The sequence below is a fragment of the Schistocerca serialis genome, chromosome 12 (genome assembly GCF_023864345.2).
Source record: "Schistocerca serialis cubense isolate TAMUIC-IGC-003099 chromosome 12, iqSchSeri2.2, whole genome shotgun sequence".
NCBI classification, from domain to species: Eukaryota; Metazoa; Arthropoda; class Insecta; order Orthoptera; family Acrididae; genus Schistocerca; species Schistocerca serialis.
Window position 1 is genome coordinate 187,262,785 of NC_064649.1, and position 72,089 is coordinate 187,334,873.

Below are 72,089 nucleotides of genomic sequence, written 5' to 3' on the forward strand. Positions count from 1 at the left end.
TTCCGATGCTTCACTTCAGGTTTACTGTATCCCTCTGACCTTCTTATTGACGATGAAACACAGAAATTGCATCGGAATTAAATATAAAAGGGACATTACCGACTTAAGCACAAGAAGACTGACTCTTCCTACTGTCTATGTTTTGAACCATTCCTGTGACACTAGTTATAGATTCCGATGCTTAACTTCAGGATTACTGTATCCCACTGAGCTTCTTAGTGAGGATGAAACACAGAAATTGCATCGGAATTAAATACAAAAAGCACAATGCCGACTTAAGTACAAGAAGACTGACTCTTCTTACTGACTATGTTTTGAACCATTCCTGTGACACTAGTTATAGATTCCGTTGCTTCACTTCAGGTTTACTGTATCCCTCTGACCTTCTTATTGACGATGAAACAAAGAAATCTCACGGAATTAAATACAAAAGGCACAATGCCGACTTAAGTACATGTAGACTGACTTTTCCTACTGTCTATGTTTTAAACCATTCCTGTGACACTAGTTATAGATTACGATGGTTCATTTCAGATTTACTGTATCCCTTGGACCTCTTATTGACGATGAAACACAGAAATTGCATCGGAATTAAATACAAAAGGCACAATGCCGACTAAAGTACAAGAAGACTGACTCTTCTGACAGTCTATGTCTTGATCCATTCCTGTGACACTAGTTATAGATTCCGGTGCTTCACTCCAGGTTTACTGTATCCCTTGGACCTTCTTATTTACGATGAAACACAGAAATTGCATCGGAATTAAATACAAAAGGTACAATGCCGACTTAAGTACAAGAAGACTAACTGTTCTTACATCCTATGTTTTGAACCATTCCTGTGACTCTAGTTATAGATTTCGATGCTTCACCTCAGGTTTACTGTATCCCTCTGACCTTCTTATTGACGATGAAACACAGAAAGTGCATAAAAATTAAATACAAAAGACACAATGCCGACTTAAGTACAAGAAGACTGACTCTTCTTACTGTCTATGTTTTGAACCATTCCTGTGATACTACTTATAGATTCCGATGCTTCAATTCAGGTCTACTGTATCCCTTGGACCTTCTTATTGACGATGAAACACAGAAATTGCATCGGAATTAAATACAAAATGCACAATGCCGACTTAAGATCAAGAAGACTGACTCTTCTTACTGACTATGTTTTGAACCATTCCTGTGACACTAGTTATAAATTTCGATGATTCACATCGATTCTGTATCCCTCTGACCTTCTTATTGACGATGTAACATAGAAATTGCATCGGAATTAAATACAAAACGCACAATGCCGATATAAGTACATGTAGACTGACTTTTCCTACTGTCTATGTTTTGAAACATTCCTGTGACACTAGTTATAGATTCCGATGGTTCATTACAGGTTTACTGTATCCCTTGGACATTCTTATTGACGATGAAACACAGAAATTGCATCGGAACTAAATACCAAAAGCACAATGCCGACTTAAGTACAAGAAGACTGACTCTTCCAACTGTCTATGATTTGAACCATTCCAGTGAAACTAGTTATAGATTCCGATGCTTCACTTCAGGTTTACTGTATCCCTCTGAACGTCTTATTGACGATGAAACACAGAAATTGCATCGGAATTAAATATAAAAGGGACATTACCGACTTAAGTACAAGAAGACTGACTCTTCCTACTGTCTATGTTTTGAACCATTCCTGTGACACTAGTTATAGATTCCGATTCTTAACTTCAGGATTACTGTATCCCACTGAGCTTCTTAGTGAGGATGAAACACAGAAATTGCATCGGAATTAAATACAAAAAGCACAATGCCGACTTAAGTACAAGAAGACTGACTCGTCTTACTGACTATGTTTTGAACCATTCCTGTGACACTAGTTATAGATTCCGTTGCTTCACTTCAGGTTTACTGTATCCCTCTGACCTTCTTATTGACGATGAAACACAGAAATCTCACGGAATTAAATACAAAAGGCACAATGCCGACTTAAGTACATGTAGACTGACTTTTCCTACTGTCTATGTTTTAAACCATTCCTGTGACACTAGTTATAGATTACGATGGTTCATTTCGGATTTACTGTATCCCTTGGACCTTCTTGTTGACGATGAAACACAGAAATTGCATCGGAATTAAATACAAAAGGCACAATGCCGACTAAAGTACAAGAAGACTGACTCTTCTGACAGTCTATGTCTTGATCCATTCCTGTGACACTAGTTATAGATTCCGGTGCTTCACTCCAGGTTTACTGTATCCCTTGGACCTTCTTATTTACGATGAAACACAGAAATTGCATCGGAATTAAATACAAAAGGCATAATGCCGACTTAAGTACAAGAAGACTAACTGTTCTTACTGCCTATGTTTTGAACCATTCCTGTGACTCTAATTATAGATTCCGATGCTTCACCTCAGGTTTACTGTATCCCTCTGACCTTCTTATTGACGATGAAACACAGAAAGTGCATAAAAATTAAATACAAAAGACACAATACCGACTTAAGTACAAGAAGACTGACTCTTCTTACTGTCTATGTTTTGAACCATTCCTGTGATACTACTTATAGATTCCGATGCTTCAATTCAGGTCTACTGTATCCCTTGGACCTTCTTATTGACGATGAAACACAGAAATTGCATCGGAATTAAATACAAAATGCACAATGCCGACTTAAGAACAAGAAGACTGACTCTTCTTACTGACTATGTTTTGAACCATTCCTGTGACACTAGTTATAAATTTCGATGCTTCACATCGATGCTGTATCCCTCTGACCTTCTTATTGACGATGAAACACAGAAATTGCATCGGAACTAAATACCAAAAGCACAATGCCGACTTAAGTACAAGAAGACTGACTCTTCCAACTGTCTATGTTTTGAACCACTCCTGTGAAACTAGTTATAGATTCCGATGCTTCACTTCAGGTTTACTGTATCCCTCTGAACGTCTTATTGACGATGAAACACAGAAATTGCATCGGAATAAAAATAGAGAAGGCACAATGCCGACTTAAGTACAAGGTGACTGAATCTTCCAACTCTCCATGTTTTGAACAATTCCTGTGACACTAGTTATAGATTCCGATGCTTCACTTCAGGTTTACTGTATCCCTCTGACCTTCTTATTGACGATGAAACACAGAAATTGCATCGGAATTAAATATAAAAGGGACATTACCGACTTAAGTACAAGAAGACTGACTCTTCCTACTGTCTATGTTTTGAACCATTCCTGTGACACTAGTTATAGATTCCGATGCTTAACTTCAGGATTACTGTATCCCACTGAGCTTCTTAGTGAGGATGAAACACAGAAATTGCATCGGAATTAAATACAAAAATCACAATGCCGACTTAAGTACAAGAAGACTGACTCTTCTTACTGACTATGTTTTGATCCATTCCTGTGACACTAGTTATAGATTCCGTTGCTTCACTTCAGGTTTACTGTATCCCTCTGACCTTCTTATTGACGATGAAACACAGAAATTGCATCGGAATTAAATATAAAAGGGACAATACCGACTTAAGTACAAGAAGACTGACTCTTCCTACTGTCTATGTTTTGAACCATTCCTGTGACACTAGTTATAGATTCCGATGCTTAACTTCAGGATTACTGTATCCCACTGAGCTTCTTAGTGAGGATGAAACACAGAAATTGCATCGGAATTAAATACAAAAAGCACAATGCCGACTTAAGTACAAGAAGACTGACTCTTCTTACTGACTATGTTTTGAACCATTCCTGTGACACTAGTTATAGATTCCGTTGCTTCACTTCAGGTTTACTGTATCCCTCTGACCTTCTTATTGACGATGAAACACAGAAATTTCACGGAATTAAATACAAAAGGCACAATGCCGACTTAAGTACATGTAGACTGACTTTTCCTACTGTCTATGTTTTAAACCATTCCTGTGACACTAGTTATAGATTACGATGGTTCATTTCAGATTTACTGTATCCCTTGGACCTTCTTATTAACGATGAAACACAGAAATTGCATCGGAATTAAATACAAAAGGAAAAATGCCGACTTAAGTACATGAAGACTGACTCTTCTTACTGACTATGTTTTGAACCATTCCCGTGACACTAGTTATAGATTCTGATGGTTCATTTCAGGTTTACTGCATCCCTCGGAGCTTCTTTTTGACGAAGAGACACAGAAATTGCATCGGAATTAAATACAAAAGGCACAATGCCGACTTAAGTAAAAGATGTCTGACTCTTCTTACTGTCTATGATTTGAACCATTCCTGTGACACTAGTTATAGATTCCGATGCTTCGCTCCAGGTTTACTTTATCCCTTGGACCTTCTTATTGACGATGAAACACAGAAATTGCATCAGAAGTAAATACAAAAGGCACAATATCGACTGAAGTACAAGAAGACTGACTCTTCTTATTGTCTATGTTTTGAACCATCCCTGTGACACAAGTTATAGTTTCCGATGCTTCACTTCAGGTTTACTGTATCCCTTGGACCTTCCTATTGACGATGAGACACAGAAATTGCATCGGAATTAAATAAAAAAATCACAATGCAGACATAAGTACAAGAAGACCGACTCTTCTTACTGTCTATGTTTTGAACCATTCCTGTGACACTAGTTATAGATTCCGATGCTTCACTCCAGGCTTACTGTATCCCTTGGACCTTCTTATTGACGATGAAACACAGAAATAGCATCGGAATTAAATACAAAAGGCACAATGCCGACTTAAGTACAAGAAGACTAACTGTTCTTACTGCCTATGTTTTGAACCATTCCTGTGACTCTAGTTATAGATTCCGATGCTTCACCTCAGGTTTACTGTATCCCTCTGACCTTCTTATTGACGATGAAACACAGAAAGCGCATAAAAATTAAATACAAAAGACACAATGCCGACTTAAGTACAAGAAGACTGACTCTTCTTACTGTCTATGTTTTGAACCATTCCTGTGATACTACTTATAGATTCCGATGCTTCAATTCAGGTCTACTGTATCCCTTGGACCTTCTTATTGACGATGAAACACAGAAATTGCATCGGAATTAAATACAAAATGCACAATGCCGACTTAAGAACAAGAAGACTGACTCTTCTTACTGACTATGTTTTGAACCATTCCTGTGACACTAGTTATAAATTTCGATGTTTCACATCGATGCTGTATCCCTCTGACCTTCTTATTGACGATGAAACACAGAAATTGCATCGGAATTAAATACAAAACGCACAATGCCGATATAAGTACATGTAGACTGACTTTTCCTACTGTCTATGTTTTGAAACATTCCTGTGACACTAGTTATAGATTCCGATGGTTCATTACAGGTTTACTGTATCCCTTGGACCCTCTTATTGACGATGAAACACAGAAATTGCATCGGAACTAAATACCAAAAGCACAATGCCGACTTAAGTACAAGAAGACTGACTCTTCCAACTGTCTATGATTTGAACTATTCCTGTGAAACTAGTTATAGATTCCGATGCTTCACTTCAGGTTTACTGTATCCCTCTGACCTTCTTATTGACGATGAAACACAGAAATCTCACGGAATTAAATACAAAAGGCACAATGCCGACTTAAGTACATGTAGACTGACTTTTCCTACTGTCTATGATTTAAACCATTCCTGTGACACTAGTTATAGATTACGATGGTTCATTTCAGATTTACTGTATCCCTTGGACCTTCTTATTGACGATGAAACACAGAAATTGCATCGGAATTAAATATAAAAGGCACAATGCCGACTAAAGTACAAGAAGACTGACTCTTCCAACTGTCTATGTTTTGAACCATTCCTGTGAAACTAGTTATAGATTCCGATGCTTCACTTCAGGTTTACTGTATCCCTCTGAACGTCTTATTGACGATGAAACACAGAAATTGCATCGGAATAAAAATAGAGAAGGCACAATGCCGACTTAAGTACAAGATGACTGAATCTTCCAACTCTCCATGTTTTGAACAATTCCTGTGACACTAGTTATAGATTCCAATGCTTCACTTCAGGTTTACTGTATCCCTCTGACCTTCTTATTGACGATGAAACACAGAAATTGCATCGGAATTAAATATAAAAGGGACATTACCGACTTAAGTACAAGAAGACTGACTCTTCCTACTGTCTATGTTTTGAACCATTCCTGTGACACTAGTTATAGATTCCGATGCTTAACTTCAGGATTACTGTATCCCACTGAGCTTCTTAGTGAGGATGAAACACAGAAATTGCATCGGAATTAAATACAAAAAGCACAATGCCGACTTAAGTACAAGAAGACTGACTCTTCTTACTGACTATGTCTTGATCCATTCCTGTGACACTAGTTATAGATTCCGGTGCTTCACTCCAGGTTTACTGTATCCCTTGGACCTTCTTATTTACGATGAAACACAGAAATTGCATCGGAATTAAATACAAAAGGCACAAAGCCGACTTAAGTACAAGAAGACTAACTGTTCTTACTGCCTATGTTTTGAACCATTCCTGTGACTCTAGTTATAGATTCCGATGCTTCACCTCAGGTTTACTGTATCCCTCTGACCTTCTTATTGACGATGAAACACAGAAAGTGCATAAAAATTAAATACAAAAGACACAATGCCGACTTAAGTACAAGAAGACTGACTCTTCTTACTGTCTATGTTTTGAACCATTCCTGTGATACTACTTATAGATTCCGATGCTTCAATTCAGGTCTACTGTATCCCTTGGACCTTCTTATTGACGATGAAACACAGAAATTGCATCGGAATTAAATACAAAATGCACAATGCCGACTTAAGAACAAGAAGACTGACTCTTCTTACTGACTATGTTTTGAACCATTCCTGTGACACTAGTTATAAATTTCGATGCTTCACATCGATGCTGTATCCCTCTGACCTTCTTATTGACGATGAAACACAGAAATTGCATCGGAATTAAATACAAAAGGCACAATGCCGATATAAGTACATGTAGACTGACTTTTCCTACTGTCTATGTTTTGAAACATTCCTGTGACACTAGTTATAGATTCCGATGGTTCATTACAGGTTTACTGTATCCCTTGGACCCTCTTATTGACGATGAAACACAGAAATTGCATCGGAACTAAATACCAAAAGCACAATGCCGACTTAAGTACAAGAAGACTGACTCTTCCAACTGTCTATGTTTTGAACCATTCCTGTGAAACTAGTTATAGATTCCGATGCTTCACTTCAGGTTTACTGTATCCCTCTGAACGTCTTATTGACGATGAAACACAGAAATTGCATCGGAATAAAAATAGAGAAGGCACAATGCCGACTTAAGTACAAGATGACTGAATCTTCCAACTCTCCATGTTTTGAACAATTCCTGTGACACTAGTTATAGATTCCGATGCTTCACTTCAGGTTTACTGTATCCCTCTGACCTTCTTATTGACGATGAAACACAGAAATTGCATCGGAATTAAATATAAAAGGGACATTACCGACTTAAGTACAAGAAGACTGACTCTTCCTACTGTCTATGTTTTGAACCATTCCTGTGACACTAGTTATAGATTCCGATGCTTAACTTCAGGATTACTGTATCCCACTGAGCTTCTTAGTGAGGATGAAACACAGAAATTGCATCGGAATTAAATACAAAAATCACAATGCCGACTTAAGTACAAGAAGACTGACTCTTCTGACAGTCTATGTCTTGATCCATTCCTGTGACACTAGTTATAGATTCCGGTGCTTCACTCCAGGTTTACTGTATCCCTTGGACCTTCTTATTTACGATGAAACACAGAAATTGCATCGGAATTAAATACAAAAGGCACAATGCCGACTTAAGTACAAGAAGACTAACTGTTCTTACTGCCTATGTTTTGAACCATTCCTGTGACTCTAGTTATAGATTCCGATGCTTCACCTCAGGTTTACTGTATCCCTCTGACCTTCTTATTGACGATGAAACACAGAAAGTGCATAAAAATTAAATACAAAAGACACAATGCCGACTTAAGTACAAGAAGACTGACTCTTCTTACTGTCTATGTTTTGAACCATTCCTGTGATACTACTTATAGATTCCGATGCTTCAATTCAGGTCTACTGTATCCCTTGGACCTTCTTATTGACGATGAAACACAGAAATTGCATCGGAATTAAATACAAAATGCACAATGCCGACTTAAGAACAAGAAGACTGACTCTTCTTACTGACTATGTTTTGAACCATTCCTGTGACACTAGTTATAAATTTCGATGCTTCACATCGATGCTGTATCCCTCTGACCTTCTTATTGACGATGAAACACAGAAATTGCATCGGAATTAAATACAAAAGGCACAATGCCGATATAAGCACATGTAGACTGACTTCTCCTACTGTCTATGTTTTGAAACATTCCTGTGACACTAGTTATAGATTCCGATGGTTCATTACAGGTTTACTGTATCCCTTGGACCCTCTTATTGACGATGAAACACAGAAATTGCATCGGAACTAAATACCAAAAGCACAATGCCGACTTAAGTACAAGAAGACTGACTCTTCCAACTGTCTATGTTTTGAACCATTCCTGTGAAACTAGTTATAGATTCCGATGCTTCACTTCAGGTTTACTGTATCCCTCTGAACGTCTTATTGACGATGAAACACAGAAATTGCATCGGAATAAAAATAGAGAAGGCACAATGCCGACTTAAGTACAAGATGACTGAATCTTCCAACTCTCCATGTTTTGAACAATTCCTGTGACACTAGTTATAGATTCCGATGCTTCACTTCAGGTTTACTGTATCCCTCTGACCTTCTTATTGACGATGAAACACAGAAATTGCATCGGAATTAAATATAAAAGGGACATTACCGACTTAAGTACAAGAAGACTGACTCTTCCTACTGTCTATGTTTTGAACCATTCCTGTGACACTAGTTATAGATTCCGATGCTTAACTTCAGGATTACTGTATCCCACTGAGCTACTTAGTGAGGATGAAACACAGAGATTGCATCGGAATTAAATACAAAAATCACAATGCCGACTTAAGTACAAGAAGACTGACTCTTCTGACAGTCTATGTCTTGATCCATTCCTGTGACACTAGTTATAGATTCCGGTGCTTCACTCCAGGTTTACTGTATCCCTTGGACCTTCCTATATACGATGAGACACAGAAATTGCATCGGAATTAAATACAAAAGGCACAATGCAGACATAGGTACAAGAAGACCGACTCTTCTTACTGTCTATGTTTTGAACCATTCCTGTGACACTAGTTATAGATTCCGATGCTTCACTCCATGTTTACTGTATCCCTTGGACCTTCTTATTGACGATGAAACACAGAAATTGCATCGGAATTAAATACAAAAGGCACAATGCCGACTAAAGTACAAGAAGACTGACTCTTCTGACAGTCTATGACTTGAACCATTCCTGTGACACTAGTTATACATTCCGGTGCTTCACTCCAGGTTTACTGTATCCCTTGGACCTTCTTATTTACGATGAAACACAGAAATTGCATCGGAATTAAATACAAAAGGCACAATGCCGACTTAAGTACAAGAAGACTAACTGTTCTTACTGTCTATGTTTTGAACCATTCCTGTGACTCTAGTTATAGATTCCGATGCTTCACCTCAGGTTTACTGTATCCCTCTGACCTTCTTATTGACGATGAAACACAGAAAGTGCATAAAAATTAAATACAAAAGACACAATGCCGACTTAAGTACAAGAAGACTGACTCTTCTTACTGTCTATGTTTTGAACCATTCCTGTGACACTACTTATAGATTCCGATGCTTCAATTCAGGTCTACTGTATCCCTTGGACCTTCTTATTGACGATGAAACACAGAAATTGCATCGGAATTAAATACAAAATGCACAATGCCGACTTAAGAACAAGAAGACTGACTCTTCTTACTGACTATGTTTTGAACCATTCCTGTGACACTAGTTATAAATTTCGATGCTTCACATCGATGCTGTATCCCTCTGACCCTCTTATTGACGATGAAACACAGAAATTGCATCGGAATTAAATACAAAAGGCACAATGCCGATATAAGTACATGTAGACTGACTTTTCCTACTGTCTATGTTTTGAAACATTCCTGTGACACTAGTTATAGATTCCGATGGTTCATTACAGGTTTACTGTATCCCTTGGACCCTCTTATTGACGATGAAACACAGAAATTGCATCGGAATTAAATACCAAAAGCACAATGCCGACTTAAGTACAAGAAGACTGACTCTTCCAACTGTCTATGTTTTGAACCATTCCTGTGACACTAGTTATAGATTCCGATGCTTCACTTCAGGTTTACTGTATCCCTCTGACCGTCTTATTGATGAAGAAACACAGAAATTGCACCGGAATAAAAATAGAAAAGGCACAATGCCGACTTAAGTACAAGATGACTGAATCTTCCAACTCTCCATGTTTTGAACAATTCCTGTGACACTAGTTATAGATTCCGATGCTTCACTTCAGGTTTACTGTATCCCTCTGACCTTCTTATTGACGATGAAACACAGAAATTGCATCGGAATTAAATATAAAAGGGACAATACCGACTTAAGTACAAGAAGACTGACTCTTCCTACTGTCTATGTTTTGAACCATTCCTGTGACACTAGTTATAGATTCCGATGCTTAACTTCAGGATTACTGTATCCCACTGAGCTTCTTAGTGAGGATGAAACACAGAAATTGCATCGGAATTAAATACAAAAAGCACAATGCCGACTTAAGTACAAGAAGACTGACTCTTCTTACTGACTATGTTTTGAACCATTCCTGTGACACTAGTTATAGATTCCGTTGCTTCACTTCAGGTTTACTGTATCCCTCTGACCTTCTTATTGACGATGAAACACAGAAATTTCACGGAATTAAATACAAAAGGCACAATGCCGACTTAAGTACATGTAGACTGACATTTCCTACTGTCTATGTTTTAAACCATTCCTGTGACACTAGTTATAGATTACGATGGTTCATTTCAGATTTGCTGTATCCCTTGGACCTTCTTATTAACGATGAAACACAGAAATTGCATCGGAATTAAATACAAAAGGAAAAATGCCGACTTAAGTACATGAAGACTGACTCTTCTCACTGACTATGTTTTGAACCATTCCCGTGACACTAGTTATAGATTCTGATGGTTCATTTCAGGTTTACTGCATCCCTCGGAGCTTCTTTTTGACGATGAGACACAGAAATTGCATCGGAATTAAATACAAAAGGCACAATGCCGACTTAAGTAAAAGATGTCTGACTCTTCTTACTGTCTATGATTTGAACCATTCCTGTGACACTAGTTATAGATTCCGATGCTTCGCTCCAGGTTTACTTTATCCCTTGGACCTTCTTATTGACGATGAAACACAGAAATTGCATCAGAAGTAAATACAAAAGGCACAATACCGACTGAAGTACAAGAAGACTGACTCTTCTTACTGTCTATGTTTTGAACCATCCCTGTGACACAAGTTATAGTTTCCGATGCTTCACTTCAGGTTTACTGTATCCCTTGGACCTTCCTATTGACGATGAGACACAGAAATTGCATCGGAATTAAATACAAAAGGCACAATGCAGACATAAGTACAAGAAGACCGACTCTTCTTACTGTCTATGTTTTGAACCATTCCTGTGACACTAGTTATAGATTCCGATGCTTCACTCCAGGTTTACTGTATCCCTTGGACCTTCTTATTGACGACGAAACTCAGAAATAGCATCGGAATTAAATACAAAAGGCACAATGCCGACTAAAGTACAAGAAGACTGACTCTTCTGACAGTCTATGTCTTGATCCATTCCTGTGACACTAGTTATAGATTCCGATGCTTAACTTCAGGATTACTGTATCCCACTGAGCTTCTTAGTGAGGATGAAACACAGAAATTGCATCGGAATTAAATACAAAAAGCACAATGCCGACTTAAGTACAAGAAGACTGACTCTTCTTACTGACTATGTTTTGAACCATTCCTGTGACACTAGTTATAGATTCCGGTGCTTCACTTCAGGTTTACTGTATCCCTCTGACCTTCTTATTGACGATGAAACACAGAAATCTCACGGAATTAAATACAAAAGGCACAATGCCGACTTAAGTACATGTAGACTGACTTTTCCTACTGTCTATGTTTTAAACCATTCCTGTGACACTAGTTATAGATTACGAAGGTTCATTTCAGATTTACTGTATCCCTTGGACCTTCTTATTGACGATGAAACACAGAAATTGCATCGGAATTAATACAAAAGGCACAATGCCGACTAAAGTACAAGAAGACTGACTCTTCTGACAGTCTATGTCTTGATCCATTCCTGTGACACTAGTTATAGATTCCGGTGCTTCACTCCAGGTTTACTGTATCCCTTGGACCTTCTTATTTACGATGAAACACAGAAATTGCATCGGAATGAAATACAAAAGGCACAATGCCGACTTAAGTACAAGAAAACTAACTGTTCTTACTGCCTATGTTTTGAACCATTCCTGTGACTCTAGTTATAGATTCCGATGCTTCACCTCAGGTTTACTGTATCCCTCTGACCTTCTTATTGACGATGAAACACAGAAAGTGCATAAAAATTAAATACAAAAGACACAATGCCGACTTAAGTACAAGAAGACTGACTCTTCTTACTGTCTATGTTTTGAACCATTCCTGTGATACTACTTATAGATTCCGATGCTTCAATTCAGGTCTACTGTATCCCTTGGACCTTCTTATTGACGATGAAACACAGAAATTGCATCGGAATTAAATACAAAATGCACAATGCCGACTTAAGAACAAGAAGACTGACTCTTCTTACTGACTATGTTTTGAACCATTCCTGTGACACTAGTTATAAATTTCGATGCTTCACATCGATGCTGTATCCCTCTGACCTTCTTATTGACGATGAAACACAGACATTGCATCGGAATTAAATACAAAAGGCACAATGCCGAAATAAGTACATGTAGACTGACTTTTCCTACTGTCTATGTTTTGAAACATTCCTGTGACACTAGTTATAGATTCCGATGGTTCATTACAGGTTTACTGTATCCCTTGGACCCTCTTATTGACGATGAAACACAGAAATTGCATCGGAACTAAATACCAAAAGCACAATGCCGACTTAAGTACAAGAAGACTGACTCTTCCAACTGTCTATGTTTTGAACCATTCCTGTGAAACTAGTTATAGATTCCGATGCTTCACTTCAGGTTTACTGTATCCCTCTGAACGTCTTATTGACGATGAAACACAGAAATTGCATCGGAATAAAAATAGAGAAGGCACAATGCCGACTTAAGTACAAGATGACTGAATCTTCCAACTCTCCATGTTTTGAACAATTCCTGTGACACTAGTTATAGATTCCGATGCTTCACTTCAGGTTTACTGTATCCCTCTGACCTTCTTATTGACGATGAAACACAGAAATTGCATCGGAATTAAATATAAAAGGGACATTACCGACTTAAGTACAAGAAGACTGACTCTTCCTACTGTCTATGTTTTGAACCATTCCTGTGACACTAGTTATAGATTCCGATGCTTAACTTCAGGATTACTGTATCCCACTGAGCTTCTTAGTGAGGATGAAACACAGAGATTGCATCGGAATTAAATACAAAAATCACAATGCCGACTTAAGTACAAGAAGACTGACTCTTCTGACAGTCTATGTCTTGATCCATTCCTGTGACACTAGTTATAGATTCCGGTGCTTCACTCCAGGTTTACTGTATCCCTTGGACCTTCCTATATACGATGAGACACAGAAATTGCATCGGAATTAAATACAAAAGGCACAATGCAGACATAGGTACAAGAAGACCGACTCTTCTTACTGTCTATGTTTTGAACCATTCCTGTGACACTAGTTATAGATTCCGATGCTTCACTCCATGTTTACTGTATCCCTTGGACCTTCTTATTGACGATGAAACACAGAAATTGCATCGGAATTAAATACAAAAGGCACAATGCCGACTAAAGTACAAGAAGACTGACTCTTCTGACAGTCTATGACTTGAACCATTCCTGTGACACTAGTTATACATTCCGGTGCTTCACTCCAGGTTTACTGTATCCCTTGGACCTTCTTATTTACGATGAAACACAGAAATTGCATCGGAATTAAATACAAAAGGCACAATGCCGACTTAAGTACAAGAAGACTAACTGTTCTTACTGTCTATGTTTTGAACCATTCCTGTGACTCTAGTTATAGATTCCGATGCTTCACCTCAGGTTTACTGTATCCCTCTGACCTTCTTATTGACGATGAAACACAGAAAGTGCATAAAAATTAAATACAAAAGACACAATGCCGACTTAAGTACAAGAAGACTGACTCTTCTTACTGTCTATGTTTTGAACCATTCCTGTGACACTACTTATAGATTCCGATGCTTCAATTCAGGTCTACTGTATCCCTTGGACCTTCTTATTGACGATGAAACACAGAAATTGCATCGGAATTAAATACAAAATGCACAATGCCGACTTAAGAACAAGAAGACTGACTCTTCTTACTGACTATGTTTTGAACCATTCCTGTGACACTAGTTATAAATTTCGATGCTTCACATCGATGCTGTATCCCTCTGACCCTCTTATTGACGATGAAACACAGAAATTGCATCGGAATTAAATACAAAAGGCACAATGCCGATATAAGTACATGTAGACTGACTTTTCCTACTGTCTATGTTTTGAAACATTCCTGTGACACTAGTTATAGATTCCGATGGTTCATTACAGGTTTACTGTATCCCTTGGACCCTCTTATTGACGATGAAACACAGAAATTGCATCGGAATTAAATACCAAAAGCACAATGCCGACTTAAGTACAAGAAGACTGACTCTTCCAACTGTCTATGTTTTGAACCATTCCTGTGACACTAGTTATAGATTCCGATGCTTCACTTCAGGTTTACTGTATCCCTCTGACCGTCTTATTGATGAAGAAACACAGAAATTGCACCGGAATAAAAATAGAAAAGGCACAATGCCGACTTAAGTACAAGATGACTGAATCTTCCAACTCTCCATGTTTTGAACAATTCCTGTGACACTAGTTATAGATTCCGATGCTTCACTTCAGGTTTACTGTATCCCTCTGACCTTCTTATTGACGATGAAACACAGAAATTGCATCGGAATTAAATATAAAAGGGACAATACCGACTTAAGTACAAGAAGACTGACTCTTCCTACTGTCTATGTTTTGAACCATTCCTGTGACACTAGTTATAGATTCCGATGCTTAACTTCAGGATTACTGTATCCCACTGAGCTTCTTAGTGAGGATGAAACACAGAAATTGCATCGGAATTAAATACAAAAAGCACAATGCCGACTTAAGTACAAGAAGACTGACTCTTCTTACTGACTATGTTTTGAACCATTCCTGTGACACTAGTTATAGATTCCGTTGCTTCACTTCAGGTTTACTGTATCCCTCTGACCTTCTTATTGACGATGAAACACAGAAATTTCACGGAATTAAATACAAAAGGCACAATGCCGACTTAAGTACATGTAGACTGACATTTCCTACTGTCTATGTTTTAAACCATTCCTGTGACACTAGTTATAGATTACGATGGTTCATTTCAGATTTGCTGTATCCCTTGGACCTTCTTATTAACGATGAAACACAGAAATTGCATCGGAATTAAATACAAAAGGAAAAATGCCGACTTAAGTACATGAAGACTGACTCTTCTCACTGACTATGTTTTGAACCATTCCCGTGACACTAGTTATAGATTCTGATGGTTCATTTCAGGTTTACTGCATCCCTCGGAGCTTCTTTTTGACGATGAGACACAGAAATTGCATCGGAATTAAATACAAAAGGCACAATGCCGACTTAAGTAAAAGATGTCTGACTCTTCTTACTGTCTATGATTTGAACCATTCCTGTGACACTAGTTATAGATTCCGATGCTTCGCTCCAGGTTTACTTTATCCCTTGGACCTTCTTATTGACGATGAAACACAGAAATTGCATCAGAAGTAAATACAAAAGGCACAATACCGACTGAAGTACAAGAAGACTGACTCTTCTTACTGTCTATGTTTTGAACCATCCCTGTGACACAAGTTATAGTTTCCGATGCTTCACTTCAGGTTTACTGTATCCCTTGGACCTTCCTATTGACGATGAGACACAGAAATTGCATCGGAATTAAATACAAAAGGCACAATGCAGACATAAGTACAAGAAGACCGACTCTTCTTACTGTCTATGTTTTGAACCATTCCTGTGACACTAGTTATAGATTCCGATGCTTCACTCCAGGTTTACTGTATCCCTTGGACCTTCTTATTGACGACGAAACCCAGAAATAGCATCGGAATTAAATACAAAAGGCACAATGCCGACTAAAGTACAAGAAGACTGACTCTTCTGACAGTCTATGTCTTGATCCATTCCTGTGACACTAGTTATAGATTCCGATGCTTAACTTCAGGATTACTGTATCCCACTGAGCTTCTTAGTGAGGATGAAACACAGAAATTGCATCGGAATTAAATACAAAAAGCACAATGCCGACTTAAGTACAAGAAGACTGACTCTTCTTACTGACTATGTTTTGAACCATTCCTGTGACACTAGTTATAGATTCCGGTGCTTCACTTCAGGTTTACTGTATCCCTCTGACCTTCTTATTGACGATGAAACACAGAAATCTCACGGAATTAAATACAAAAGGCACAATGCCGACTTAAGTACATGTAGACTGACTTTTCCTACTGTCTATGTTTTAAACCATTCCTGTGACACTAGTTATAGATTACGAAGGTTCATTTCAGATTTACTGTATCCCTTGGACCTTCTTATTGACGATGAAACACAGAAATTGCATCGGAATTAATACAAAAGGCACAATGCCGACTAAAGTACAAGAAGACTGACTCTTCTGACAGTCTATGTCTTGATCCATTCCTGTGACACTAGTTATAGATTCCGGTGCTTCACTCCAGGTTTACTGTATCCCTTGGACCTTCTTATTTACGATGAAACACAGAAATTGCATCGGAATGAAATACAAAAGGCACAATGCCGACTTAAGTACAAGAAAACTAACTGTTCTTACTGCCTATGTTTTGAACCATTCCTGTGACTCTAGTTATAGATTCCGATGCTTCACCTCAGGTTTACTGTATCCCTCTGACCTTCTTATTGACGATGAAACACAGAAAGTGCATAAAAATTAAATACAAAAGACACAATGCCGACTTAAGTACAAGAAGACTGACTCTTCTTACTGTCTATGTTTTGAACCATTCCTGTGATACTACTTATAGATTCCGATGCTTCAATTCAGGTCTACTGTATCCCTTGGACCTTCTTATTGACGATGAAACACAGAAATTGCATCGGAATTAAATACAAAATGCACAATGCCGACTTAAGAACAAGAAGACTGACTCTTCTTACTGACTATGTTTTGAACCATTCCTGTGACACTAGTTATAAATTTCGATGCTTCACATCGATGCTGTATCCCTCTGACCTTCTTATTGACGATGAAACACAGACATTGCATCGGAATTAAATACAAAAGGCACAATGCCGAAATAAGTACATGTAGACTGACTTTTCCTACTGTCTATGTTTTGAAACATTCCTGTGACACTAGTTATAGATTCCGATGGTTCATTACAGGTTTACTGTATCCCTTGGACCCTCTTATTGACGATGAAACACAGAAATTGCATCGGAACTAAATACCAAAAGCACAATGCCGACTTAAGTACAAGAAGACTGACTCTTCCAACTGTCTATGTTTTGAACCATTCCTGTGAAACTAGTTATAGATTCCGATGCTTCACTTCAGGTTTACTGTATCCCTCTGAACGTCTTATTGACGATGAAACACAGAAATTGCATCGGAATAAAAATAGAGAAGGCACAATGCCGACTTAAGTACAAGATGACTGAATCTTCCAACTCTCCATGTTTTGAACAATTCCTGTGACACTAGTTATAGATTCCGATGCTTCACTTCAGGTTTACTGTATCCCTCTGACCTTCTTATTGACGATGAAACACAGAAATTGCATCGGAATTAAATATAAAAGGGACATTACCGACTTAAGTACAAGAAGACTGACTCTTCCTACTGTCTATGTTTTGAACCATTCCTGTGACACTAGTTATAGATTCCGATGCTTAACTTCAGGATTACTGTATCCCACTGAGCTTCTTAGTGAGGATGAAACACAGAGATTGCATCGGAATTAAATACAAAAATCACAATGCCGACTTAAGTACAAGAAGACTGACTCTTCTGACAGTCTATGTCTTGATCCATTCCTGTGACACTAGTTATAGATTCCGGTGCTTCACTCCAGGTTTACTGTATCCCTTGGACCTTCCTATATACGATGAGACACAGAAATTGCATCGGAATTAAATACAAAAGGCACAATGCAGACATAGGTACAAGAAGACCGACTCTTCTTACTGTCTATGTTTTGAACCATTCCTGTGACACTAGTTATAGATTCCGATGCTTCACTCCATGTTTACTGTATCCCTTGGACCTTCTTATTGACGATGAAACACAGAAATTGCATCGGAATTAAATACAAAAGGCACAATGCCGACTAAAGTACAAGAAGACTGACTCTTCTGACAGTCTATGACTTGAACCATTCCTGTGACACTAGTTATACATTCCGGTGCTTCACTCCAGGTTTACTGTATCCCTTGGACCTTCTTATTTACGATGAAACACAGAAATTGCATCGGAATTAAATACAAAAGGCACAATGCCGACTTAAGTACAAGAAGACTAACTGTTCTTACTGTCTATGTTTTGAACCATTCCTGTGACTCTAGTTATAGATTCCGATGCTTCACCTCAGGTTTACTGTATCCCTCTGACCTTCTTATTGACGATGAAACACAGAAAGTGCATAAAAATTAAATACAAAAGACACAATGCCGACTTAAGTACAAGAAGACTGACTCTTCTTACTGTCTATGTTTTGAACCATTCCTGTGACACTACTTATAGATTCCGATGCTTCAATTCAGGTCTACTGTATCCCTTGGACCTTCTTATTGACGATGAAACACAGAAATTGCATCGGAATTAAATACAAAATGCACAATGCCGACTTAAGAACAAGAAGACTGACTCTTCTTACTGACTATGTTTTGAACCATTCCTGTGACACTAGTTATAAATTTCGATGCTTCACATCGATGCTGTATCCCTCTGACCCTCTTATTGACGATGAAACACAGAAATTGCATCGGAATTAAATACAAAAGGCACAATGCCGATATAAGTACATGTAGACTGACTTTTCCTACTGTCTATGTTTTGAAACATTCCTGTGACACTAGTTATAGATTCCGATGGTTCATTACAGGTTTACTGTATCCCTTGGACCCTCTTATTGACGATGAAACACAGAAATTGCATCGGAATTAAATACCAAAAGCACAATGCCGACTTAAGTACAAGAAGACTGACTCTTCCAACTGTCTATGTTTTGAACCATTCCTGTGACACTAGTTATAGATTCCGATGCTTCACTTCAGGTTTACTGTATCCCTCTGACCGTCTTATTGATGAAGAAACACAGAAATTGCACCGGAATAAAAATAGAAAAGGCACAATGCCGACTTAAGTACAAGATGACTGAATCTTCCAACTCTCCATGTTTTGAACAATTCCTGTGACACTAGTTATAGATTCCGATGCTTCACTTCAGGTTTACTGTATCCCTCTGACCTTCTTATTGACGATGAAACACAGAAATTGCATCGGAATTAAATATAAAAGGGACAATACCGACTTAAGTACAAGAAGACTGACTCTTCCTACTGTCTATGTTTTGAACCATTCCTGTGACACTAGTTATAGATTCCGATGCTTAACTTCAGGATTACTGTATCCCACTGAGCTTCTTAGTGAGGATGAAACACAGAAATTGCATCGGAATTAAATACAAAAAGCACAATGCCGACTTAAGTACAAGAAGACTGACTCTTCTTACTGACTATGTTTTGAACCATTCCTGTGACACTAGTTATAGATTCCGTTGCTTCACTTCAGGTTTACTGTATCCCTCTGACCTTCTTATTGACGATGAAACACAGAAATTTCACGGAATTAAATACAAAAGGCACAATGCCGACTTAAGTACATGTAGACTGACTTTTCCTACTGTCTATGTTTTAAACCATTCCTGTGACACTAGTTATAGATTACGATGGTTCATTTCAGATTTGCTGTATCCCTTGGACCTTCTTATTAACGATGAAACACAGAAATTGCATCGGAATTAAATACAAAAGGAAAAATGCCGACTTAAGTACATGAAGACTGACTCTTCTCACTGACTATGTTTTGAACCATTCCCGTGACACTAGTTATAGATTCTGATGGTTCATTTCAGGTTTACTGCATCCCTCGGAGCTTCTTTTTGACGATGAGACACAGAAATTGCATCGGAATTAAATACAAAAGGCACAATGCCGACTTAAGTAAAAGATGTCTGACTCTTCTTACTGTCTATGATTTGAACCATTCCTGTGACACTAGTTATAGATTCCGATGCTTCGCTCCAGGTTTACTTTATCCCTTGGACCTTCTTATTGACGATGAAACACAGAAATTGCATCAGAAGTAAATACAAAAGGCACAATACCGACTGAAGTACAAGAAGACTGACTCTTCTTACTGTCTATGTTTTGAACCATCCCTGTGACACAAGTTATAGTTTCCGATGCTTCACTTCAGGTTTACTGTATCCCTTGGACCTTCCTATTGACGATGAGACACAGAAATTGCATCGGAATTAAATACAAAAGGCACAATGCAGACATAAGTACAAGAAGACCGACTCTTCTTACTGTCTATGTTTTGAACCATTCCTGTGACACTAGTTATAGATTCCGATGCTTCACTCCAGGTTTACTGTATCCCTTGGACCTTCTTATTGACGACGAAACTCAGAAATAGCATCGGAATTAAATACAAAAGGCACAATGCTGACTAAAGTACAAGAAGACTGACTCTTCTGACAGTCTATGTCTTGATCCATTCCTGTGACACTAGTTATAGATTCCGATGCTTAACTTCAGGATTACTGTATCCCACTGAGCTTCTTAGTGAGGATGAAACACAGAAATTGCATCGGAATTAAATACAAAAAGCACAATGCCGACTTAAGTACAAGAAGACTGACTCTTCTTACTGACTATGTTTTGAACCATTCCTGTGACACTAGTTATAGATTCCGGTGCTTCACTTCAGGTTTACTGTATCCCTCTGACCTTCTTATTGACGATGAAACACAGAAATCTCACGGAATTAAATACAAAAGGCACAATGCCGACTTAAGTACATGTAGACTGACTTTTCCTACTGTCTATGTTTTAAACCATTCCTGTGACACTAGTTATAGATTACGAAGGTTCATTTCAGATTTACTGTATCCCTTGGACCTTCTTATTGACGATGAAACACAGAAATTGCATCGGAATTAATACAAAAGGCACAATGCCGACTAAAGTACAAGAAGACTGACTCTTCTGACAGTCTATGTCTTGATCCATTCCTGTGACACTAGTTATAGATTCCGGTGCTTCACTCCAGGTTTACTGTATCCCTTGGACCTTCTTATTTACGATGAAACACAGAAATTGCATCGGAATTAAATACAAAAGGCACAATGCCGACTTAAGTACAAGAAAACTAACTGTTCTTACTGCCTATGTTTTGAACCATTCCTGTGACTCTAGTTATAGATTCCGATGCTTCACCTCAGGTTTACTGTATCCCTCTGACCTTCTTATTGACGATGAAACACAGAAAGTGCATAAAAATTAAATACAAAAGACACAATGCCGACTTAAGTACAAGAAGACTGACTCTTCTTACTGTCTATGTTTTGAACCATTCCTGTGATACTACTTATAGATTCCGATGCTTCAATTCAGGTCTACTGTATCCCTTGGACCTTCTTATTGACGATGAAACACAGAAATTGCATCGGAATTAAATACAAAATGCACAATGCCGACTTAAGAACAAGAAGACTGACTCTTCTTACTGACTATGTTTTGAACCATTCCTGTGACACTAGTTATAAATTTCGATGCTTCACATCGATGCTGTATCCCTCTGACCTTCTTATTGACGATGAAACACAGACATTGCATCGGAATTAAATACAAAAGGCACAATGCCGATATAAGTACATGTAGACTGACTTTTCCTACTGTCTATGTTTTGAAACATTCCTGTGACACTAGTTATAGATTCCGATGGTTCATTACAGGTTTACTGTATCCCTTGGACCCTCTTATTGACGATGAAACACAGAAATTGCATCGGAACTAAATACCAAAAGCACAATGCCGACTTAAGTACAAGAAGACTGACTCTTCCAACTGTCTATGTTTTGAACCATTCCTGTGAAACTAGTTATAGATTCCGATGCTTCACTTCAGGTTTACTGTATCCCTCTGAACGTCTTATTGACGATGAAACACAGAAATTGCATCGGAATAAAAATAGAGAAGGCACAATGCCGACTTAAGTACAAGATGACTGAATCTTCCAACTCTCCATGTTTTGAACAATTCCTGTGACACTAGTTATAGATTCCGATGCTTCACTTCAGGTTTACTGTATCCCTCTGACCTTCTTATTGACGATGAAACACAGAAATTGCATCGGAATTAAATATAAAAGGGACATTACCGACTTAAGTACAAGAAGACTGACTCTTCCTACTGTCTATGTTTTGAACCATTCCTGTGACACTAGTTATAGATTCCGATGCTTAACTTCAGGATTACTGTATCCCACTGAGCTTCTTAGTGGGGATGAAACACAGAGATTGCATCGGAATTAAATACAAAAATCACAATGCCGACTTAAGTACAAGAAGACTGACTCTTCTGACAGTCTATGTCTTGATCCATTCCTGTGACACTAGTTATAGATTCCGGTGCTTCACTCCAGGTTTACTGTATCCCTTGGACCTTCCTATATACGATGAGACACAGAAATTGCATCGGAATTAAATACAAAAGGCACAATGCAGACATAGGTACAAGAAGACCGACTCTTCTTACTGTCTATGTTTTGAACCATTCCTGTGACACTAGTTATAGATTCCGATGCTTCACTCCATGTTTACTGTATCCCTTGGACCTTCTTATTGACGATGAAACACAGAAATTGCATCGGAATTAAATACAAAAGGCACAATGCCGACTAAAGTACAAGAAGACTGACTCTTCTGACAGTCTATGACTTGAACCATTCCTGTGACACTAGTTATACATTCCGGTGCTTCACTCCAGGTTTACTGTATCCCTTGGACCTTCTTATTTACGATGAAACACAGAAATTGCATCGGAATTAAATACAAAAGGCACAATGCCGACTTAAGTACAAGAAGACTAACTGTTCTTACTGTCTATGTTTTGAACCATTCCTGTGACTCTAGTTATAGATTCCGATGCTTCACCTCAGGTTTACTGTATCCCTCTGACCTTCTTATTGACGATGAAACACAGAAAGTGCATAAAAATTAAATACAAAAGACACAATGCCGACTTAAGTACAAGAAGACTGACTCTTCTTACTGTCTATGTTTTGAACCATTCCTGTGACACTACTTATAGATTCCGATGCTTCAATTCAGGTCTACTGTATCCCTTGGACCTTCTTATTGACGATGAAACACAGAAATTGCATCGGAATTAAATACAAAATGCACAATGCCGACTTAAGAACAAGAAGACTGACTCTTCTTACTGACTATGTTTTGAACCATTCCTGTGACACTAGTTATAAATTTCGATGCTTCACATCGATGCTGTATCCCTCTGACCCTCTTATTGACGATGAAACACAGAAATTGCATCGGAATTAAATACAAAAGGCACAATGCCGATATAAGTACATGTAGACTGACTTTTCCTACTGTCTATGTTTTGAAACATTCCTGTGACACTAGTTATAGATTCCGATGGTTCATTACAGGTTTACTGTATCCCTTGGACCTTCTTATTGACGATGAAACACAGAAATTGCATCGGAATTAAATACAAAATGCACAATGCCGACTTAAGTACAAGAAGACTGACTCTTCCAACTGTCTATGTTTTGAACCATTCCTGTGACACTAGTTATAGATTCCGATGCTTCACTTCAGGTTTACTGTATCCCTCTGACCGTCTTATTGATGAAGAAACACAGAAATTGCACCGGAATAAAAATAGAAAAGGCACAATGCCGACTTAAGTACAAGATGACTGAATCTTCCAACTCTCCATGTTTTGAACAATTCCTGTGACACTAGTTATAGATTCCGATGCTTCACTTCAGGTTTACTGTATCCCTCTGACCTTCTTATTGACGATGAAACACAGAAATTGCATCGGAATTAAATATAAAAGGGACAATACCGACTTAAGTACAAGAAGACTGACTCTTCCTACTGTCTATGTTATGAACCATTCCTGTGACACTAGTTATAGATTCCGATGCTTAACTTCAGGATTACTGTATCCCACTGAGCTTCTTAGTGAGGATGAAACACAGAAATTGCATCGGAATTAAATACAAAAAGCACAATGCCGACTTAAGTACAAGAAGACTGACTCTTCTTACTGACTATGTTTTGAACCATTCCTGTGACACTAGTTATAGATTCCGTTGCTTCACTTCAGGTTTACTGTATCCCTCTGACCTTCTTATTGACGATGAAACACAGAAATTTCACGGAATTAAATACATAAGGCACAATGCCGACTTAAGTACATGTAGACTGACTTTTCCTACTGTCTATGTTTTAAACCATTCCTGTGACACTAGTTATAGATTACGATGGTTCATTTCAGATTTGCTGTATCCCTTGGACCTTCTTATTAACGATGAAACACAGAAATTGCATCGGAATTAAATACAAAAGGAAAAATGCCGACTTAAGTACATGAAGACTGACTCTTCTCACTGACTATGTTTTGAACCATTCCCGTGACACTAGTTATAGATTCTGATGGTTCATTTCAGGTTTACTGCATCCCTCGGAGCTTCTTTTTGACGATGAGACACAGAAATTGCATCGGAATTAAATACAAAAGGCACAATGCCGACTTAAGTAAAAGATGTCTGACTCTTCTTACTGTCTATGATTTGAACCATTCCTGTGACACTAGTTATAGATTCCGATGCTTCGCTCCAGGTTTACTTTATCCCTTGGACCTTCTTATTGACGATGAAACACAGAAATTGCATCAGAAGTAAATACAAAAGGCACAATACCGACTGAAGTACAAGAAGACTGACTCTTCTTACTGTCTATGTTTTGAACCATCCCTGTGACACAAGTTATAGTTTCCGATGCTTCACTTCAGGTTTACTGTATCCCTTGGACCTTCCTATTGACGATGAGACACAGAAATTGCATCGGAATTAAATACAAAAGGCACAATGCAGACATAAGTACAAGAAGACCGACTCTTCTTACTGTCTATGTTTTGAACCATTCCTGTGACACTAGTTATAGATTCCGATGCTTCACTCCAGGTTTACTGTATCCCTTGGACCTTCTTATTGACGATGAAACACAGAAATAGCATCGGAATTAAATACAAAAGGCACAATGCCGACTAAAGTACAAGAAGACTGACTCTTCTGACAGTCTATGTCTTGATCCATTCCTGTGACACTAGTTATAGATTCCGGTGCTTCACTCCAGGTTTACTGTATCCCTTGGACCTTCTTATTTACGATGAAACACAGAAATTGCATCGGAATTAAATACAAAAGGCACAATGCCGACTTAAGTACAAGAAGACTAACTGTTCTTACTGCCTATGTTTTGAACCATTCCTGTGACTCTAGTTATAGATTCCGATGCTTCACCACAGGTTTACTGTATCCCTCTGACCTTCTTATTGACGATGAAACACAGAAAGCGCATAAAAATTAAATACAAAAGACACAATGCCGACTTAAGTACAAGAAGACTGACTCTTCTTACTGTCTATGTTTTGAACCATTCCTGTGATACTACTTATAGATTCCGATGCTTCAATTCAGGTCTACTGTATCCCTTGGACCTTCTTATTGACGATGAAACACAGAAATTGCATCGGAATTAAATACAAAATGCACAATGCCGACTTAAGAACAAGAAGACTGACTCTTCTTACTGACTATGTTTTGAACCATTCCTGTGACACTAGTTATAAATTTCGATGCTTCACATCGATGCTGTATCCCTCTGTCCTTCTTATTGACGATGAAACACAGAAATTGCATCGGAATTAAATACAAAACGCACAATGCCGATATAAGTACATGTAGACTGACTTTTCCTACTGTCTATGTTTTGAAACATTCCTGTGACACTAGTTATAGATTCCGATGGTTCATTACAGGTTTACTGTATCCCTTGGACCCTCTTATTGACGATGAAACACAGAAATTGCATCGGAACTAAATACCAAAAGCACAATGCCGACTTAAGTACAAGAAGACTGACTCTTCCAACTGTCTATGATTTGAACCATTCCTGTGAAACTAGTTATAGATTCCGATGCTTCACTTCAGGTTTACTGTATCCCTCTGAACGTCTTATTGACGATGAAACACAGAAATTGCATCGGAATAAAAATAGAAAAGGCACAATGCCGACTTAAGTACAAGATGACTGAATCTTCCAACTCTCCATGTTTTGAACAATTCCTGTGACACTAGTTATAGATTCCGATGCTTCACTTCAGGTTTACTGTATCCCTCTGACCTTCTTATTGACGATGAAACACAGAAATTGCATCGGAATTAAATATAAAAGGGACATTACCGACTTAAGTACAAGAAGACTGACTCTTCCTACTGTCTATGTTTTGAACCATTCCTGTGACACTAGTTATAGATTCCGATGCTTAACTTCAGGATTACTGTATCCCACTGAGCTTCTTAGTGAGGATGAAACACAGAAATTGCATCGGAATTAAATACAAAAAGCACAATGCCGACTTAAGTACAAGAAGACTGACTCTTCTTACTGACTATGTTTTGAACCATTCCTGTGACACTAGTTATAGATTCCGTTGCTTCACTTCAGGTTTACTGTATCCCTCTGACCTTCTTATTGACGATGAAACACAGAAATTTCACGGAATTAAATACATAAGGCACAATGCCGACTTAAGTACATGTAGACTGACTTTTCCTACTGTCTATGTTTTAAACCATTCCTGTGACACTAGTTATAGATTACGATGGTTCATTTCAGATTTGCTGTATCCCTTGGACCTTCTTATTAACGATGAAACACAGAAATTGCATCGGAATTAAATACAAAAGGAGAAATGCCGACTTAAGTACATGAAGACTGACTCTTCTCACTGACTATGTTTTGAACCATTCCCGTGACACTAGTTATAGATTCTGATGGTTCATTTCAGGTTTACTGCATCCCTCGGAGCTTCTTTTTGACGATGAGACACAGAAATTGCATCGGAATTAAATACAAAAGGCACAATGCCGACTTAAGTAAAAGATGTCTGACTCTTCTTACTGTCTATGATTTGAACCATTCCTGTGACACTAGTTATAGATTCCGATGCTTCGCTCCAGGTTTACTTTATCCCTTGGACCTTCTTATTGACGATGAAACACAGAAATTGCATCAGAAGTAAATACAAAAGGCACAATACCGACTGAAGTACAAGAAGACTGACTCTTCTTACTGTCTATGTTTTGAACCATCCCTGTGACACAAGTTATAGTTTCCGATGCTTCACTTCAGGTTTACTGTATCCCTTGGACCTTCCTATTGACGATGAGACACAGAAATTGCATCGGAATTAAATACAAAAGGCACAATGCAGACATAAGTACAAGAAGACCGACTCTTCTTACTGTCTATGTTTTGAACCATTCCTGTGACACTAGTTATAGATTCCGATGCTTCACTCCAGGTTTACTGTATCCCTTGGACCTTCTTATTGACGATGAAACACAGAAATAGCATCGGAATTAAATACAAAAGGCACAATGCCGACTAAAGTACAAGAAGACTGACTCTTCTGACAGTCTATGTCTTGATCCATTCCTGTGACACTAGTTATAGATTCCGGTGCTTCACTCCAGGTTTACTGTATCCCTTGGACCTTCTTATTTACGATGAAACACAGAAATTGCATCGGAATTAAATACAAAAGGCACAATGCCGACTTAAGTACAAGAAGACTAACTGTTCTTACTGCCTATGTTTTGAACCATTCCTGTGACTCTAGTTATAGATTCCGATGCTTCACCACAGGTTTACTGTATCCCTCTGACCTTCTTATTGACGATGAAACACAGAAAGCGCATAAAAATTAAATACAAAAGACACAATGCCGACTTAAGTACAAGAAGACTGACTCTTCTTACTGTCTATGTTTTGAACCATTCCTGTGATACTACTTATAGATTCCGATGCTTCAATTCAGGTCTACTGTATCCCTTGGACCTTCTTATTGACGATGAAACACAGAAATTGCATCGGAATTAAATACAAAATGCACAATGCCGACTTAAGAACAAGAAGACTGACTCTTCTTACTGACTATGTTTTGAACCATTCCTGTGACACTAGTTATAAATTTCGATGCTTCACATCGATGCTGTATCCCTCTGTCCTTCTTATTGACGATGAAACACAGAAATTGCATCGGAATTAAATACAAAACGCACAATGCCGATATAAGTACATGTAGACTGACTTTTCCTACTGTCTATGTTTTGAAACATTCCTGTGACACTAGTTATAGATTCCGATGGTTCATTAAGGGTTTACTGTATCCCTTGGACCCTCTTATTGACGATGAAACACAGAAATTGCATCGGAACTAAATACCAAAAGCACAATGCCGACTTAAGTACAAGAAGACTGACTCTTCCAACTGTCTATGATTTGAACCATTCCTGTGAAACTAGTTATAGATTCCGATGCTTCACTTCAGGTTTACTGTATCCCTCTGAACGTCTTATTGACGATGAAACACAGAAATTGCATCGGAATAAAAATAGAAAAGGCACAATGCCGACTTAAGTACAAGATGACTGAATCTTCCAACTCTCCATGTTTTGAACAATTCCTGTGACACTAGTTATAGATTCCGATGCTTCACTTCAGGTTTACTGTATCCCTCTGACCTTCTTATTGACGATGAAACACAGAAATTGCATCGGAATTAAATATAAAAGGGACATTACCGACTTAAGTACAAGAAGACTGACTCTTCCTACTGTCTATGTTTTGAACCATTCCTGTGACACTAGTTATAGATTCCGATGCTTAACTTCAGGATTACTGTATCCCACTGAGCTTCTTAGTGAGGATGAAACACAGAAATTGCATCGGAATTAAATACAAAAAGCACAATGCCGACTTAAGTACAAGAAGACTGACTCTTCTTACTGACTATGTTTTGAACCATTCCTGTGACACTAGTTATAGATTCCGGTGCTTCACTTCAGGTTTACTGTATCCCTCTGACCTTCTTATTGACGATGAAACACAGAAATCTCACGGAATTAAATACAAAAGGCACAATGCCGACTTAAGTACATGTAGACTGACTTTTCCTACTGTCTATGTTTTAAACCATTCCTGTGACACTAGTTATAGATTACGATGGTTCATTTCAGATTTACTGTATCCCTTGGACCTTCTTATTGACGATGAAACACAGAAATTGCATCGGAATTAAATACAAAAGGCACAATGCCGATTAAAGTACAAGAAGACTGACTCTTCTGACAGTCTATGTCTTGATCCATTCCTGTGACACTAGTTATAGATTCCGGTGCTTCACTCCAGGTTTACTGTATCCCTTGGACCTTCTTATTTACGATGAAACACAGAAATTGCATCGGAATTAAATACAAAAGGCACAATGCCGACTTAAGTACAAGAAGACTAACTGTTCTTACTGCCTATGTTTTGAACCATTCCTGTGACTCTAGTTATAGATTCCGATGCTTCACCTCAGGTTTACTGTATCCCTCTGACCTTCTTATTGACGATGAAACACAGAAAGTGCATAAAAATTAAATACAAAAGACACAATGCCGACTTAAGTACAAGAAGACTGACTCTTCTTACTGTCTATGTTTTGAACCATTCCTGTGATACTACTTATAGATTCCGATGCTTCAATTCAGGTCTACTGTATCCCTTGGACCTTCTTATTGACGATGAAACACAGAAATTGCATCGGAATTAAATACAAAATGCACAATGCCGACTTAAGAACAAGAAGACTGACTCTTCTTACTGACTATGTTTTGAACCATTCCTGTGACACTAGTTATAAATTTCGATGCTTCACATCGATGCTGTATCCCTCTGACCTTCTTATTGACGATGAAACACAGACATTGCATCGGAATTAAATACAAAAGGCACAATGCCGATATAAGTACATGTAGACTGACTTTTCCTACTGTCTATGTTTTGAAACATTCCTGTGACACTAGTTATAGATTCCGATGGTTCATTACAGGTTTACTGTATCCCTTGGACCCTCTTATTGACGATGAAACACAGAAATTGCATCGGAACTAAATACCAAATGCACAATGCCGACTTAAGTACAAGAAGACTGACTCTTCCAACTGTCTATGTTTTGAACCATTCCTGTGAAACTAGTTATAGATTCCGATGCTTCACTTCAGGTTTACTGTATCCCTCTGAACGTCTTATTGACGATGAAACACAGAAATTGCATCGGAATAAAAATAGAGAAGGCACAATGCCGACTTAAGTACAAGATGACTGAATCTTCCAACTCTCCATGTTTTGAACAATTCCTGTGACACTAGTTATAGATTCCGATGCTTCACTTCAGGTTTACTGTATCCCTCTGACCTTCTTATTGACGATGAAACACAGAAATTGCATCGGAATTAAATATAAAAGGGACATTACCGACTTAAGTACAAGAAGACTGACTCTTCCTACTGTCTATGTTTTGAACCATTCCTGTGACACTAGTTATAGATTCCGATGCTTAACTTCAGGATTACTGTATCCCACTGAGCTTCTTAGTGAGGATGAAACACAGAAATTGCATCGGAATTAAATACAAAAATCACAATGCCGACTTAAGTACAAGAAGACTGACTCTTCTGACAGTCTATGTCTTGATCCATTCCTGTGACACTAGTTATAGATTCCGGTGCTTCACTCCAGGTTTACTGTATCCCTTGGACCTTCTTATTTACGATGAAACACAGAAATTGCATCGGAATTAAATACAAAAGGCACAATGCCGACTTAAGTACAAGAAGACTAACTGTTCTTACTGCCTATGTTTTGAACCATTCCTGTGACTCTAGTTATAGATTCCGATGCTTCACCTCAGGTTTACTGTATCCCTCTGACCTTCTTATTGACGATGAAACACAGAAAGTGCATAAAAATTAAATACAAAAGACACAATGCCGACTTAAGTACAAGAAGACTGACTCTTCTTACTGTCTATGTTTTGAACCATTCCTGTGATACTACTTATAGATTCCGATGCTTCAATTCAGGTCTACTGTATCCCTTGGACCTTCTTATTGACGATGAAACACAGAAATTGCATCGGAATTAAATACAAAATGCACAATGCCGACTTAAGAACAAGAAGACTGACTCTTCTTACTGACTATGTTTTGAACCATTCCTGTGACACTAGTTATAAATTTCGATGCTTCACATCGATGCTGTATCCCTCTGACCTTCTTATTGACGATGAAACACAGAAATTGCATCGGAATTAAATACAAAAGGCACAATGCCGATATAAGCACATGTAGACTGACTTTTCCTACTGTCTATGTTTTGAAACATTCCTGTGACACTAGTTATAGATTCCGATGGTTCATTACAGGTTTACTGTATCCCTTGGACCCTCTTATTGACGATGAAACACAGAAATTGCATCGGAACTAAATACCAAAAGCACAATGCCGACTTAAGTACAAGAAGACTGACTCTTCCAACTGTCTATGTTTTGAACCATTCCTGTGAAACTAGTTATAGATTCCGATGCTTCACTTCAGGTTTACTGTATCCCTCTGAACGTCTTATTGACGATGAAACACAGAAATTGCATCGGAATAAAAATAGAGAAGGCACAATGCCGACTTAAGTACAAGATGACTGAATCTTCCAACTCTCCATGTTTTGAACAATTCCTGTGACACTAGTTATAGATTCCGATGCTTCACTTCAGGTTTACTGTATCCCTCTGACCTTCTTATTGACGATGAAACACAGAAATTGCATCGGAATTAAATATAAAAGGGACATTACCGACTTAAGTACAAGAAGACTGACTCTTCCTACTGTCTATGTTTTGAACCATTCCTGTGACACTAGTTATAGATTCCGATGCTTAACTTCAGGATTACTGTATCCCACTGAGCTTCTTAGTGAGGATGAAACACAGAAATTGCATCGGAATTAAATACAAAAATCACAATGCCGACTTAAGTACAAGAAGACTGACTCTTCTGACAGTCTATGTCTTGATCCATTCCTGTGACACTAGTTATAGATTCCGGTGCTTCACTCCAGGGTTACTGTATCCCTTGGACCTTCCTATATACGATGAGACACAGAAATTGCATCGGAATTAAATACAAAAGGCACAATGCAGACATAGGTACAAGAAGACCGACTCTTCTTACTGTCTATGTTTTGAACCATTCCTGTGACACTAGTTATAGATTCCGATGCTTCACTCCATGTTTACTGTATCCCTTGGACCTTCTTATTGACGATGAAACACAGAAATTGCATCGGAATTAAATACAAAAGGCACAATGCCGACTAAAGTACAAGAAGACTGACTCTTCTGACAGTCTATGACTTGAACCATTCCTGTGACACTAGTTATAGATTCCGGTGCTTCACTCCAGGTTTACTGTATCCCTTGGACCTTCTTATTTACGATGAAACACAGAAATTGCATCGGAATTAAATACAAAAGGCACAATGCCGACTTAAGTACAAGAAGACTAACTGTTCTTACTGTCTATGTTTTGAACCATTCCTGTGACCCTAGTTATAGATTCCGATGCTTCACCTCAGGTTTACTGTATCCCTCTGACCTTCTTATTGACGATGAAACACAGAAAGTGCATAAAAATTAAATACAAAAGACACAATGCCGACTTAAGTACAAGAAGACTGACTCTTCTTACTGTCTATGTTTTGAACCATTCCTGTGACACTACTTATAGATTCCGATGCTTCAATTCAGGTCTACTGTATCCCTTGGACCTTCTTATTGACGATGAAACACAGAAATTGCATCGGAATTAAATACAAAATGCACAATGCCGACTTAAGAACAAGAAGACTGACTCTTCTTACTGACTATGTTTTGAACCATTCCTGTGACACTAGTTATAAATTTCGATGCTTCACATCGATGCTGTATCCCTCTGACCCTCTTATTGACGATGAAACACAGAAATTGCATCGGAATTAAATACAAAAGGCACAATGTCGATATAAGTACATGTAGACTGACTTTTCCTACTGTCTATGTTTTGAAACATTCCTGTGACACTAGTTATAGATTCCGATGGTTCATTACAGGTTTACTGTATCCCTTGGACCCTCTTATTGACGATGAAACACAGAAATTGCATCGGAATTAAATACCAAAAGCACAATGCCGACTTAAGTACAAGAAGACTGACTCTTCCAACTGTCTATGTTTTGAACCATTCCTGTGACACTAGTTATAGATTCCGATGCTTCACTTCAGGTTTACTGTATCCCTCTGACCGTCTTATTGACGAAGAAACACAGAAATTGCACCGGAATAAAAATAGAAAAGGCACAATGCCGACTTAAGTACAAGATGACTGAATCTTCCAACTCTCCATGTTTTGAACAATTCCTGTGACACTAGTTATAGATTCCGATGCTTCACTTCAGGTTTACTGTATCCCTCTGACCTTCTTATTGACGATGAAACACAGAAATTGCATCGGAATTAAATATAAAAGGGACAATACCGACTTAAGTACAAGAAGACTGACTCTTCCTACTGTCTATGTTTTGAACCATTCCTGTGACACTAGTTATAGATTCCGATGCTTAACTTCAGGATTACTGTATCCCACTGAGCTTCTTAGTGAGGATGAAACACAGAAATTGCATCGGAATTAAATACAAAAAGCACAATGCCGACTTAAGTACAAGAAGACTGACTCTTCTTACTGACTACGTTTTGAACCATTCCTGTGACACTAGTTATAGATTCCGTTGCTTCACTTCAGGTTTACCGTATCCCTCTGACCTTCTTATTGACGATGAAACACAGAAATTTCACGGAATTAAATACAAAAGGCACAATGCCGACTTAAGTACATGTAGACTGACTTTTCCTACTGTCTATGTTTTAAACCATTCCTGTGACACTAGTTATAGATTACGATGGTTCATTTCAGATTTGCTGTATCCCTTGGACCTTCTTATTAACGATGAAACACAGAAATTGCATCGGAATTAAATACAAAAGGAAAAATGCCGACTTAAGTACATGAAGACTGACTCTTCTTACTGACTATGTTTTGAACCATTCCCGTGACACTAGTTATAGATTCTGATGGTTCATTTCAGGTTTACTGCATCCCTCGGAGCTTCTTTTTGACGATGAGACACAGAAATTGCATCGGAATTAAATACAAAAGGCACAATGCCGACTTAAGTAAAAGATGTCTGACTCTTCTTACTGTCTATGATTTGAACCATTCCTGTGACACTAGTTATAGATTCCGATGCTTCGCTCCAGGTTTACTTTATCCCTTGGACCTTCTTATTGACGATGAAACACAGAAATTGCATCAGAAGTAAATACAAAAGGCACAATACCGACTGAAGTACAAGAAGACTGACTCTTCTTACCGTCTATGTTTTGAACCATCCCTGTGACACAAGTTATAGTTTCCGATGCTTCACTTCAGGTTTACTGTATCCCTTGGACCTTCCTATTGACGATGAGACACAGAAATTGCATCGGAATTAAATACAAAAGGCACAATGCAGACATAAGTACAAGAAGACCGACTCTTCTTACTGTCTATGTTTTGAACCATTCCTGTGACACTAGTTATAGATTCCGATGCTTCACTCCAGGTTTACTGTATCCCTTGGACCTTCTTATTGACGATGAAACACAGAAATTGCATCGGAATTAAATACAAAAGGCACAATGCCGACTAAAGTACAAGAAGACTGACTCTTCTGACAGTCTATGTCTTGATCCATTCCTGTGACACTAGTTATAGATTCCGGTGCTTTACTCCAGGTTTACTGTATCCCTTGGACCTTCTTATTTACGATGAAACACAGAAATTGCATCGGAATTAAATACAAAAGGCACAATGCCGACTTAAGTACAAGAAGACTAACTGTTCTTACTGCCTATGTTTTGAACCATTCCTGTGACTCTAGTTATAGATTCCGATGCTTCACCTCAGGTTTACTGTATCCCTCTGACCTTCTTATTGACGATGAAACACAGAAAGTGCATAAAAATTAAATACAAAAGACACAATGCCGACTTAAGTACAAGAAGACTGACTCTTCTTACTGTCTTTGTTTTGAACCATTCCTGTGATACTACTTATAGATTCCGATGCTTCAATTCAGGTCTACTGTATCCCTTGGACCTTCTTATTGACGATGAAACACAGAAATTGCATCGGAATTAAATACAAAATGCACAATGCCGACTTAAGAACAAGAAGACTGACTCTTCTTACTGACTATGTTTTGAACCATTCCTGTGACACTAGTTATAAATTTCGATGCTTCACATCGATGCTGTATCCCTCTGACCTTCTTATTGACGATGAAACACAGAAATTGCATCGGAATTAAATACAAAAGGCACAATGCCGATATAAGTACATGTAGACTGACTTTTCCTACTGTCTATGTTTTGAAACATTCCTGTGACACTAGTTATAGATTCCGATGGTTCATTACGGGTTTACTGTATCCCTTGGACCCTCTTATTGACGATGAAACACAGAAATTGCATCGGAACTAAATACCAAAAGCACAATGCCGACTTAAGTACAAGAAGACTGACCCTTCCAACTGTCTATGATTTGAACCATTCCTGTGAAACTAGTTATAGATTCCGATGCTTCACTTCAGGTTTACTGTATCCCTCTGACCGTCTTATTGACGAAGAAACACAGAAATTGCACCGGAATAAAAATAGAAAAGGCACAATGCCGACTTAAGTACAAGATGACTGAATCTTCCAACTCTCCATGTTTTGAACAATTCCTGTGACACTAGTTATAGATTCCGATGCTTCACTTCAGGTTTACTGTATCCCTCTGACCTTCTTATTGACGATGAAACACAGAAATTGCATCGGAATTAAATATAAAAGGGACAATACCGACTTAAGTACAAGAAGACTGACTCTTCCTACTGTCTATGTTTTGAACCATTCCTGTGACACTAGTTATAGATTCCGATGCTTAACTTCAGGATTACTGTATCCCACTGAGCTTCTTAGTGAGGATGAAACACAGAAATTGCATCGGAATTAAATACAAAAAGCACAATGCCGACTTAAGTACAAGAAGACTGACTCTTCTTACTGACTACGTTTTGAACCATTCCTGTGACACTAGTTATAGATTCCGTTGCTTCACTTCAGGTTTACTGTATCCCTCTGACCTTCTTATTGACGATGAAACACAGAAATTTCACGGAATTAAATACAAAAGGCACAATGCCGACTTAAGTACATGTAGACTGACTTTTCCTACTGTCTATGTTTTAAACCATTCCTGTGACACTAGTTATAGATTACGATGGTTCATTTCAGATTTGCTGTATCCCTTGGACCTTCTTATTAACGATGAAACACAGAAATTGCATCGGAATTAAATACAAAAGGAAAAATGCCGACTTAAGTACATGAAGACTGACTCTTCTTACTGACTATGTTTTGAACCATTCCCGTGACACTAGTTATAGATTCTGATGGTTCATTTCAGGTTTACTGCATCCCTCGGAGCTTCTTTTTGACGATGAGACACAGAAATTGCATCGGAATTAAATACAAAAGGCACAATGCCGACTTAAGTAAAAGATGTCTGACTCTTCTTACTGTCTATGATTTGAACCATTCCTGTGACACTAGTTATAGATTCCGATGCTTCGCTCCAGGTTTACTTTATCCCTTGGACCTTCTTATTGACGATGAAACACAGAAATTGCATCAGAAGTAAATACAAAAGGCACAATACCGACTGAAGTACAAGAAGACTGACTCTTCTTACCGTCTATGTTTTGAACCATCCCTGTGACACAAGTTATAGTTTCCGATGCTTCACTTCAGGTTTACTGTATCCCTTGGACCTTCCTATTGACGATGAGACACAGAAATTGCATCGGAATTAAATACAAAAGGCACAATGCAGACATAAGTACAAGAAGACCGACTCTTCTTACTGTCTATGTTTTGAACCATTCCTGTGACACTAGTTATAGATTCCGATGCTTCACTCCAGGTTTACTGTATCCCTTGGACCTTCTTATTGACGATGAAACACAGAAATTGCATCTGAATTAAATACAAAAGGCACAATGCCGACTAAAGTACAAGAAGACTGACTCTTCTGACAGTCTATGTCTTGATCCATTCCTGTGACACTAGTTATAGATTCCGGTGCTTTACTCCAGGTTTACTGTATCCCTTGGACCTTCTTATTTACGATGAAACACAGAAATTGCATCGGAATTAAATACAAAAGGCACAATGCCGACTTAAGTACAAGAAGACTAACTGTTCTTACTGCCTATGTTTTGAACCATTCCTGTGACTCTAGTTATAGATTCCGATGCTTCACCTCAGGTTTACTGTATCCCTCTGACCTTCTTATTGACGATGAAACACAGAAAGTGCATAAAAATTAAATACAAAAGACACAATGCCGACTTAAGTACAAGAAGACTGACTCTTCTTACTGTCTTTGTTTTGAACCATTCCTGTGATACTACTTATAGATTCCGATGCTTCAATTCAGGTCTACTGTATCCCTTGGACCTTCTTATTGACGATGAAACACAGAAATTGCATCGGAATTAAATACAAAATGCACAATGCCGACTTAAGAACAAGAAGACTGACTCTTCTTACTGACTATGTTTTGAACCATTCCTGTGACACTAGTTATAAATTTCGATGCTTCACATCGATGCTGTATCCCTCTGACCTTCTTATTGACGATGAAACACAGAAATTGCATCGGAATTAAATACAAAAGGCACAATGCCGATATAAGTACATGTAGACTGACTTTTCCTACTGTCTATGTTTTGAAACATTCCTGTGACACTAGTTATAGATTCCGATGGTTCATTACGGGTTTACTGTATCCCTTGGACCCTCTTATTGACGATGAAACACAGAAATTGCATCGGAACTAAATACCAAAAGCACAATGCCGACTTAAGTACAAGAAGACTGACCCTTCCAACTGTCTATGATTTGAACCATTCCTGTGAAACTAGTTATAGATTCCGATGCTTCACTTCAGGTTTACTGTATCCCTCTGAACGTCTTATTGACGATGAAACACAGAAATTGCATCGGAATATAAATAGAAAAGGCACAATGCCGACTTAAGTACAAGATGACTGAATCTTCCAACTCTCCATGTTTTGAACAATTCCTGTGACACTAGTTATAGATTCCGATGCTTCACCTCAGGTTTACTGTATCCCTCTGACCTTCTTATTGACGATGAAACACAGAAAGTGCATAAAAATTAAATACAAAAGACACAATGCCGACTTAAGTACAAGAAGACTGACTCTTCTTACTGTCTTTGTTTTGAACCATTCCTGTGATACTACTTATAGATTCCGATGCTTCAATTCAGGTCTACTGTATCCCTTGGACCTTCTTATTGACGATGAAACACAGAAATTGCATCGGAATCAAATACAAAATGCACAATGCCGACTTAAGAACAAGAAGACTGACTCTTCTTACTGACTATGTTTTGAACCATTCCTGTGACACTAGTTATAAATTTCGATGCTTCACATCGATGCTGTATCCCTCTGACCTTCTTATTGACGATGAAACACAGAAATTGCATCGGAATTAAATACAAAAGGCACAATGCCGATATAAGTACATGTAGACTGACTTTTCCTACTGTCTATGTTTTGAAACATTCCTGTGACACTAGTTATAGATTCCGATGGTTCATTACGGGTTTACTGTATCCCTTGGACCCTCTTATTGACGATGAAACACAGAAATTGCATCGGAACTAAATACCAAAAGCACAATGCCGACTTAAGTACAAGAAGACTGACCCTTCCAACTGTCTATGATTTGAACCATTCCTGTGAAACTAGTTATAGATTCCGATGCTTCACTTCAGGTTTACTGTATCCCTCTGAACGTCTTATTGACGATGAAACACAGAAAATGCATCGGAATATAAATAGAAAAGGCACAATGCCGACTTAAGTACAAGATGACTGAATCTTCCAACTCTCCATGTTTTGAACAATTCCTGTGACACTAGTTATAGATTCCGATGCTTCACTTCAGGTTTACTGTATCCCTCTGACCTTCTTATTGACGATGAAACACAGAAATTGCATCGGAATTAAATATAAAAGGGACATTACCGACTTAAGTACAAGAAGACTGACTCTTCCTACTGTCTATGTTTTGAACCATTCCTGTGACACTAGTTATAGATTCCGATGCTTAACTTCAGGATTACTGTATCCCACTGAGCTTCTTAGTGAGGATGAAACACAGAAATTGCATCGGAATTAAATACAAAAAGCACAATGCCGACTTAAGTACAAGAAGACTGACTCTTCTTACTGACTATGTTTTGAACCATTCCTGTGACACTAGTTATAGATTCCGTTGCTTCACTTCAGGTTTACTGTATCCCTCTGACCTTCTTATTGACGATGAAACACAGAAATCTCACGGAATTAAATACAAAAGGCACAATGCCGACTTAAGTACATGTAGACTGACTTTTCCTACTGTCTATGTTTTAAACCATTCCTGTGACACTAGTTATAGATTACGATGGTTCATTTCAGATTTACTGTATCCCTTGGACCTTCTTATTGACGATGAAACACAGAAATTGCATCGGAATTAAATACAAAATGCACAATGCCGACTAAAGTACAAGAAGACTGACTCTTCCAACTGTCTATGATTTGCACCATTCCTGTGAAACTAGTTATAGATTCCGATGCTTCACTTCAGGTTTACTGTATCCCTCTGAACGTCTTATTGACGATGAAACACAGAAATTGCATCGGAATAAAAATAGAAAAGGCACAATGCCGACTTAAGTACAAGATGACTGAATCTTCCAACTCTCCATGTTTTGAACAATTCCTGTGACACTAGTTATAGATTCCGATGCTTCACTTCAGGTTTACTGTATCCCTCTGACCTTCTTATTGACGATGAAACACAGAAATTGCATCGGAATTAAATATAAAAGGGACATTACCGACTTAAGTACAAGAAGACTGACTCTTCCTACTGTCTATGTTTTGAACCATTCCTGTGACACTAGTTATAGATTCCGATGCTTAACTTCAGGATTACTGTATCCCACTGAGCTTCTTATTGACGATGAAACACAGAAATTGCATCGGAATTAAATATAAAAGGGACATTACCGACTTAAGTACAAGAAGAGTGACTCTTCCTACTGTCTATGTTTTGAACCATTCCTGTGACACTAGTTATAGATTCCGATGCTTAACTTCAGGATTACTGTATCCCACTGAGCTTCTTAGTGAGGATGAAACACAGAAATTGCATCGGAATTAAATACAAAAATCACAATGCCGACTTAAGTACAAGAAGACTGACTCTTCTTACTGACTATGTTTTGATCCATTCCTGTGACACTAGTTATAGATTCCGTTGCTTCACTTCAGGTTTACTGTATCCCTCTGACCTTCTTATTGACGATGAAACACAGAAATTTTACGGAATTAAATACAAAAGGCACAATGCCGACTTAAGTACATGTAGACTGACTTTTCCTACTGTCTATGTTTTAAACCATTCCTGTGACACTAGTTATAGATTACGATGGTTCATTTCAGATTTACTGTATCCCTTGGACCTTCTTATTAACTGTGAAACACAGAAATTGCATCGGAATTAAATACAAAAGGAAAAATGCCGACTTAAGTACATGAAGACTGACTCTTCTTACTGACTATGTTTTGAACCATTCCCGTGACACTAGTTATAGATTCTGATGGTTCATTTCAGGTTTACTGCATCCCTCGGAGCTTCCTATTGACGATGAGACACAGAAATTGCATCGGAATTAAATACAAAAGGCACAATGCCGACTTAAGTAAAAGATGTCTGACTCTTCTTACTGTCTATGATTTGAACCATTCCTGTGACACTAGTTATAGATTCCGATGCTTCGCTCCAGATTTACTTTATCCCTTGGACCTTCTTATTGACGATGAAACACAGAAATTGCATCAGAAGTAAATACAAAAGGCACAATACCGACTGAAGTACAAGAAGACTGACTCTTCTTACTGTCTATGTTTTGAACCATCCCTGTGACACAAGTTATAGTTTCCGATGCTTCACTCCAGGTTTACTGTATCCCTTGGACCTTCCTATTGACGATGAGACACAGAAATTGCATCGGAATTAAATACAAAAGGCACAATGCAGACATAAGTACAAGAAGACCGACTCTTCTTACTGTCTATGTTTTCAACCATTCCTGTGACACTAGTTATAGATTCCGATGCTTCACTCCAGGTTTACTGTATCCCTTGGACCTTCTTATTGACGATGAAACACAGAAAGTGCATAAAAATTAAATACAAAAGACACAATGCCGACTTAAGTACAAGAAGACTGACTCTTCTTACTGTCTTTGTTTTGAACCATTCCTGTGATACTACTTATAGATTCCGATGCTTCAATTCAGGTCTACTGTATCCCTTGGACCTTCTTATTGACGATGAAACACAGAAATTGCATCGGAATTAAATACAAAATGCACAATGCCGACTTAAGAACAAGAAGACTGACTCTTCTTACTGACTATGTTTTGAACCATTCCTGTGACACTAGTTATAAATTTCGATGCTTCACATCGATGCTGTATCCCTCTGACCTTCTTATTGACGATGAAACACAGAAATTGCATCGGAATTAAATACAAAACGCACAATGCCGATATAAGTACATGTAGACTCACTTTTCCTACTGTCTATGTTTTGAAACATTCCTGTGACACTAGTTATAGATTCCGATGGTTCATTACGGGTTTACTGTATCCCTTGGACCCTCTTATTGACGATGAAACACAGAAATTGCATCGGAACTAAATACCAAAAGCACAATGCCGACTTAAGTACAAGAAGACTGACTCTTCCAACTGTCTATGATTTGCACCATTCCTGTGAAACTAGTTATAGATTCCGATGCTTCACTTCAGGTTTACTGTATCCCTCTGAACGTCTTATTGACGATGAAACACAGAAATTGCATCGGAATAAAAATAGAAAAGGCACAATGCCGACTTAAGTACAAGATGACTGAATCTTCCAACTCTCCATGTTTTGAACAATTCCTGTGACACTAGTTATAGAATCCGATGCTTCACTTCAGGTTTACTGTATCCCTCTGACCTTCTTATTGACGATGAAACACAGAAATTGCATCGGAATTAAATATAAAAGGGACATTACCGACTTAAGTACAAGAAGACTGACTCTTCCTACTGTCTATGTTTTGAACCATTCCTGTGACACTAGTTATAGATTCCGATGCTTAACTTCAGGATTACTGTATCCCACTGAGCTTCTTAGTGAGGATGAAACACAGAAATTGCATCGGAATTAAATACAAAAAGCACAATGCCGACTTAAGTACAAGAAGACTGACTCTTCTTACTGACTATGTTTTGAACCATTCCTGTGACACTAGTTATAGATTCCGTTGCTTCACTTCAGGTTTACTGTATCCCTCTGACCTCCTTATTGACGATGAAACACAGAAATCTCACGGAATTAAATACAAAAGGCACAATGCCGACTTAAGTACATGTAGACTGACTTTTCCTACTGTCTATGTTTTAAACCATTCCTGTGACACTAGTTATAGATTACGATGGTTCATTTCAGATTTACTGTATCCCTTGGACCTTCTTATTGACAATGAAACACAGAAATTGCATCGGAATTAAATACAAAAGGCACAATGCCGACTAAAGTACAAGAAGACTGACTCTTCTGACAGTCTATGTCTTGATCCATTCCTGTGACACTAGTTATAGATTCCGGTGCTTCACTCCAGGTTTACTGTATCCCTTGGACCTTCTTATTTACGATGAAACACAGAAATCGCATCGGAATTAAATACAAAAGGCACAATGCCGACTTAAGTACAAGAAGACTAACTGTTCTTACTGCCTATGTTTTGAACCATTCCTGTGACTCTAGTTATAGATTCCGATGCTTCACCTCAGGTTTACTGTATCCCTCTGACCTTCTTATTGACGATGAAACACAGAAAGTGCATAAAAATTAAATACAAAAGACACAATGCCGACTTAAGTACAAGAAGACTGACTCTTCTTACTGTCTATGTTTTGAACCATTCCTGTGATACTACTTATAGATTCCGATGCTTCAATTCAGGTCTACTGTATCCCTTGGACCTTCTTATTGACGATGAAACACAGAAATTGCATCGGAATTAAATACAAAATGCACAATGCCGACTTAAGAACAAGAAGACTGACTCTTCTTACTGACTATGTTTTGAACCATTCCTGTGACACTAGTTATAAATTTCGATGCTTCACATCGATGCTGTATCCCTCTGACCTTCTTATTGAAGATGAAACACAGAAATTGCATCGGAATTAAATACAAAACGCACAATGCCGATATAAGTACATGTAGACTGACTTTTCCTACTGTCTATGTTTTGAAACATTCCTGTGACACTAGTTATAGATTCCGATGGTTCATTACAGGTTTACTATATCCCTTGGACCCTCTTATTGACGATGAAACACAGAAATTGCATCGGAACTAAATACCAAAAGCACAATGCCGACTTAAGTACAAGAAGACTGACTCTTCCAACTGTCTATGTTTTGAACCATTCCTGTGAAACTAGTTATAGATTCCGATGCTTCACTTCGGGTTTACTGTATCCCTCTGAACGTCTTATTGACGATGAAACACAGAAATTGCATCGGAATAAAAATAGAGAAGGCACAATGCCGACTTAAGTACAAGATGACTGAATCTTCCAACTCTCCGTGTTTTGAACAATTCCTGTGACACTAGTTATAGATTCCGGTGCTTCACTTCAGGTTTACTGTATCCCTCTGACCTTCTTATTGACGATGAAACACAGAAATTGCATCGGAATTAAATATAAAAGGGACATTACCGACTTAAGTACAAGAAGACTGACTCTTCCTACTGTCTATGTTTTGAACCATTCCTGTGACACTAGTTATAGATTCCGATGCTTAACTTCAGGATTACTGTATCCCACTGAGCTTCTTAGTGAGGATGAAACACAGAAATTGCATCGGAATTAAATACAAAAATCACAATGCCGACTTAAGTACAAGAAGACTGACTCTTCTTACTGACTATGTTTTGATCCATTCCTGTGACACTAGTTATAGATTCCGTTGCTTCACTTCAGGTTTACTGTATCCCTCTGACCTTCTTATTGACGATGAAACACAGAAATTTTACGGAATTAAATACAAAAGGCACAATGCCGACTTAAGTACATGTAGACTGACTTTTCCTACTGTCTATGTTTTAAACCATTCCTGTGACACTAGTTATAGATTACGATGGTTCATTTCAGATTTACTGTATCCCTTGGACCTTCTTATTAACTGTGAAACACAGAAATTGCATCGGAATTAAATACAAAAGGAAAAATGCCGACTTAAGTACATGAAGACTGACTCTTCTTACTGTCTATGTTTTGAACCATCCCTGTGACACAAGTTATAGTTTCCGATGCTTCACTCCAGGTTTACTGTATCCCTTGGACCTTCCTATTGACGATGAGACACAGAAATTGCATCGGATTTAAATACAAAAGGCACAATGCAGACATAGGTACAAGAAGACCGACTCTTCTTACTGTCTATGTTTTGAACCATTCCTGTGACACTAGTTATAGATTCCGATGCTTCACTCCAGGTTTACTGTATCCCTTGGACCTTCTTATTGACGATGAAACACAGAAATTGCATCGGAATTAAATACAAAAGGCACAATGCCGACTAAAGAACAAGAAGACTGACTCTTCTGACAGTCTATGTCTTGAACCATTCCTGTGACACTAGTTATAGATTCCGGTGCTTCACTTCAGGTTTACTGTATCCCTTGGACCTTCTTATTTACGATGAAACACAGAAATTGCATCGGAATTAAATACAAAAGGCACAATGCCGACTTAAGTACAAGAAGACTGACTCTTCTTACTGTCTATGTTTTGAACCATTCCTGTGACTCTAGTTATAGATTCCGATGCTTCACCTCAGGTTTACTGTATCCCTCTGACCTTCTTATTGACGATGAAACACAGAAATTGCATCAAAATTAAATACAAAAGACACAATGCCGACTTAAGTACAAGAAGACTGACGCTTCTTACTGTCTATGTTTTGAACCATTCCTGTTACCCTACTTATAGATTCCGATGCTTCAATTCAGGTCTACTGTATCCCTTGGACCTTCTTATTGACGATGAAACACAGAAATTGCATCGGAATTAAATACAAAATGCACAATGCCGACTTAAGAACAAGAAGACTGACTCTTCTTACTGACTATGTTTTGAACCATTCCTGTGACACTAGTTATAAATTTCGATGCTTCACATCGATGCTGTATCCCTCTGACCTTCTTATTGACGATGAAACACAGAAATTGCATCGGAATTAAATACAAAAGGCACAATGCCGATATAAGTACATGTAGACTGACTTTTCCTACTGTCTATGTTTTGAACCATTCCTGTGACACTAGTTATAGATTCCAATGGTTCATTACAGGTTTACTGTATCCCTTGGACCTTCTTATTGACGATGAAACACAGAAATTGCATCGGAATTAAATACAAAAAGCACATTGCCGACTTAAGTACAAGAAAACTGACTCTTCCAACTGTCTATGTTTTGAACCATTCCTGTGACACTAGTTATAGATTCCGATGCTTCACTTCAGGTTTACTGTATCCCTCTGATTGTCTTATTGACGATGAAACACAGAAATTGCATCGGAATATAAATAGAAAAGGCACAATGCCGACTTAAGTACAAGATGACTGAATCTTCCAACTCTCTATGTTTTGTACCATTCCTGTGACACTAGTTATAGATTCCGATGCTTTACTTCAGGTTTACTGTATCCCTCTGACCTTCTTATTGACGATGAAACACAGAAATTGCATCGGAATTAAATATAAAAGGGACAATACCGACTTAAGCACAAGAAGACTGACTCTTCCTACTGTCTATGTTTTGAACCATTCCTGTGACACTAGTTATAGATTCCGATGCTTAACTTCAGGATTACTGTATCCCACTGAGCTTCTTAGTGACGATGAAACACAGAAATTGCATCGGAATTAAATACAAAAAGCACAATGCCGACATAAGTACAAGAAGACTGACACTTCTTACTGTCAATGTTTTGAACCATTCCTGTGACACTACTAATAGATTACGATGCTTCAATTCTTGTCCACTGTATCCCTTGGACCTTCTTATTGACGATGAAACACAGAAATTACATCGGAATTAAATACAAAGGGCACAATGCCGTCTTAAGAACAAGAAGACTGACTCTTCTTACTGACTACGTTTTGAACCATTCCTGTGACTCTAGTTATAAATTTCGATGCTTCACATCAGGTTTACTGTATCCCTCTGACCTTCTTATTGACGATGAAACATAGAAATTGCATCGGAATTAAATACTAATGGCACAATGCCGACTGAAGTACATGTAGACTGACTTTTCCTACTGTCTATGTTTTGAACCAGTCCTGTGACACTACTTATAGATTCCGATGCTTCACTTCAGGTTTACTGTATCCCTCTGACCTTCTTATTGACGATGAAACACAGAAATTGCATCGGAATTAAATATAAAAGGGACATTACCGACTTAAGTACAAGAAGACTGACTCTTCCTACTGTCTATGTTTTGAACCATTCCTGTGACACTAGTTATAGATTCCGATGCTTAACTTCAGGATTACTGTATCCCACTGAGCTTCTTAGTGAGGATGAAACACAGAAATTGCATCGGAATTAAATACAAAAATCACAATGCCGACTTAAGTACAAGAAGACTGACTCTTCTTACTGACTATGTTTTGATCCATTCCTGTGACACTAGTTATAGATTCCGTTGCTTCACTTCAGGTTTACTGTATCCCTCTGACCTTCTTATTGACGATGAAACACAGAAATTTTACGGAATTAAATACAAAAGGCACAATGCCGACTTAAGTACATGTAGACTGACTTTTCCTACTGTCTATGTTTTAAACCATTCCTGTGACACTAGTTATAGATTACGATGGTTCATTTCAGATTTACTGTATCCCTTGGACCTTCTTATTAACTGTGAAACACAGAAATTGCATCGGAATTAAATACAAAAGGAAAAATGCCGACTTAAGTACATGAAGACTGACTCTTCTTACTGTCTATGTTTTGAACCATCCCTGTGACACAAGTTATAGTTTCCGATGCTTCACTCCAGGTTTACTGTATCCCTTGGACCTTCCTATTGACGATGAGACACAGAAATTGCATCGGATTTAAATACAAAAGGCACAATGCAGACATAGGTACAAGAAGACCGACTCTTCTTACTGTCTATGTTTTGAACCATTCCTGTGACACTAGTTATAGATTCCGATGCTTCACTCCAGGTTTACTGTATCCCTTGGACCTTCTTATTGACGATGAAACACAGAAATTGCATCGGAATTAAATACAAAAGGCACAATGCCGACTAAAGAACAAGAAGACTGACTCTTCTGACAGTCTATGTCTTGAACCATTCCTGTGACACTAGTTATAGATTCCGGTGCTTCACTTCAGGTTTACTGTATCCCTTGGACCTTCTTATTTACGATGAAACACAGAAATTGCATCGGAATTAAATACAAAAGGCACAATGCCGACTTAAGTACAAGAAGACTGACTCTTCTTACTGTCTATGTTTTGAACCATTCCTGTGACTCTAGTTATAGATTCCGATGCTTCACCTCAGGTTTACTGTATCCCTCTGACCTTCTTATTGACGATGAAACACAGAAATTGCATCAAAATTAAATACAAAAGACACAATGCCGACTTAAGTACAAGAAGACTGACGCTTCTTACTGTCTATGTTTTGAACCATTCCTGTTACCCTACTTATAGATTCCGATGCTTCAATTCAGGTCTACTGTATCCCTTGGACCTTCTTATTGACGATGAAACACAGAAATTGCATCGGAATTAAATACAAAATGCACAATGCCGACTTAAGAACAAGAAGACTGACTCTTCTTACTGACTATGTTTTGAACCATTCCTGTGACACTAGTTATAAATTTCGATGCTTCACATCGATGCTGTATCCCTCTGACCTTCTTATTGACGATGAAACACAGAAATTGCATCGGAATTAAATACAAAAGGCACAATGCCGATATAAGTACATGTAGACTGACTTTTCCTACTGTCTATGTTTTGAACCATTCCTGTGACACTAGTTATAGATTCCAATGGTTCATTACAGGTTTACTGTATCCCTTGGACCTTCTTATTGACGATGAAACACAGAAATTGCATCGGAATTAAATACAAAAAGCACATTGCCGACTTAAGTACAAGAAAACTGACTCTTCCAACTGTCTATGTTTTGAACCATTCCTGTGACACTAGTTATAGATTCCGATGCTTCACTTCAGGTTTACTGTATCCCTCTGATTGTCTTATTGACGATGAAACACAGAAATTGCATCGGAATATAAATAGAAAAGGCACAATGCCGACTTAAGTACAAGATGACTGAATCTTCCAACTCTCTATGTTTTGTACCATTCCTGTGACACTAGTTATAGATTCCGATGCTTTACTTCAGGTTTACTGTATCCCTCTGACCTTCTTATTGACGATGAAACACAGAAATTGCATCGGAATTAAATATAAAAGGGACAATACCGACTTAAGCACAAGAAGACTGACTCTTCCTACTGTCTATGTTTTGAACCATTCCTGTGACACTAGTTATAGATTCCGATGCTTAACTTCAGGATTACTGTATCCCACTGAGCTTCTTAGTGACGATGAAACACAGAAATTGCATCGGAATTAAATACAAAAAGCACAATGCCGACATAAGTACAAGAAGACTGACACTTCTTACTGTCAATGTTTTGAACCATTCCTGTGACACTACTAATAGATTACGATGCTTCAATTCTTGTCCACTGTATCCCTTGGACCTTCTTATTGACGATGAAACACAGAAATTACATCGGAATTAAATACAAAGGGCACAATGCCGTCTTAAGAACAAGAAGACTGACTCTTCTTACTGACTACGTTTTGAACCATTCCTGTGACTCTAGTTATAAATTTCGATGCTTCACATCAGGTTTACTGTATCCCTCTGACCTTCTTATTGACGATGAAACATAGAAATTGCATCGGAATTAAATACTAATGGCACAATGCCGACTGAAGTACATGTAGACTGACTTTTCCTACTGTCTATGTTTTGAACCAGTCCTGTGACACTACTTATAGATTCCGATGCTTCACTTCAGGTTTACTGTATCCCTCTGACCTTCTTATTGACGATGAAACACAGAAATTGCATCGGAATTAAATATAAAAGGGACATTACCGACTTAAGTACAAGAAGACTGACTCTTCCTACTGTCTATGTTTTGAACCATTCCTGTGACACTAGTTATAGATTCCGATGCTTAACTTCAGGATTACTGTATCCCACTGAGCTTCTTAGTGAGGATGAAACACAGAAATTGCATCGGAATTAAATACAAAAATCACAATGCCGACTTAAGTACAAGAAGACTGACTCTTCTTACTGACTATGTTTTGATCCATTCCTGTGACACTAGTTATAGATTCCGTTGCTTCACTTCAGGTTTACTGTATCCCTCTGACCTTCTTATTGACGATGAAACACAGAAATTTTACGGAATTAAATACAAAAGGCACAATGCCGACTTAAGTACATGTAGACTGACTTTTCCTACTGTCTATGTTTTAAACCATTCCTGTGACACTAGTTATAGATTACGATGGTTCATTTCAGATTTACTGTATCCCTTGGACCTTCTTATTAACTGTGAAACACAGAAATTGCATCGGAATTAAATACAAAAGGAAAAATGCCGACTTAAGTACATGAAGACTGACTCTTCTTACTGTCTATGTTTTGAACCATCCCTGTGACACAAGTTATAGTTTCCGATGCTTCACTCCAGGTTTACTGTATCCCTTGGACCTTCCTATTGACGATGAGACACAGAAATTGCATCGGATTTAAATACAAAAGGCACAATGCAGACATAGGTACAAGAAGACCGACTCTTCTTACTGTCTATGTTTTGAACCATTCCTGTGACACTAGTTATAGATTCCGATGCTTCACTCCAGGTTTACTGTATCCCTTGGACCTTCTTATTGACGATGAAACACAGAAATTGCATCGGAATTAAATACAAAAGGCACAATGCCGACTAAAGAACAAGAAGACTGACTCTTCTGACAGTCTATGTCTTGAACCATTCCTGTGACACTAGTTATAGATTCCGGTGCTTCACTTCAGGTTTACTGTATCCCTTGGACCTTCTTATTTACGATGAAACACAGAAATTGCATCGGAATTAAATACAAAAGGCACAATGCCGACTTAAGTACAAGAAGACTGACTCTTCTTACTGTCTATGTTTTGAACCATTCCTGTGACTCTAGTTATAGATTCCGATGCTTCACCTCAGGTTTACTGTATCCCTCTGACCTTCTTATTGACGATGAAACACAGAAATTGCATCAAAATTAAATACAAAAGACACAATGCCGACTTAAGTACAAGAAGACTGACGCTTCTTACTGTCTATGTTTTGAACCATTCCTGTTACCCTACTTATAGATTCCGATGCTTCAATTCAGGTCTACTGTATCCCTTGGACCTTCTTATTGACGATGAAACACAGAAATTGCATCGGAATTAAATACAAAATGCACAATGCCGACTTAAGAACAAGAAGACTGACTCTTCTTACTGACTATGTTTTGAACCATTCCTGTGACACTAGTTATAAATTTCGATGCTTCACATCGATGCTGTATCCCTCTGACCTTCTTATTGACGATGAAACACAGAAATTGCATCGGAATTAAATACAAAAGGCACAATGCCGATATAAGTACATGTAGACTGACTTTTCCTACTGTCTATGTTTTGAACCATTCCTGTGACACTAGTTATAGATTCCAATGGTTCATTACAGGTTTACTGTATCCCTTGGACCTTCTTATTGACGATGAAACACAGAAATTGCATCGGAATTAAATACAAAAAGCACATTGCCGACTTAAGTACAAGAAAACTGACTCTTCCAACTGTCTATGTTTTGAACCATTCCTGTGACACTAGTTATAGATTCCGATGCTTCACTTCAGGTTTACTGTATCCCTCTGATTGTCTTATTGACGATGAAACACAGAAATTGCATCGGAATATAAATAGAAAAGGCACAATGCCGACTTAAGTACAAGATGACTGAATCTTCCAACTCTCTATGTTTTGTACCATTCCTGTGACACTAGTTATAGATTCCGATGCTTTACTTCAGGTTTACTGTATCCCTCTGACCTTCTTATTGACGATGAAACACAGAAATTGCATCGGAATTAAATATAAAAGGGACAATACCGACTTAAGCACAAGAAGACTGACTCTTCCTACTGTCTATGTTTTGAACCATTCCTGTGACACTAGTTATAGATTCCGATGCTTAACTTCAGGATTACTGTATCCCACTGAGCTTCTTAGTGACGATGAAACACAGAAATTGCATCGGAATTAAATACAAAAAGCACAATGCCGACATAAGTACAAGAAGACTGACACTTCTTACTGTCAATGTTTTGAACCATTCCTGTGACACTACTAATAGATTACGATGCTTCAATTCTTGTCCACTGTATCCCTTGGACCTTCTTATTGACGATGAAACACAGAAATTACATCGGAATTAAATACAAAGGGCACAATGCCGTCTTAAGAACAAGAAGACTGACTCTTCTTACTGACTACGTTTTGAACCATTCCTGTGACTCTAGTTATAAATTTCGATGCTTCACATCAGGTTTACTGTATCCCTCTGACCTTCTTATTGACGATGAAACATAGAAATTGCATCGGAATTAAATACTAATGGCACAATGCCGACTGAAGTACATGTAGACTGACTTTTCCTACTGTCTATGTTTTGAACCAGTCCTGTGACACTACTTATAGATTCCGATGCTTCAATTCAGGTCTACTGTATCCCTTGGACCTTCTTATTGACGATGAAACACAGAAATGGCATCGGAATTAAATACAAAAGGCACAATGCCGACTTAAGAACAAGAAGACTGACTCTTCTTACTGACTATGTTTTGAACCGTCCCTGTGACACTAGTTATAGATTCCGATGCTTCACTCCAGGTTTACTGTATCCCTTGGACCTTCTTATTGACGATGAAACACAGAAATTATATCGGAATTAAATACAAAACGCACAATACCGACTTAATTCCAAGAAGACTGTCTCTTCGTTCTGACTATGTTTTGAACCATTCCTGTGACACTAGTTATAGATTCCGATGCTTCACATCAGGTTTACTGTATCCCTCTGACCTTCTTATTGACGATGAAACACAGAAATTGCATCGGAGTTAAATAGAAAAGGCACAATGCCGAATTAAGTACAAGGAGACTGACTCTTCTTACTGTCTATGATTTGAACCACTCCTGTGACACTAGATGTAGTCTCTGATGCTTCACTCCAGGTTTACTGTATCCCTTGGACCTTCTTATTGACGATGAAACACAGAAATTGCATCGGAATTATATACAAAAGGCACAAAGCCGACTTAATAAAAAGAAGTCTGACTCTTCTTACTGTCTGTGTTTTGAACCATTCCTGTGACACTAGTTATAGATTCCGATGCTTTACTCCAGGTTTACTGTATCCCTTGGGCCTTCTTATTGACGATGAAACACAGAAATTGCATCAGAATTAAATAGAAAATGCACAATGATGACTTAAGTACAAGAGGACTGACTCTTCTTACTGACTATGTTTGAACCATTCCTGTGACACTAGTTATAGATTCCGATGCTTCACTTCAGGTTTACTGTATCCCTCTGACCTTCTTATTGACGATGAAACACAAAAATTGCATCAGAATTAAATACAAAAGGCACAATGCCGAATTAAGTACAAGAAGACTGACTCTTCTTACTGTCTATGTTTTGAACCATTCCTGTGACACTAGTAATAGACTACGATGCTTCACTCCTGGTTTACTGTATCCCTTGGACCTTCTTAATGACGATGAAACACAGAAATTGCATCGGAATTAAATACAAAAGGCACAATGCCGACTTAAGTAAAAGAAGTCTGACTCTTCTTACTGTCTATGTTTTGAACCATTCCTGTGACACTAGTTATTGATTCCGATGCTTCACTCCAGGTTTACTGTATCCCTTGGACCTTCTTATTGACGATGAAACACAGAAATTGCATCAGAATTAAATAGAAAAGGCACAATGATGACCTAAGTACAAGAAGACTGACTCTTCTTACTGATTATGTTTTGAACCATTCCTGTGACACTAGTTATAGATCCGATGCTTCACTTCAGGTTTAATGTATCCCTTGGACCGTCTTATTGACGATGAAACACAGAAACTGCATCGGAATTAAATACAAAAGGCACAATACCGACTTAAGTACAAGAAGAATGACGCTTCTTACTGTCTATGTTTTGAACCATTCCTGTGGCACTAGTCATAGATTCCGATGCTTCACTTCAGGATTACTGTATCCCTCTGACATTGTTATTGACGATGAAACACAGAAATTCTATCGGAAATAAATACAAAGGGCACAATGCCGACTTAAGTACAAGCAGACTGACTCTTCTTACTATCTATTTTTTGAACCATCCCTGTGACACTAGTTATAGGTTCCGATGCTTCACTCCAGGTTTACTGTATCCCTTGGACCTTCTTATTGACGATGAAACACAGAAATTGCATCGGAATTAAATACAAAAGGCGAAATGCCGACTTAAGTACTAGAAGACTGACTCCTCTTACTGACTATGTTTTGAACCATTCCTGTGACACTAGTTATAAATTCCGATGCTTCACTTCAGGTTTACTGTATCCCTTGGACCTTCTTATTGACGATGAAACACAGAAATTGCATCGGAATTAAATACATAAAGCACAATGCAGACGTAAGTACAAGAAGACTGACTCTTCTTACTCTCTATGTTTTGAACCATCCCTGTGCATTAGTTATAGATTCCGATGCTTCACTCCAGGTTTCCTGTATCCCTTCGACCTTCGTATTGACGATGAAACACAGAAATTGCATCGGAAATAAATACAATAGGCACAATGCCGACTTAAGTACAAGATAACTGTCTCTTCCTACTGTCTATGTTTTGAACCATTCCTGTGACACTAGTCATAGATTCCGATGCTTCACTTCAGGTTTACTGTATCCTTTGACATTCTTGTTGACGATGAAACCCAGAAATTGCATCGGAATTAAATACAAAAGGCACAATAACGACTTAAGTACAAGAAGACTGATTCTTCTTACTGACTATGCTTTGAACAATTCCTGTGACACTAGTCATAGAATCCGATGCTTAACTTCAGGATTACTGTATCCCTCTGACCTTCTTATTGACGATGAAACACAGTAATTGCTTCGGAATTAAATACAAAAGGCACAATGCCGACTTAAGTACAAGAAGACTGACTCTTCTTACTGTCTATGTTTTGAACCATTCCTGTGACACTAGTTATAGATTCCGGTGGTTCACTCCTGGTTTACTGTATCCCTTGGACCTTCTTATTGACGATGAAACACAGAAATTGATAGGAATGAAATACAAAAGGCACAATGCCGACTTAAGTACCAGAAGACTGAGTCTTCTTACTCTCTATGTTTTGAACCATTCCTGTGACTCTAGTTATAGATTCCTATGCTTCACTTCAGGTTTACTGTATCCCTTTGACCTTCTTATTGACTATGAAACACAGAAATTGCATTGGAATTAAATACAAAAGACACAATACAGATTTAAGTACAAGAAGACTGACTCTTCTTACTGACTATGTTTGAACCATTCCTGTGACACTAGTCGTAGATTCCGATGCTTAACTTCAGGATTACTGTATCCCTCTGACCTTCTTATTGACGATGAAACACAGAAATTGCTTCGGAATTAAATACAAAAGGCACAATATCGACTTAAGTACAAGAAGACTGACTCTTATTACTGTCTATGTTTTGAACCATTCCTATGACACTAGTTTTGTATTCCGATGCTTCACTTGAGGTTTACTGTATCCCTCGGACCTTCTTATGGACGATGAAACACTGAAATTACATCGGAATGAAATACAAAAGGCACAATGCCGACTTAAGTAGAAGAAGACTGAATCTTCCAACTCTCCATGTTTTCAACCATTCCTGTGACACTAGTTATAGATTCCGATGCTTCACTTCAGGTTTACTGTATCCCTCTGACCTTCTTAATGACAATGAAACACAGAAATTGGATCAAAATTAAATAGAAAAGGCACAATATCGACTTAAGTACAAGAAGACTGACTCTTCCTACTGTCTTTGTTTTGAACCATTCCTGTGACACTAGTTTTTTATTCCGATGCTTCACTTGAGGTTTACTGGATCCCTTGGACCTTCTTATTGACGATGAAACACAGAAATTGATCGGAATGAAATACAAAAGGCACAATGCCGACTTAAGTACAAGAAGACTGAGTCTTCTTACTGTCTATGTTTTGCACCATTCCTGTGACTCTAGTTATAGATTCCGATGCTTCACTTCAGGTTTACTGTAACCCTTTGACCGTCTTATTGACTATGAAACACAGAAATTGCATTGGAATTAAATACAAAATACACAATACCTTTTTAAGTACAAGAAGACTGACTCTTCTTACTGTCTATGTTTTGAACCATTCCTGTGTCTCTAGTTAGAGATTCCGATGCTTCACTTCAGGTTTACTGTATCCCTCTGACCGTCTTATTGACGATGAAACACAGATATTGCATCGGAATTAAATAGAAAAGGCACAATGCCGACTTAACTGCAAGAAGACTGACTCTTCTTCCTGACATGTTTTGAACCATTCCTGTGACACTAGTTAGAGATTCCGATGCTTCACTTCAGGTTTACTGTATCCCTCTGACCGTCTTATTGACGATGAAACACAGATATTGCTTCGGAATTAAATAGAAAAGGCACAATGCCGACTTAACTGCAAGAAGACTGACTATTCTTACTGACATGTTTTGAACCATTCCTGTGACACTAGTTATAGACTCCGATGCTTCACTCCAGGTTTACTGTATCCCTTGGACCTTCTTATTGACGATGAAACACAGAAATTGCATCGGAATTAAATAAAAAAGGCACGATGCCGACTTAAGTAATAGAAGTCTGACTCTTCTTACTGTCTGTGTTTTGAACCATTCCTGTGACACTAGTTATAGATTCCGATGCTTCATTTCAAGTTTACTGTATCTCTCTTACCTTCTTATTGACGATGAAACACAGAAATTGCATCGGAATTAAATACAAAAGGCACAATGCCGACTTAACTACAAGAAGACTGACTCTTCTTACTCACTATGCTTTGAACCATTCCTGTGACACTAGTTATAGATTCCGATGCTTAACTTAAGGATTACTGTATCCCACTGACCTTCTTAGTGACGATGAAACACAGAAATTTCATCGGAATTAAATACAAAAAGCACAATGCCTACTAAAGTACAAGAATACTGACTCATCTTACTGTCTATGGTTTGAACCGCACCTGTGACACTAGTTATAGATTCCGATGCTTCACTCCAGGTTTACTGTATCCCTTGGACCTTCTTATTGACGATGAAACACAGATATTGCATCGGAATTAAATACAAAAGGCACAATACCGACTTAAGTACAAGAAGACTGACTCTTCTTACTGACTAAGTTTTGAACCATTCCTGTGACACTACTTATACATTCCGATGCTTCACATCAGGTTTACTGTATCCCTCTGACCTTCTTATTGACGATGAAAAACAGAAATTGCATCGGAATTAAATACAAAATGCACAATGCCGAATTAAGTACAAGAAGACTGACTCTTCTTACTGTCTATGTTTTGAACCATTCCTGTGACACTAGTTATAGACTCCGATGCTTCACTCCAGGTTTGCTGTATCCCTTGGACCTTCTTATGGACGATGAAACACACAAATTGCATCGGAATTATATACAAAATGCACGATCCCGACTTAAGTAAAAGAAGTCTGACTCTTCTTACTGTCTTTGTTTTGAACCATTCCTGTGACACTTGTTATAGATTCCGGTGCTTCAGTTCAGGTTTACTGTATCCCCCTGACCTTCTTATTGACGATGAAACACAGAAATTGCATCAGAATTAAATACAAAAGGCACAATGCCGACTTAAGTTCATGAAGCCTGACTCTTCTTACTGTCTATGTTTTGAACCATTCCTGTGACACTAGTTATAGACTCCGATGGTCACCCCAGGTTTACTGTATCCCTTGGACCTTCTTATTGACGATGAAACACAGAAATTGCATCGGAATAAAATACAAAAGGCACAATGCCGTCTTATGTACAAGAAGACTGACTCTTCTTACTGTCTATGTTTTGAACCATACCTGTGACTCTAGTTATAGATTCCGATGCTTCAATTCAGGTCTACTGTATCCCTTGGACCTACTTATTGACGATGAAACACAGAAATTGCATCGGAATTAAATACAAAAGGCACATTGCCGACTTAAGTACAAGAAGCCTGACTCTTCCTACTGACTATGTTTTGAACCATTCCTGTGACACTAGTTATAGATTCCGATGCTTCACATCAGGTTTACTGTATCCCTCTGACCTTCTTATTGACGATGAAACACAGAAATTGCATCGGAATTAAATACAAAAGGCACAATGCCGACTTAAGTACATGTAGACTGACTTTTCCTACTGTCTATGTTTTGAACCATTCCTGTGACACTACTTATAGATTCCGATGGTTCTTTTCAGGTTTACTGTATCCGTTGGTCCTTCTTATTGACGATGAAACACAGAAATTGCATTGGAATTAAATACAAAAGGCACAATGCCGACTTAAGTACAAGAAGACTGACTCTTCCAACTGTCTATGTTTGAACCGTTCCTGTGACACTAGTTATAGATTCCGATGCTTCACTTTAGGTTTACTGTATCCCTTGGACCTTCTTATTGACGATGAAACACAGAATTTGCATCGGAATTAAATACAAAAGCACAATGTCGACTTAACTACAGGAAGACTGACTCTTCTTACTGACTATGCTTTGAATCATTCCTGTGACACTAGCTATAGATTCCGATGCTTAACGTCAGGATTACTGTATCCCTCTGACCTTCTTATTGACGATAAAACACAGAAATCGCATCGGCATTAAATACAAAAGGCACAATGCCGACTTAAGTACAAGAATACTGACTCAGCTTACTGTCAATGATTTGAATCGACCCTGTGACACTAATTATAGATTCCGATGCTTCACTCCAGGTTTAATCCATCCCTTGGACTTTCTTATTGACTATGATACACAGAAATTGCATCGGATTAAATACAAATGGCACAATGCCGACTTCAGTACAAGAAGACTGACTCTTCATACCGACTACGTTTTTAACCATTCCTGTGACAACAGTTATAGATTCCGATGCTTCCCTTCAGGTTTACTGTATCCCTCTGACCTTCTTATTGACGATGAAACACAGAAATTGCATCAGAATTAAATACAAAAGGCAGAATGCCCACTTAAGTACTAGAAGACTGACACTTCCTACTGTCTATGTTTTGAACAATTCCTGTGATACTAGTTATAGACTCCGATGCTTCACTTCAGGTTTACTGTATCCCTTGGAACTTCTTATTGACGATGAAACACAGAAATTGCATCGGAATTAATTACAAAAGGCACAATGCCGACTTAACTACAAGAAGACTGACTCTGTTTACTGACTATGCTTTGACCCATTCCTGTGACACTAGTTACAGATTCCGATGCTTCACTTCAGGTTTATTGTGTCCCTGTGACCTTCTCATTGACGATGAAACACAGAAATTGCATCGGAATTAAATACAAAAGGGCCAATGCCGACTTAAGTACAAGAAGACTGACTCTTCTTACTGACTATGTTTTGAACCATTCCTGTGAAACTAGTTATAGATTCCGATGCTTCACATCAGGTTTACTGTATCCCTCTGACCTTCTTGTTGACGATGAAACACAGAAATTGCATCGGAATTAAATACAAAAGGCACAATGCCGACTTAAGTACATGTAGACTGACTTTTCCTACTGTCTATGCTTTGAACCATTCCTGTGACTCTATCTATAGATTCCGATGGTTCATTTCAGGTTTACTGTATCCCTCTGACAGTCTTATTGACGATGAACCTCAGAAATTGCATCGGAATTAAATAGAAAAGGCACAATGCCGACTTAAGTACTAGAAGACTGACTCTTCCTACTGTCTATGCTTTTGAACTATTCCTGTGACACTAGTAATTGATTCTGATGCTTCACTCCAGGTTTAATGTATCCCTTGGACCTTCTTATAGACGATGAAACACAGAAATTGCATCGGAATTAAATACAAAAGGCACAATGCCGAATTAAGTACAAGAAAACTGACTCTTCTTAGTGACAATGTTTTGAACCATTCCTGTGACACTAGTTATAGATTCCGATGCTTCACTTCAGGTTTACTGTATCCCTCTGACCTTCGTATTGACGATGAATCACAGAAATTGCATCGGAATTAAATACAAAAGGCGCAATGCCGAATTAAGTACAAGAAGAGTGACTCTTCTTAATGTCTATGTTTTGAACCATTCCTGTGACACAACTTATAGACTCCGATGCTTCACTCCAGGTTTACTGTCTCCCTTGGACCTTCTTATAGACGATGAAACACAGAAATTGAATCGGAATTAAATACAAAAGGCACAATGCCGACTTAAGTGAAGGAAGACTGACTCTTCTTACTGTCTATGTTTTGAACCATTCCTGTGACACTAGTTATAGATTCCGATGCTTCACTCCAGGTTTACTGTATCCCTTGGACCTTCTTATGGACGATGAAACACAGAAATTGCATCGGAATTAAATGGAGAATGCACAATGCCGACCTAAGTACTAGATGACTGCCTCTTCCTACTGTGTATGTTTTGAACCATTCCTGTGACACTAGTTACTGATTCCGATGCTTCACTTCAGGTTTACTGTATCCCTTGGACCGTCTTATTGACGATGAAACACAGAAATTGCATCGGAATTAAATACAAACAGCACAATGCCGACTTAACTACAAGAAGACTGACTCTTCTTACTGACTATGCTTTGAACCATTCCTGTGACAATAGTTATAGATTCTGATGCTTAACTTCAGGATTACTGTATCCCTCTGACCTTCTTACTGACGATGAAACAGAAATTGCATCGGAATTAAATACAAAAGGCACAATGCCGACTTAAGTACATGTAGACTGACTTTTCCTACTGTCTATGTTTTGAACCATTCCTGTGACACTGGTTATAGATTCCGATGGTTCATTTCAGGTTTACTGTATCCCTTGGACTTTCTTATTGACGATGCAACACAGAAATTGCATCGGAATTAAATACAAAAGGCATAATGCCGACTTAAGTACAAGAAGACTGACTCGGCTTACTGACTATGATTTGAACCATTCCTCTGACAACAGTTATGGATTCCGATGCTTCACTTCAGGTTTACTGGTTCCCTCTGACCTTCTTAGTGACGATGAAACACAGAAATTGCATCGGAATTAAATACAGAAGCCACAATGCCGACTTAAGTAAAAGAAGTCTGACTCTTCTTACTGTCTATGTTTGAACCATTCCTGTGACATTAGTTATAGATTCCTATGCTTTCCTCCAGGTTTACTGTATCCCTTGGACCTTCTTATTGACGATGAAACACAGAAATTGCATCAGAATTAAATGGAAAATGCCTAATGATGACTTAAGTACAAGAGGACTGACTCTTCTTACTGACTATGCTTTGAAACATTCCTGTGACACTCGTTATAGATTCCGATGCTTCACTTCAGGTTTACTGTATCCCTTGGACCTTCTTATTGACGATGAAACACAGAAATTAGAACGGAATTAAATACAAAAGGCACAATACAGACTTAAGTACAAGAAGACTGACTCTTCTTACTGTCTATGTTTTGAACCATTCCTGTGACACTAGTCATAGATTCCGATGCTTAACTTCAGGATTACTGTATCCCTTGGACCTTCTTATTGACGATAAAACACAGAAATTTCATCGGAATTAAATACAAAAGGCACAATGCCGACTTAAGTACATGTAGAGTGACTTTACATACTGTCTATGTTTTGAACCAATCCTGTGACACTAGTTATAGATTCCGATGGTTCATATTAGGTTTACTGTATCCCTCTGACCGTCTTATTGACGATGAAACACAGAAATTGCTTCGGAATGAAATAGAAAAGGCACAATGCCGACTTAAGTACAAGAAGACTGACTCTTCCTACTGTCTATGTTTTGAACCATTCCTGTGACACCAGTTATTGATTCCGATTCTTCACCTCAGGTTTACTGTATCCCTTGGACCTTCTTATTGGCGATGAAACACAGAAATTGCATCGGAATTAAATACAAAAGGCACAATGCCGACTTAACTTCAAGAAGACTGACTCTTCTGACTGACTATGCTTTGAACCATTCCTGTGACACTCGTTATAGATTCCGATACTTAACTTCAGGATTACTGTATCCCTCTGACCTTATTAGTGACGATTAAACACAGAAATTGCATCGGAATTAAATACAAAAGGCACAATGCCGACTTAAGTACGAGAAGACTGACTCTTCTTACTGACAATGTTTTGACCATTCCTGTGACACTAGTTATAGGTTCCGATGCTTCACTTCAGGCTTGCTGTATCCCTCTGACCTTCTTATTGACGTTGAAGCACAGAAATTACATCGGAATTAAATACAAAAGGCACAACGCCGACTTAAGTGCAAGAAGACTGACTCTTCTTACTGACTATGTTTTGAACCATTCCTGTGACACTAGTCATAGATTCCGATGCTTCACTTCAGGTTTACTGTATCCCTTGGACCTTCTTATTGACGATGAAACACAGAAATTGCTTCGGAATTAAATACAAAATTCACAATTCCGACTTAAGTACAAGAAGACTGACTCATCCTACTGTCTATGTTTTGAACCATTCCTGTGACACTAGTTATAGATTCCGCTGCTTTACTCCAGGTTTACTGTATCCCTTGGATCTACTTATGGACGATGAAACACAGAAATTGCATCGGAATTAAATAGAAAAAGCACAATGCCGACTTAAGTACTAGAAGACTGACTCTTTCTACTGTGTGTGATAGAATCATTCCTGTGACACTAGTTATAGATTCCGATGCTTCACTTCGGGTTTACTGTATCCCTTGGACCTTCTTATTGACGATGAAACACAGAAATTGCATCGGAATTAAATACAAACGGCACAATGCCGACTTAATTACAAGACGACTGACTCTTCTTACTGAATATGCTTTGAACCATTCCTGTGACAATAGTTATAGATTCTGATGCTTAACTTCAGTATTACTGTATCCCTCTGACCTTCTTATTGACGATGAAACACAGAAATTGCATCGGAATTAAATACAAAAGGCACAATGCCGACTTAAGTACATGTAGACTGACTTTTCCTACTGTCTATGCTTTGAACCATTTCTGTGACACTAGTTATAGATTCCGATGGTTCATTTAAGGTTTTTGTATCCCTTGGACCTTCTTATTGACGATGAAACACAGAAATTGCATCGGAATTAAATACAAAAGGCACAATGCCGACTTAAGTACAAGAAGACTGACTCTTCTTACTGACTATGTTTTGAACCATTCCTGTGACACTTGTTATAGATTCCGATGCTTCACTTCAGGTTTACTGTATCCCTCCGACCTTCTTATTGACGATGAAACACAGAAATTGCATTGGAATTAAATACAAAAGGCGCAATGCCGAATTAAGTACAAGAAGACTAACTCTTCTTACTGTCTATGATTTGAACCATTCCTGTGACACTAGTTATAGACTCCGATGCTTCACTCCAGGTTTACTGTATCCCTTGGACCTTCTTATGGACGATGAAACACAGAAATTGCATCAGAATTAAATACAAAATGCACAATGATGACTTAAGTACAAGAAGACTGACTCTTCTTACTGACTATGTTTTGAACCATTCCTGTGACACTAGTTATTGATTTCGATGCTACACTTCAGGTTTACTGTATCCCTTGGACTTTCTTAGTGACGATGAAACACAGAAATTGCATCAGAATTAAATACAAAATGCACAATGATGACTTAAGTACAAGAAGACTGACTCTTCTTACTGACTATGTTTTGAACCATTCCTGTGACACTAGTTATTGATTTCGATGCTACACTTCAGGTTTACTGTATCCCTTGGACCTTCTTAGTGACGATGAAACACAGTAATTGCATCGGAATTTAATAGAAAAGGCACAATGCCGACTTAAGTACAAGAAGACTGACTCTTCTTACTGACTATGTTTTGAACCATTCCTGTGACACTAGTCATAGATTCCGATGCTTAACTTCAGGATTACTGTATCCCTCTGACCTTCTTATTGACGATGAAACACAGAAATTGCATCGGAATTACATACAAAAGGCACAATGCCGACTTAAGTAAAGGAAGTCTGACTCTTCTTACTGTCTATGTTTGAATCATTCCTGTGACAGTAGTTATAGATTCCGATGCTTCACTCCAGGTTTACTGTATCCCTTGGACCTTGTTATTGACGATGAAACACAGAGATTGCATCGGAATTGAATACAAACGACACATTGCCGACTTAACTACAAGAAGACTGACTCTTCTTACTGAATATGCTTTGAACCATTCCTGTGACAATAGTCATAGATTCTGATGCTTAACTTCAGGATTACTGTATACCTCTGACCTTCTTATTGACGATGAAACACAGAAATTGCATCGGAATTAAATACAAAAGGCACAATGCCGACTTAAGTACATGTAGACTGACTTTTCCTACTGTCTATGTTTTGAACCATACCTCTGACACTAGTTATAGATTCCGATGGTTCATTTCAGGTTTTTGTATCCCTTGGACCTTCTTATTGACGATGAAACACAGAAATTGCATCGGAATTAAATACAAAAGGCACAATGCCGACATAAGTGCAAGAAGACTGACTCTTCTTACTGACTATGATGTGAACCATTCCTGTGACACTAGTTATAGATTCCGATGCTTCACTTCAGGTTTACTGTATCCCTCTGACCTTCTTATTGACGATGAAACACAGAAATTGCATTGGAATTAAATACAAAAGGCGCAATGCCGAATTACGTACAAGAAGACTGACTCTTCTTACTGTCTATGATTTGAACCATTCCTGTGACACTAGTTATAGACTCCGATGCTTCACTCCAGGTTTACTGTATCCCTTGGACCTTCTCATTGACGATGAAACACAGAAATTGCATCAGAATTAAATACAAAAGGCACAATGCCGACTTAAGTAAAGGAAGTCTGACTCTTCTTACTGTCTATGTTTTGAACCATTCCTGTGACTTTAGTTATAGATTCCGATGCTTCACTTCAGGTTTATTGTATCCCTCTGACCTTCCTATTGACGATGCAACACAGAAATTGCATCGGAATTAAATACAAACGGCACAATGCCGACTTAATTACAAGACGACTGACTCTTCTTACTGAATATGCTTTGAACCATTCCTGTGACAATAGTTATAGATTCTGATGCTTAACTTCAGTATTACTGTATCCCTTGGACCTTCTTAGTGACGATGAAACACAGAAATTGCATCGGAATTTAACAGAAAAGTCACAATGCCGACTTAAGTACAAGAAGACTGACTCTTCTTACTGACTATGTTTTGAACCATTCCTGTGACACTAGTCATAGATTCCGATGCTTAACTTCAGGATTACTGTATCCCTTGGACCTTCTTATTGACGATTAAACACAGAAAATGCATCGGAATTAAATACAAAAGGCACAATGCCGACTTAAGTACAAGAAGACTGACTCTTGCTACTGTCTATGTTTTGAACCATTCCTGTGACACTAGTTATAGATTCCGATGCTTCACTTCAGGTTTACTGTATCCCTTGGACCTTCTTATTGTCGATGAAACACAGAAAATGCATCGGAATCAAATACACAACGCACATTGCCGACTTAAGTACAAGAAGACTGACTCTTCTTTCTGTTTATGTTTTGAACCATTCCTGTGACACTAGTTATAGATTCCGATGCTTCACATCAGGTTTATTGTATCCGTCTGACCTTCCTATTGACGATGGAACACAGATATTGCATCCGAATTAAATACAAAAGGCACAATGCCGACTTAAGTACAAGAAGACTGACTCTTCCTACTGTCTATGTTTTGAACCGTTCCTGTGACACTAGTTGTAGATTCCGATGTTTCACTTCAGGTTTACTGGATCCCTCTTACCTTCTTATTGACGAAGAAACACAGAAATTGCTTCGGAATTAAATACAAAAGGCACAATGCCGAATTAAGTACAAGAAGACTGACTCTTCTTACTCTCTATGTTTTGAACCATTCCTGTGACACTAGTCATAGATTCCGATGCTACACTCCAGGTTTACTGTATCCCTCGGACCTACTTATGGACGATGAAACACAGAAATTGCATCGGAATTAAATAGAATATGCACAATGCCGACGTAAGTACTAGAAGACTGACTCTTCCTACTGTGTATGATTGAACCATTCCTGTGACACTAGTTATAGATTCCGAGGCTTTACTTCAAGTTTACTGTATCCCTTGGACCTTCTTATTGTCGATGAAACACAGAAGTTGCATCGGAATTATATACAAACGGCACAATGCCGACTTAACTACAAGAAGACTGACTCTTCTTACTGAATATGCTTTGAACCATTCCTGTGACAATAGTTATAGATTCTGATGCTTAACTTCAGGATTACTGTATCCCTCTGACCTTCTTATTGACGATGAAACACAGAAATTGCATCGGAATTAAATACAAAAGGCACAATACCGACTTAAGTACAAGAAGACTGACTCTTCTTCCTGACTATGTTTTGAACCATTCCTGTGACACTAGTTATAGATTCCGATGCTTCATTTCAGGCTTACTGTATCCCTCTGACCTTCTTATTGACGATGAAACGCAGGAATTGCATTGGAATTGAATACAAAAGGCGCAATGCCGAATTAAGTACAAGAAGACTGACTCTTCTTACTGTCCATAATTTGAACCATTCCTGTGACACTAGTTATAAACTCCGATGCTTCACTCCATGTTTACTGTATCCCTTGGACCTTCTTATTGACGATGAAACACAGAAATTGCATCGGAATTAAATACAAAAGGCGCAATGCCGACTTAAGTAAAGGAAGTCTGACTCTTCTTACTGTCTATGTTTTGAACCATTCCTGTGACATTAGTTATAGATTCCGATGCTTCACTCCAGGTTTACTGTATCCGTTGGACCTTCTTATGGACGATGAAACATAGAAATTGCATCAGAATTAAATAGAAAATGCACAATGATGACTTAAGTAAAAGAAGACTGACTCTTCTTACTGACTATGTTTTGAACCATTCCTGTGACACTAGTTATAGATTTCGATGCTACACTTCAGGTTTACTGTATCCCTTGGACCTTCTTAGTGACAATGAAACACAGAAATTGCATCGGAATTAAATAGAAAAGGCACAATTCCGACCTAAGTACAAGAAGACTGACTCTTCTTACTGACTATGTTTTGAACCATTCCTGTGACACTAGTCATAGATTCCGATGCGTAACTTCAGGATTACTGTATCCCTTGGACCTTCTTATTGACGATGAAACACAGAAATTGCGTCGGAATTAATTACAAAAGACACAATGCCGACTTAAGTACAAGAAGACTGACTCTTCTTACTGACTATGTTTTGAACCATTCTTGTGACACTAGCTATAGATTCCGATGCTTCACTTCATATTGACTGTATCCCTTAAACCTTATTATTGACGATAAAACACAGAAACTGCTTCGGAATTAAATACAAAAGGCACAATGCCGACTTAAGAACAAGAAGACTGACTCTTCCTACTCTCTATGTTTTGAACCATTCCTGTGACACTAATTATAGATTCCGATGCTTCAATTCAGGTCTACTGTATCCCTCGGACCTTCTTATTGACGATGAAACACAGAAATTGCATCGGAATTAAATACAATAGGCACAATGCCGACTTAAGTACATGTAGAGTGACTTTTCATACTGTCTATGTTTTGAATCATTCCTGTGACACTAGTTATAGATTCCGATGGTTCATGTTAGGTTTACTGTAACCCTCTGACCGTCTTATTGACGATGAAACACAGAAATTGCATCGGAATTAATTAGAAAATGCACAATGCCGACTTAAGCACTAGAAGACCGACTCTTCCTACTGTCTATGTTCTGAACCATTCCTGTGACACTAGTTATAGATTCCGATCCTTCACTTCAGGTTTACTGTATCCCTTGGACCTTCTTATTGACGATGAAACACAGAAATTGCATCGGAATTAAATACAAAAGGCACAATGCCGACATAACTACTAGAAGACTGACTCTTCTTACTGACTATGCTTTGAACCATTCCTGTGACACTAGTTATAGATTCCGATGCTTAACTTCAGGATTACTGTATCCCTCTGCCCTTCTTAGTGACGATGAAACACAGAAATTGGATCGAAATTAATTACAAAAAGCACAATGCCGACTTAAGTACATGTAGACTGACTTTTCCTACTGTCTATGCTTTGAACCACTCCTGTGACGCTAGTTATAGATTCCGATGGTTCATTTCAGGTTTACTGTATCCCTTGAACCTTCTTATTGACGATGAAACACAGAAATTGCATCGGAATTAAATACAAAAGCCACAATGCCGATTTAAGTACAAGAAGACTGACTCTTCTTACTGACTATGTTTTGAACCATTCCTGTGACACTAGTTATAGATTCCGATGCTTCACTTCAGGTTTACTGTATCCCTCATACCTTCTTATTGACGATGAAACACAGAAGTTGCATCGGAATTAAATACAAAAGGCGCAATGCCGAATTAAGTACAAGAAGACTGACTCTTCTTACTGTCTATGTTTTGAACCATTCCTGTGACACTAGTTATAGACTCCGATGCTTCACTCCTGGTTTACTGTATCCCTTGGACCTTCTTATTGAGGATGAAACACAGAAATGGCATCGGAATTACGTACAAAACGCACAATACCGACTTAAGTAACGGAAGTCTGACTCTTCTTACTGTCTATGTTTTGAACCATTCCTGTGACACTAGTTATAGATTCCGATGCTTCACTCCAGTTTTACTGTATCCCATGGACCTACTTATGGACGATGAAACACAGAAATTGCATCGGAATTGAATAGAAAATGCACAATGCCGACTTAAGTACTAGATGACTGGCTCTTCCTACTGTGTATGATTGAACCATTCCTGTGACACTAGTTATAGCTTCCGAGGCTTCACTTCAGGTTTACTGTATCCCATGGACCTTCTTATTGTCGATGAGACACAGAAATTGCATCGGAATTAAATACAAACGGCACAATGCCGACTTAACTACAAGAAGACTGACTCTTCTTACTGAATATGCTTTGAACCATTCCTGTGACAATAGTTATAGATTCTGATGCTTAACTTCAGGATTACTGTATCCCTCTGACCTTCTTATTCACGATGACACACAGAAATTGCATCGGAATTAATTACAAAAGGCACAATGCCGACTTAAGTACATGTAGACTGACTTTTCCTACTGTCTATGATTTGAACCATTCCTGTGACACTAGTTATAGATTCCGATGCTTCACTTCAGGTTTACTGTATCCCTCTGACCTTCTAATTGACGATGAAACACAGAAATTGCTTCGCAATGAAATACAAAATTCACAAGGCTGACTTAAGTACAAGAGGACTGACTCTTCCTACTGTCTATGTTTTGAACCATTCCTGTGACACTAGTTATAGATTCCGATGCTTCAATTCAGGTCTACTGTATCCCTCTGACCTTCTTATTGACGATGAAACACAGAAATTGCATCGGAATTAAATAAAAAAGGCACAATGCCGACTTAAGTACATGTAGAGTGACTTTTCATACTGTCTATGTTTTGAACCATTCCTGTGACACTAGTTATAGATACCGATGGTTCATATTAGGTTTACTGTATCCCTCTGACCGTCTTATTGACGATGAAACACAGAAATTGCATCGGAATTAATTAGAAAAGGCACAATGCCGACTTAAGTACAAGAAGACTGACTCTTCCTACTGTCTATGTTTTGAACCTTTCCTGTGACACTAGTTATAGATTCCGATCCTTCACTTCAGGTTTACTGTATCCCTTGGAACTTCTTATTGACGATGAAACACAGAAATTGCATCGGAATTAAATACAAAAGGCACAATGCCGACTTAACTCCTAGAAGACTGACTCTTCTTACTGACTATGCTTTGAACCATTCCTGTGACACTAGTTATAGATTCCGATGATTAACTTCAGGATTACTGTATCCCTCTGAAATTCTTAGTGACGATGAAACACAGAAATTGCATCGAAATTAAATACAAAAAGCCACAATGCCGACTTAAGTACATGTAGACTGACTTTTCCTACTGTCTATGTTTTGAACTATTCCTGTGACACTAGTTATAGATTCCGATGGTTTATTTCAGGTTTACTGTATCCCTTGGACCTTCTTATTGACGATGAAACACAGAAATTGCATCGGAATTAAATACAAAAGGCACAATGCTGACTTAAGTACAAGAAGACTGACTCTTCTTACTGACTATGTTGTGAACCATTCCTGTGACACTAGTTATAGATTCCGATGCTTCACTTCAGGTTTACTGTATCCCTCTGACCTTCTTATTGACGATGAAACACAGAAATTGCATTGGAAATAAATACAAAAGGCGCAATGCCGAATTAAGTACAAGAAGACTGACTCTTATTACTGTCTATGATTTGAACCATTCCTGTGACACTAGTTATAGACTCCGATGCTTCACTCCAGGTTTACTGTATCCCTTGGACCTTCTTATTGACGATGAAACACAGAAATTGCATCGGAATTAAATACAAAAGGCACAATGCCGACTTAAGTGAAGGAAGTCTGACTCTTCTTACTGTCTATGTTTTGAACCATTCCTGTGACATTAGTTATAGATTCCGATGCTTCACTCCAGGTTCACTGTATCCCTTGAACCTTCTTATGAACGATGAAGCACAGAAATTGCTTCAGAATTAAATAGAAAATGCACAATGATGACTGAAGTACAAGAAGACTGACTCTTCTAACTGACTATGTTTTGAACCATTCCTGTGACACTAGTTATTGGTTTCGATGCTACACTTCAGGTTTACTGTATCCCTTGGACCTTCTTAGTGACGATGAAACACAGAAATTGCATCGGAATTAAATAGAAAAGGCACAATGCCGACTTAAGTACAAGAAGACTGACTCTTCTGACTGACTATGTTTTGAACCATTCCTGTGACACTAGTCATAGATTCCGATGCTTAACTTCAGGATTACTGTATCCCTTGGACCTTCTTATTGACGATTAAACACAGAAATTTCATCGGAATTAAATACAAAAGGCACAATGCCGACTTAAGTACAAGATGACTGACTCTTGCTACTGTCTATGTTTTGAACCATTCCTGTGACACTAGTCATAGATTCCGATGCTTCACTTCAGGTTTACCGTATCCCTTGGACCTTCTTATTGACGATGAAACACAGAAATTGCATCGGAATTAAATACACAACGCACAATGCCGACTCAATTACAAGAAGACTGACTGGTCTTACTGTTTATGTTTTGAACCATTCCTGTGACACTAGTTATAGATTCCGATGCTTCACTTCAGGTTTATTGTATCCCTCTGACCTTCCTATTGACGATGAAACACAGAAATTGCATCCGAATTAAATACAATAGGCACAATGCCGACTTATGTACAAGAAGACTGACTCTTCCTACTGTCTATGCTTTGAACCATTCCTGTGACACTAGTTATAGATTCCGATGCTTCACTTCAGGTTTCCTGGATCCCTCTGACCTTCTTATTGACGATGAAACACAGAAATTTCATCGGAATTAAATAGAAAAGGCAAAATGCCTACATAAGTACATGTAGGGTGACTTTTCATACTGTCTATGTTTTGAACCATTCCTGTGACACTTGTTATAGATTCCGATGGTTCATAATAGGTTTACTGTATCCCTCTGACCGTCTTATTGACGATGAAACACAGAAATTGCATCGGAATTAAATAGAAAAGGCACAATGCCGACTTAAGTACAAGAAG